This window comes from Syngnathus acus, chromosome 22, assembly GCF_901709675.1.
Source record: "Syngnathus acus chromosome 22, fSynAcu1.2, whole genome shotgun sequence".
NCBI lineage: Eukaryota > Metazoa > Chordata > Actinopteri > Syngnathiformes > Syngnathidae > Syngnathus > Syngnathus acus.
Window position 1 is genome coordinate 7503409 of NC_051106.1, and position 53653 is coordinate 7557061.

General features: G+C 45.6%; 2 protein-coding genes and 1 long non-coding RNA gene across 6 annotated transcripts; 1 reads left to right on the forward strand and 2 right to left on the reverse strand.

The window, feature by feature from the left end:
* Positions 1 to 594: 594 nt before the first annotated feature.
* On the reverse strand, positions 595 to 7670 carry ddhd1a (DDHD domain containing 1a). Of its 2 annotated transcripts, XM_037242513.1 has the most exons (14): positions 6685 to 7670; positions 5976 to 6155; positions 5469 to 5570; positions 4207 to 4335; positions 3993 to 4140; positions 3611 to 3720; positions 3413 to 3519; positions 3076 to 3338; positions 2900 to 2975; positions 2669 to 2818; positions 2492 to 2556; positions 2166 to 2338; positions 1890 to 2093; positions 595 to 1803 (listed from the first exon to the last, which is right to left on the reverse strand). In XM_037242513.1, exons 1-14 carry the CDS (start codon positions 7370 to 7372, stop codon positions 1616 to 1618), a joined length of 2583 nt encoding a protein of 860 aa, XP_037098408.1. In that variant the 5' UTR covers positions 7373 to 7670; the 3' UTR covers positions 595 to 1615. The 2 variants fall into 2 exon arrangements, with proteins under 2 accessions (XP_037098408.1, XP_037098409.1); XM_037242514.1 differs by lacking the exon at positions 5469 to 5570 and having other exon boundaries at positions 6685 to 7669.
* A 341-nt stretch (positions 7671 to 8011) lies between these two features.
* Positions 8012 to 39401, reverse strand: LOC119116812. 3 transcript variants are annotated; one of them, XR_005096372.1, is made up of 4 exons: positions 39177 to 39401; positions 22918 to 23064; positions 10915 to 11052; positions 8012 to 10862 (listed from the first exon to the last, which is right to left on the reverse strand). It is a non-coding gene; the product is annotated as an uncharacterized LOC119116812 (long non-coding RNA). The 3 variants fall into 3 exon arrangements; XR_005096370.1 differs by lacking the exon at positions 10915 to 11052; XR_005096371.1 differs by having other exon boundaries at positions 8012 to 11052.
* On the forward strand, positions 29175 to 39023 carry bmp4 (bone morphogenetic protein 4). Its single transcript, XM_037242519.1, is given in 5 exon segments — positions 29175 to 29532; positions 35641 to 35763; positions 36092 to 36376; positions 36378 to 36457; positions 37871 to 39023. Coding segments are annotated over 5 exon segments (1407 nt in total). The 5' UTR covers positions 29175 to 29470; the 3' UTR covers positions 38728 to 39023.
* Positions 39402 to 53653: the final 14252 nt, after the last annotated feature.

Sequence of the window (53653 nt, forward strand, 5' to 3'; positions counted from 1 at the left end):
GATGGAAAACAGGAAAAGGGAAATAAAGACGTTTGAGAAGCGAATTGTGTCCCTTCTGGTGCGGTAACTGTTTTTGGTTCACCGACAATCCATGTGAGTGAACAAGGGAGCCATAAATGGAAACAGAAGGGAAAGCAGCCTGTGAGCAGATGGCTCAATAGGAGCCATTGTTCCCCCGTGTTAACTATACTTGACTGACCTCTCGTGGCCCGGCGCGGAACAGCAAGTCCCAGTGCGCATTTATGTTTTATGAGCTCCCCCCCGGACCGGTTGCAGATGTTTCACAGACTGCGTTCAAAGTCACAAGGAGACCCATTGGCCGTCCAGAACAGCGCTTTGTTGTTAGCATCAGTGTTTGGGGCTTGGAAAGAATCTCATACTTCCCAGTGGCCCACAAACGCATCCTTTGTTCTCAAATAGTCAGACTTCCTACGCATCTGCATGGAGTCCAAAGACAATGGCAAGCATTTTCTAACTTTACAACTTTATGAAGTTTAACTTCTGCAGCCAAGTTCAATTTCTTTAGCTAACAATGAGCATGAATCTGGTGACAAACTGAACAAACTTTGATTTGAATTATTGACTGAACCAAAATAAGTTGTATTCCAAAAATAAGGAATGCCCTTTAATGACAGAATAAATAGTTACAGTGCTTTGGATGGAGGTTAGGATCCATTTACAGGCATTTGTTGCTGTTATTGCACAGGGCGGGGTCACAAATCACACTTTGAATGCGCATCCGCCTTTCCAGCCCATCTAATGGCATCTATTGCTTGATAATAAACATAATAGGGAGTAATTTCTTTCATCTGTCTTTGTTCATAAAAAATATACTATCATTGTTCAAATCCAGTGGTGTGCTTCGATTTAACTTCCAGGAAGGCAGCGTGGCTTTCAGTCAACAGAAAACATGTGATTGATCTAGGACACTAATAAACAACAGTGCGTCAGCCCTTGTTTGTGAAGAAGCAGCACAGAACCGATTCACTCCTGTTAAGATGGACTAAGAGATTTCGGAAATTCAGTCCTGAAGCCAGTGTCACTTGGCGATATGAAATTTTGTACGATGAGTAGACTCAAAAAGGTCACAAGAAGCCATATGCCCGAAAAGACAGGAAGTCGATTTTGGGCCGAAGCAAACATTTCATGCTCAATTCTCAAAAGTCACTTTCAAGGACAAATATGTGCGTTGAACATGCTGGCGAAGTTTGACGTCTCGCCCAAAAACACAAAATGGTAATAACTTCTACTCTAACGTCCCGTCGATGACCCAGTCAGCCGTTACTGGCAGTAATCTACTTGCAAATGGTGATTAAAAATAATATAATGCCCCAATTTTGCATTTCATCTTTTTAAATCCTGCATGGTTTCAAAAAGCGAACCAATGTATTCCAACAGGCAGGTGTGTCACGAAGGCTTCAGACTACATGATATGCTATTTAGCTACAGTAGTTCCAAGGTCTACACTAAATGTACTAACGGTGGCCCCTCTAAAGTTTTGCTCCACTTTGGAGGTTTGACTGTACTGGAATGAAACTAATTGAAGTCAGCTTATTGGTTCACAGAACTAGATCATAAGAAAAATATCCGTGTGCATAAAAGTCAGAATTGATATTCAGTCAGGTTCGGGGATGTCTCCTCCTGGGTCGGCGGGTGTCTTCCTCTGCTGGTATATGAAAGTGAGCAGGAAGAGGGCGATGTCGTGCGAGCACCAGTAGCCCGTGTGCGACGTGACGGCTGACCAGTAACGACTTTCCACCAGGCCCTCACGTAGCTCAAAGTCGATGCGGCGCTCCAGCTCCACTGAGGACGCACGGAAACACACACAGTGGGTGCAATGTCTTTTGGAGCTTTCATCTCGGACCATGTTGCCCATAGAATAAACTCACATGACACGTCTGCAGTGGGCGAGGTGAGCGGGGCCATGGTGGAGAGCCCGTACGCCGACTGGCTCTCGGTGCGTTTATGCTGCTGCTCGTTGTCTTCAGCGTTGGAGCCGCCCTCCAGTGCCGCGGAGACCGAGGGTTGGCTGTTGGAGCGAGAGAAGCGGGAGAAGAGGATGCCGCCGATGCCCTTCCCGATACTCGCCGCTCCTACAGGAAAGTCAGCCTTAGTGCTTGACATGCAGGAAAGCAGTGGGTGCTAAGGTTGAGAGAACATCTTACCCATGATGCTGGCCTTGCCTAAGTTGGTGATGGACTCGCCGTAGTGTCTCCGGGGTAGGACGGGAGAAGTACTGGGACTGGGGATGCTCTCCGTGTCGGACGTGGGCTCCTTAGTCAAGTTGAGGAAAGTGGGTCGCAACTCGTCGTAAGGCGCCGGGTTGGTGGCGCTACACCTGCAAAAGAATTCAGAAAAATATATTTATACAACTTGGTCTCATTTTCTTTTCTTTTTAAATCACAAAAACCAAAATTTAAACAGGGGTGTGTAGACTTTTTATATCCACTGGACATGCATTTATGACACGTTTTTGCTACAGAAGTCTTACCAATGTATTTGCACTGGTGCAATATTGTTGTAGTGTTTAAGGATGAGCGGTTCCAGTCTGTAGGCCTGATAAAAAGAGCAGAACATTGGAGATAATAACACACCAGAAAAAAGTTCTGGAACCAATTTTGTGGGGTTTTTTGCTGCTATTCGAGGTGAAGTATTTGGGGCAACTGACCACGGGGTCCGTCGGGTGGAAGACGTTGAAGAGGCGGCTGCAGATGGACGTCGGAAGGATGTGGTCCTGGTGGCAACTGGTGCCAGGCCGAGTGCCCCTCAGTGCCAGGAAGACGGCCAGAGGAGAACCCATGCAGAAGAAGTTTTCCACCTTCAATATTGAGCATGAATAAGAGATGCAACTTCATCAACCGGTTCTATTTTGGCTACATCCGAATTGACGTGTACAAACCTTAAATTTGAGAGCAGGAGGTGCTGACGGTTTGGAGGCTTCCAGTGTTAAAAGTTGATTCTCCAGCTCTCGTAATCTGTAATCAGATAGAAAATACGCTGACTCGCTGGGTTGCTGAACATGATCTCAATATTTGTCATATTTTGGCATTTATTTTGAATTTGTGTAAAGCAAACCTGTTCCTGGTGTAGCGTAGCTGCTCCAGCAGATGCCTCTCCTCGTACGAGGTCCAGTGCTTGTGCAGCTCCTCCTCCACGGCATGGTGCTCCTGGATGCAGAAGCGCACGGGGTCCCAGCCCGTCATGATGTCGTACGTGATCACGCAACCCAGCGAGTGCGACACGATGGACACTTTGCCCCCCCTCTCCTCGAAATCAGGGTTGCGCGAGCAAAACAGGCTGTAGAGTCGATTCAACTCCTGAGTCAGTCCTTTCGTGATCTGATCGGAAAAGAATCAAACAATCATCACGTGGAAGGCGTTACACTTTTCTGGAATTGGCCATCATGGCTCACCTCGTCACGGTAGAGAGGACTGTTGTAGTACATGATGTCCATGGCGCTGCTGTTGAGAAGGTCTCGCAGGCCTCTCAACTTATCCGGCGTAATGGAGTCCACCGTATCTATACAAAGACAACGCACGATTCGTGAGCAACGTCGTGTCATCGTGGACTCGGTATTGCTCGTTTCGTATTGCGCGCTGGAAAGACAAACCTCCATCTAGGGCCAGTTTGGAGCGCCACTCCACCGGAAGGAATTCCACATGCTCATCATTGTGCTCTGAAAGGTGCTTCTCTTCCATCTTCCTCACACCTTCCCGCAACCTGAACAGCAGCAGATGGGATGGAAGGTGTCATAGAAAGAAAGGAGTTTTACTTTTTGACGTTTCCTCTTTGCTGAGGAAGCTGTTTGTTGACGGTAATCCCCACGGAGCCGCTAGTACGGCTTAAGGTGCGGCGCGGCTCGCCTTTACCCGCTGAGCCGGCCTAAGCCTCAAGCGACGGGCGGACAGAAGCACACATGCCTGCCTTGGTTTGGCTAGAGCGAGGGTTTTATATAGGTCAGGAGGTCATGTCAGCTTTACAGGAAAACTCACATTCCCGTGTTTTTGATGATGCGTCCCTGGTCCATCTTCTGCCCGATGCCGTGGACCACAAAGACAATGTGTGTGGTCCGCGGGGGTCTGTCCTCCGGAGAGGCCTCCTCCACGTAACCGCGGTGTAGCCGTGTTCCGCTGCTGGAGGCTGAGGGAGAACACGGTCAGGTTGAGCATGGTGTTTCACACCATAGATTGTGTGACCGTCTCAAACCTTTCGAGAAGCCCAGTTTCTGCGTGACAGTGCGAGCGATTTTCGATGTGGTGGCGTCACTGTAGAGGTAGACCTCGTCCACGCTGTGCCAGTCCACGTGGGTCCGACTCAGCTTCAAGCTGTGGATGGCTGCATGAAGGCATGGTACAAAATCTTGCTTTGCACTCCGAAGTAAATTAGGAGCGAGTCAGTCATTGATGCTTTTTTTTTGTCGTGCTTGCACAAGGAGTCGAGTCGAGTATTTATGTACTTGCACAAGAGGAAGTGAGAACCACACAAAAGGGAGAGAAAAAAAACGGCCCCACTGCCCCTTTGGATGTTCTGAACTGCAGCAGAAGGATCATGGAGATGAGATTGATGGGAGACTTTGGCAGCGGTCCAGAGCTTCTGCCCTCGTACAGCATTAAAACCATTTGGAGAATGAAAGTCTGAAGGACTTTGGCGGCACTGGCAATTTCGCACAAAGCAAAACAGAAGCAGAATCCAGATGCTTTGGACCCGTTACGTAACAAACGATGGGCATAATGATGGTCAATTTGGACGATGAATTATTTCCGACGCAATTAAAACTACAATACAGAGAACACCACCAGCAGTTCAGAACATTCAAAGAGCGCCACCTGGTTTGGATTATTTCTCAAACTTGGTCTGTTTGATGAGAAATCTTTTACTGAAAACAGAAAATGAGGCTTCCTGTGATACGAGATGCAAGACTTGAGGGGAAATGAATGCAGCCCCGCATCACTGCAAAAGGAACTCACAAGGCCTTGAATGGAGATTATATTCAGCTTCCTCGGTCGGATGCTGATTTGACATGCAAATGATGACATAATCGGCCAAGAGATTGTTTGCTGGAGGCTTGTGCGCTTCCTGTTTTACAGTGCGAGATTTTTGCATTGTGAAAGGAAGGCCGGAAGGAAAAGCGCCCACGGGATTGGAAACCAAACCATGAGCCGGAAGCCAGGCTATCTTGTCTTAGCATGCGGAAGAAGGTTCGGAGAGATTCACATGTTCGTGGCTTACCAAACATGTCAGTGCTTCAAACATTCCGATTTTCACTACAGCTCAGCGTCTGCTCCACAGGTCACTCGAGGTCACGGCACACAAGGGGGAAGTTCTAGCAACTAGTCCCGGTTTCAGCTAAACTATGAGATTATTGAAAATAAAGGTGAATCTAGTCTCTAGAGAGGATAGACGCTAGTGGGTTAGGGTAAAGAGACTTAAAAGAACTACTGATCTTTTTTTTTTTAATGTTACAGTACCTTGGCAGCGTTTGCGCTTGTGACATGTTGTTCTAGGGCTGGTCTGATAGCCGCTCCATTTGAACAGAAAGGGCAGGTAGAAAGGGGGCAGGTGGGAGAGGACTAACAACCAAGAGAGAGTGAGTGCCGTGCCGGCCATTGACATCGCCAAGATATTTGCGTTGGACATTTTAAAAGGCCTAATCGAGGCATTTTTGTGAAGTCAATTCAGCAATTTTGGAATATTAGACGCGACGACATCATTGATTCCAGTGCAGGTTTGTGTAAACGTCGGCGGCGTTTTCCTCAGCCTCGGCTGTCGAGGAGACAGAACGAGAGACCTGCTGAGTGCACAGGAAATGAGCCATGGGGGGGTCCATTTGGCTTTGAAAGCCAATAAATGCTCCGTGGCGTATTAGAAGACAACCAAAATGGAGGCAAAATTGATTTGACCGAATCACCATTATGCCGCAATTTTCCTATTTGCCATCACGGATAAGCTAAAGTACATATCCAGTCACGACTCACCGTCTTTACTGTCGACGGTCCTGACGACCATGTCGCTGGCGTCGAAGGTGTCCTGCGTCTGCTGCCCGCGAAAGTGACTGAGGTGCTCGCATTCGATAAGATCGCCCTCGTCCTCCTCTAGGGGCAGCCACGTGCCGTCGATGAACCACTGGCCTCGCAACACAGGAATGTGGTCTTGCTCTGCAAAAGAAACCGAAATTATCAGATGCTGGACAACTAGCATCAACAACCGTGCCATTCTACCAAATGATAAAAATAGGTTACGTCGCTACTTTTCTGGGAAGGCTTGATTGTAATACAACCCAGACAAATCCAGCGGGGCCAAGTCTCAGTGGCTTATGGAGTTGGGCCAGATGTGATTACAGAGTCTCGCACATTAATCAGTCTGCTGCTGCAATTAATTACAAGAATAATGTGGCTCAAATAATATTTAAACGAGCTGTCGGCGCGTTTACGAGGCGACGAATGAAACGGATGTAGAACCACAAACATGATAAGAGTGTCAAGTCATAGATAGATGGGCTGCAGACAGGGAAACATCAGAACAATGACAAATATGTGCAGGGCGGCCTTGTTTGTTTGATAAGGTGAACAGGTGAGATTACGCAACGTTGTGTGTTTGTGTAGTACTTCATCAGTCCAACATAGAACATTACCGTGATATTAATCCCTTCCCAAAAACCACTCACGGTATCTCGGGGATACTTACGCTTCCAATAAACAGGATAGCATCCTCCCTCTCTGACGTCCACTTCATAGAGTCCGCCCCGCACACAGACGGGTTGAACGTGGACATCAGTGTCCCTCTCATCCGTGCTCATGGACGGCGTAGATGTGTCCAAGGACCCCCGGTCTCCGAGGACGTCCACGGTCCGCGTTTCCGCTGATATTTCTACGTCCACCTCCTGGACGTCCACTGGGAGACTTGCAGCACCGGGATGGAGCTCGATGTATTTCCGATACATGAGCTCGATGTTAAGCGAATCATGTCCCACGAATGGCTTCCACGTCTTCTTGTCTTCCTTGTAGAACCAGCGCACCTCCTCGGGACCTAACTCGGCCACCACTTCGCTGAAGTGGTGCCTGGAAAGGTTGGATCGCGACCGCTTCCGTCTCTCGAATAGCGGGCCCTCGCCGTTAACGTCGCCTAAGTAGAATGAGGTGGCAGGTGTGCAGTCGAGATCTTCTCGCAGCCGGAGCCCGTCCCGGTCGTCCGGCGCCCCTAGTCCGGGCTGGACGGATGACATCTCGGTTTCGTTCATGGGGCTCATGTCTTGACAGCACTCGCACGCATTACTACCAACCGAGTGCCACGTTTGATGGTTGTTATTAACCGCCGTCACTCCCTCCAGATGACATAGTTTCTCTTTCAAAGACGTTAAGTCATTATTGTTCATAACTATTTGAGTTCACTTAGCATCACTCTAGCTTGGTAGCTAACGGGCTAGCCGCGGCTAACGAAGCCGGTCGAAGCCCGAGGCGATCTTATCAGCGAGTCTACGGTTCTCTCTCTCTTCAAACCTTTTATTTTAACTGGTATCCATGAGGTGCTTTCATCCAGCCTGGCGAGCAGTTTGTTACTTTCAAACGTCCTCGTGGAGTTTCTTCCGCAATATTCAAACGCAGTATAGGTGGACGTTGTAGTCCATTGTCAGTGGAGCCAGCCCAGTGGTGCGCGTTCCAACCTTGACAGCTGACGCATTGACGCGAGAGCGCGCACGTCGAAATCACGCGAACGTACGATATCCTGTTCCGTCCACGAGATGGCGACAAAACCCAACAAATCGCGACAAAGCCGTGTTTTAGATCGCCAGTCACACGCTTGTCCGCTAGATGTCGACAAAGACCGTTTGTAATGATGTTCATCGCCTTTAGATGCAAAACACGAGAAAGTTGTAAAACCATGTTGTCGTTTTTTGGAAAAACTCTTACAAACAGATCGACTATCAGAAACGACTTATAATGTTGGACCAGGAGATAGCTCCAGAATCACATTTCTAATAGTGATAATAAATGAACAAATCTCCCCATTTGAGTATTTTTCACATTTAAATGCTAATGATCCTGTTGATGAAAATGTTTTGAAAAAGGTTTAGTTGAGAAATTGTGAAATTGAGGTGGCTCTAACATTTTTGTATTCATTGAAAAACAAACAAGGACATTTGTGGGATCTTCTGTGTGAGCTAGCATTTTTATTATCATTATTATTAACAGTTGCACAGACGTTCTGAATGAGCTTCCTATTTTGACGTTGGAATGGTTTTGAATTAAGAAATTGGAAGGTTGTTGTAAAACATTAGTGGTTAGTCATGTTTTGCAAGCACCTGCATGAGTGGATGAGCAACAAAGTGCCCATTTTCCTTCCAGTAAGTGAGCCAATAGATATTTATAACCAGCTGCTCACCTCTCTCCCCCTCCTCTGCTGTCCTTATAGAGCTCTCCCGTTAAAGAGCACCCTTGTCACTTGTTGCCTTTGTTCTTAGACAAAGACAACTTGCCCTTCATCTGCCCGTAATTGGGCCCTGGGTCTCTTGGAATGCGCTTGATGTCTCCGCTCCAATAGACAGCAGTTGAAAATGCAACCAAGCGTCTCGACATATATCCTTCGGTTTTCTTCATTGTGTTTGGAAAGTAATAAAAAAAAAAAAAAAAAAGGCTCAAGACAAAAAGTTGACAAGTTGACCCAGTTTGGTGACCGAGCAGCTTGACCTCCTCGTGATGAGCTACCTGGTGCAGCCTCATAATGGAATGATCAAAATAAGCACATACGTTAACATTAGCTTGTCCTGTTCCGCCGGTATTATAATCCACAGTCTCCACTTTGATGCACTGCCCCATTTTCTCGCTTTCCTAAATCCGCTTTTGGATCGAAATTTGTAGAGCACGTTTGAAGGCCAAATGTGTCACTCGTAGTTAAGCCGGGCGACGCTGACCAAGCGCACATGGCTAACTCTCCTTTTGCCACATTGTTAGCGAAGGGGAAGCAATTTGGCCTGTTTAAATTCCACTCGCAAATTACTGTATTTTCAAACGAGAGTTGGCAGCCTCCCAAAAAGCAACAGCAACATAAAAGGCCACTATTTTTTTCAAATTTTTCGCAACTAAATCTTTACCTCTGGCAAGCATTAGGGGCGTGTCGTGTTCGAGGCGTGCGGGAAATCTCGGCAGATTAGCAAGGAAATTTGTAACAATCAAATGCAATGTTGGAGGACTTGCGCAACCACAAACGGGATTCTGTGTGGGTGTTTTGTCCTGGCTCAAAACCAAAGTGCCGTTACACTCCACAGTCCTCACTTTTCTGCACCGTTTCATTTTTTTCCTTGGCAGAAATTAGAAAAAAATAATCCCACACACGCTAACCTAAACTGTGGACACTCCACTATCTCCACTTTGCTGCAGTGCCCCATATTCAAGCTGCCCTCAGTCTCCTCTTGGATAACATTTGTACCCAAATCATATAAACACACACGCAACCTTGCTCATCTTTGGACACGGCAGAATTATACTCCATCATCTCCACCTTGCTGCAGTGCCCCCAGTCTCCTCGAGGATAAAAATGTTCTACTCTGGCAACCTTTAGGGGCGTAAAATCTCAGCAGATTAGCTGGGAAATCGAAGAATCAAGTGAAAGGATTTTCACAACGGCAAACATGATTTTGCACGTGTGTGTGTGTTTGTGTGTGTTCAAGCAACCTTGTCCAAGCCCTTTAGTGTTGGTCATGACTCATTTACTCCTGAATCCTTCACCTTTCACCCCTCCTTTGCTGCACTCTCCATGATGTAATGTGTGTTTTTCACCCCCCCATTCGCTTCCACTAATATCAAGGTGGGGAGGTAATGGATGAAGCTTGCGCCCCCCCCCCCCCCCCCTCCCCTTCCTGAATGTCTGGTTCCCAGGTGCCAGCCGCTTGTCGGTCCCGCTTCACTCCATAGTAACGACCTCCTCCGGGGCGAGCAGACCCATTGTCATGCACTGTCTGATATCCACCGGAGCCCCAGGTCTGCCTGCCTGCCGACTGGTCACGCACCTTCCTGATGCGAGGCGCTATCTTAACTAAAGGTTGAATAATGGACTCTATTATCTTAAGTGCATCTCTTACTTTGCAGAGCAGTTCTTTTGTTTTTTGCAGTTATTTAAATGAGACACTAAAAGGAGTGTTGACACTAAGTAGAAGCAAAAGTGAGAGTCTCCCTGCTGTCTTCACTGCTTTTTGTTTACTTGAGCATGTTAGTTTGCCTCGACCCCCCCATACACACACAGACAAACAGAGGGATGAAGAGAGGGGCAGTGTGACACACACCTCATTAATCTACGTGGCACTTAGCACTCGGCGGCTGTCCGCTTCAGAGCTTTGTTTATTTTCAGGGCGAAAGTGAGTGATGCTCATTAAAAGGCACAATGTGGAAGTTAATATTTACTTAAAAAAAAAAAAAAAATGGATGGAATTGCTCAACATGTTCAGTCCTGTCTGGGTTTGACTGTTGTGAGGGATCTTGATGGATCAGTTGAAAGAGATCAATACTGATTTTATATTCTATTTTTGAATCTTGTCATATTGCTTCATGTACTGTTTTGCTCCAAATTAAAAATACACAGGCGCTCTTTACTCTCCTGCATCCTTTCCAAGGAGAGCACTCCGCCCTGAGGACCTCTACACGGAGACCTACATGTGTTCTCGCCCATCTCGGATGATGTTTCACACTGTCAGGCTTGACTTATCTGAGCGAGGTTCCCTGGGAATACAGACACAGTGTTGGAATGTTTGTACAGAATGGCCCAGAGGGGAACGGAGGGGGGACTCCTACGGACGGGCATACTTCACACCAGAGAGGCGGGTTGATGTATTGTTGAGGCCCACATGTTCCTCAAGTTTGCCACATGTAAATCTGTGAGAGAAAAAAAACAAAACGAGTCTAATTGGTGAAGATTCATACTCACGTAGTCACGTCGTAAGATGTGGTGGAAACGCTCGGGAGTGTGAACAACTTCATTTCTTTGATCGTGTCCTTTGTTGCTTCTTTTCTTTTATAGGACAGCCACTGAAGGATGCCGCCGCAAATATCCGTCGCCATTATTCTAATGGATGTCAGATGTTAGCGTAAAAAAATATATATATAAAGAGAACAACCAAGCCAAATGCAGAGATTTAGAATCATTAGCAGTGGTTAGCTTCTGTGTACGCTTGCTCACGTTTTATACTGTACATAGTTTGTGTATTTTTTTTCCCAAACCAACGATAACCGCTCACGCTAACCCAACAATGACCCTAACCAATAAGGCTACCATAGCCACAAACATCTAAACGGCAAATACAACTAGCATTAAGCTAGCAGACCGAAAGGCTAAGCTAGTGTTTACTTGGTCAATAAATTTCATCTGGGAGCTTGAAGGCTCTTTTTGTTTAATTGTTTACGAAAGTGCGGCGTATCGTTGCGTGTGTTGAGTCCATTGCATTATCCAAATGGTGGCTAAGAGGAGCCTCATTATATCTTTGTCCCACCTCCAGTGACCGTTTCTATTTGTTTGGAGCCTTCCTAAGCTATGTTTGACCTAATGAGCCCATTATCTGCCAATGATCCACAAAGGCGCTTACCCTCACCTCTCCTTTTGGTTGGACCCCCCTCCCTGTTCCTCTCCACCACTTTCCCTCTGTTTTTCTTTTGTATCTCATAGACATCCTCTCATTTCCGCTGTCTGCCTCCATGTGCGTTTTATGTCGATGTTGGGAACTACTTGGGTCTGCTTTTAACAGCCCAACACCTGCGCACGCTGTTGCCGCTCTTCATCATCACATGACAGGATGCCTTAGCGGTCTTCAGGGGACGACTGAGGGAGATTTGTGAAGACACCTTCAGAAGCGCTAGAAAACATGCAACGTGGGAATTAAAAGAATGCGTTTGAGCTGCGTTTGGTGAAGTTCGTCTTGGGTTTTACCATCCAAACATCTTGTACGGAAAAGTTGTCTGCCTTGATATTATGTTTTTGAACAAGTTTCTCAAGGTCATATGACCAAACTCAGAAAACAGGTGAGCCGCGATTGGTCGTTGTGTGAACCCTGAGCAACTGTGATGTCATAGTACATATCATCGTGAAGAATATTTTTGACTTGACGTCTCCTTTAAATGGTGACATGTGTCATGTTTAGCATGGGTTTGATTGTGATTGGGTAATTCTGAACACAGCCACACAGGAGGGTGTGCACACTTTTGCAATCATATAGCAGTTGTCAGCATGCTGGCCATGTTGACTGTTATTCCACCATTTTTGGGGACCTTGTTGCTACAGGCACAGTTGCTTCTCTTTTTTTGGTATCATTTCCTCCTAAATGATGGTGCGAGCACATTGTTTCGATCAAGAATCCAGCATGAAGAAAGAAAAAAAAAAAAAAAAACACCCGAGTGGATCAGAAGGTTTCTCATGCTGCTTTTCTAATGCCATCCATTTGTTGTCTGCTCACATCGCTCCAGCTTTAGCCCCATGCTAAATTCCTGCACATGGCTCACCCCACCCCCTTTTTTTTTTTTTCCCCTTTTGTATTTTTTTCCTGCGCACATTTTTGGCTTCCTGCTAGGCTCTCGCTATCATGCACCAGATCGCTTCAACTCTGTTCCCATCTGAAAATAGATGATTAGAGTCATCGCGGAAGACAAACGCAACTTTTCTGGATGCTCTAAATCTGTTTAGGCACATTTAATAGTGTCAATTATTGAGGGGCCAGACGCAGGACTCGGCCTTTTTCTGTAGTCCTAATAACATTGGCTGCAATGAGAAGCAGATGCTGACCTGCTTGGTCCCTTTGAAAAAAAAAAAAAAAAAAAGACATTTGAGGAGCTCTGCTTTTAATTTATGAATCCCCTTGCCCCTCCCCATCCTTCACATCTGGAATTCTTTATAATTAAAACATAAAGCCCGACGTTGTACTTCCACCTGTCAAACGTGGAGAAGATGAACATAGTAATGGGCTGGCGGGAGTGGAGGGCCAATAATGGAGTGCAAAGAGGGGATTGTTTGTCTTTGTGGCACTGCATAGTTCCAGGATGGACGTCACGATGGCGTCAGTTTACGGGGATGTAAAAAGTCGTAGAATGAAATCCTCTATAAAAAAATCCGATTCCAACATGCATACTGAACTGAGCCATGCTGTACTTAATACTCAGTCAGGTCAACAATTCCTGGGTTCTTCCATTCTATTCCATTCTCAATCTAACTGGATCAAATATTGATACAGGAGGTCCTGAAAGTGTTTTGGCCGATTTGTGAACAGTGTGTGCCAAGGATGAGACGGTATCCACTCCCTTCAAAGCATCGGCGTCACGTCAGCCCAGAAGAAAAAGCGGAGCGGCTACTCTCAGGGGTGTGATTGAAAGGGTGAGAAGTTAATTTGGCAGCTTTTCCTCCTCGCTTTGCTAATGTTTCCTCTTAGGGCGAAACACCCCCCTACCCCCCCATCCGTTCGGGCCGCCGCTCCTCTCCAAAGTCCATAACGACCCACTTCCACCCACCGCCCACTCCCCCTCCATCCAGTTGCACCCTACCTGCTTCATCAAACAACCACTCCCCCCCTCCCCTTACATCCTTGTGAAAATCCACCCTCCATCGCCGCATTGCACGCTGACCCGAGACGAAACCTTTTCTCCCCAGGAAACATCCTGCTCCGAAACACTTCGGCTCAAGTGTGTTTTCTCCCGGGACCCTTGGAGGAGCAGGGGGGGCGGCAGGAGGTGTGTGTGTGTGTCCGAGGTGATGGCGACGCGGTACTTGAGCTAAATGGAGACCATGTTGGTGTATCTTCATGGCCTGTCAATCAGGAGTCCGCTGATGTGTACGGGGTCTCTGCTACAGCTCAGCGGAGGATGAAGGGTCAGGAGGGGGCGGTGGCAACGCTGGGTAATGGGGGGGCCAGGGGCATGTGTTGTGTGTTACGCAGTTAGGGGGGGCCACATGGTGTCCTTGTTCTCTTCACTCAGCACATGAAGGATGACTGGAGAGTGTGATGGTGTGTGAGGTGCGCTGCCAGTTGTAGCAGCGGATTAAGGGGACGGGGGGGGGGGGGGGCGGGGTTGAAACGCATCTAAAAGCCAATTTGATAGACTTTTCTACAAGAGGGCATGGGGGGACCTTCTTCCAAAAGCTTACATCCCATAATTACTCCACTGGGAGAAATAAAATTTTCTGAATTAGAATCATCCCATGCCTATTTTAAGTCCACTTGAGATTTCTACACACTTGACAAGTTCTTTTTTCGCTTTTGCATTTTCAAAAGTCAACACCCAAAGTACTTTGACCTCCATTACGGGGGAAAAAAACCCTCAAGAATTGAAGCTTACTTTTTGGGGCTCAAGAGATGTTAGGAAACATTAAACAGAGCACAAATGATTGACCAGAACCTGCAACACCTTGCAGACTGCATTACTTCAGCACCCCAAAACTGGCAGGTAGACGTACGCCACCCTAACATTAACCAAGGGACCCCTGAAGAATGAGGCAATTTAAGTATCTCAACAATTTTAAAGCACTTAAGAGCATTTACTCAGACATGGAAAATGACTTAGACGCTTTCTGCAGTCAACAGTCGAGCACCAGCAGCGGGTCCCCTCCGGTACTGAGGTCGTCATAGTGGGTGGGGTGGTACCGTTGGGTTTTTGCTATGAGTGACATCACCTTACGAGCTGTAAGTCATTTTCCAGCGGCGGGCGGACTAATCAAACATTTTGGCAACGTTCTGGCTCACGGCCAGCACCTTACACATAAGCGAATGACGTCAAGACGTACCTATGGTCCATACAAAACATGATCTCACACTTAAGGAACCACGTACACACGCTCGCAGGGACACATCCTGCACATTTGCGGTGGCCCCCGTGCCCGTTGCGTGCCTCGCTAATTTTCTCAACGACATTCCCAGACAATGTCTTCGGACCATGATGTCATCTGATGTGACACGCTAGTCGACACGCGACGTGCGTGTTGAAATCTTTGTCTGATGCTAACGCTAATTTAAGAGGTGTCATACTACAGCTGACAATGTGAGGCATTTAGAACCAGAGTTAATTTATCAGGTGGGGACAAGCTAGCATGTTAGCTCATAGCAGACGGTAGCATTGACAGCATCAAAAGATCTGAGGATGATTCCGTGTTCCTGTGTAAAAGCGTACAAATTCTTGGCAAAATCTTGCTTCGCTGTGTAAAAGAATCTGGCGGTCAATTTGTGCGAAACAGGCTTCGCTGACAGCGTGTTGACGCGGCTAACAGCGCACGCGGCTAACACAGCACAGAGACAGGCCAGTTCGGTTGGTGACAGTGTACAGCCACTCCCCTGCCTCATTTATCTGCCATGGCGGGAGGACAGAATGCAATTTCCTGCTGTGAGTGTGTGAAGGAAGGCGGGAGGGAGTAGAGGGGGTGCTTTTAAGGGGGTTGGGGGTGCAAAAAAGAACTTCAAAGAAAGCTATCAGGAACTTGAGCAGTGCCAGCGCTACGTGCCAACCCGCAGCCGCCCCGCTCACCCTGCGGTGCGCCCAGATGTGACACACACTACTCGTCTGTGTGCGCGAGGATAAAAATACCTCGTCCATTTAGAGGAGCAAACACCTCCGGCTCGCTCGCGGTGACCATTAGCGCACTTGCGTCATGAGCCGGAGGTCACGGTTTATCAGCGCGCACACGCACGACGACTCGGGTGCTCAATGTCGATCTGGAGCCAACAGATCTAAATTCTATTGTGAGCATTTCCACCATTTTTGTTTTAAAATAAAGCCCCACTGTGTTTTTTATTGTTTTTATAGTTGCCATGGCGGTCGAGAGTAGACATTTCTCGTGAAGCACAGAGGGCAGCTGGTTAAACAAGTGCAACTAAATAAATGGGCCAACCTCAGTGTGCGCATGTTTGCATCGTGACCGCCGCGACTGGGCCTCCTCACGCAAACCCGACATTCCCAACACAGCTGCACCGACCGGGAAAAAAAAAAAAAAAAAAAAACTCAAGCTGAATAGAATTTGCATCTATTGCCTTACATTCTTTCAAGCTCTTCCCTCTTGGAGTTGACTTCTTGGAGTTTCATTTGTTATGGCGACTCATCAAAATTCACCACCATGACGAAGGCAGACTAAAATGGCCACCGAATATTTTTGTCCTGCATCATCCGCTTTCACTTGAGATTTTGACAGACTGGCCCAAGAACTTTGTCTTTCAGTACCAGCTCTTAGAGGGACAGTTAACCTGCTAGAGGGGTCAGACACCAGGGGTGGGATATCTTATCGCAGCCATCCTAAAATGCCTTGTCGGCAGCCATTCATTGTGCCCCCCCTCTACCCTCAAAATGACAGATAACAGCAGACCACAGCAGGGGTCCCCTTTTCCCAGCCCTTGCTGCACCGTCGTCTCCCTCTAAAGTTTGTCCCGGCCTGGTTTTATTGGTGAGGAGAAAACAGAAAGCCTCAGTGTGGGAAGCCACTTGTTATCCGAGAGTCTTGGGAATCGACGGCTAGGCAGAGGCTTCACTCAGCGCTCTAATGAAAGCGGGACAATTTGGTCCGCGATTCCTTTCCACAGTGCCAGTACCAGGTACTCCGTCATTTTCACCTGACCCCCCCCCCCTCCTCCCCGACACCAGAATAGCTTTTTTGTTCCATCCATTTTCTTTAGCGCTTGAGCTCATCAAGGTCGTGATTGAGCTGGATACCACAGACTGACATTGGGTCAAAGGTGATCAGGATCGGTCACCAGCCAATCACAAGACGTATACCATGGTACAGTTTAGACGGATGTAAAAGTTCAAGATTTACAAGAAACATCCTTTTATGCGCGTGGTACAAAAGGCAGATTGGTGGTCCTTTTACAAGATCCCACACAGCAGCAAAATCCACTCTATTCAGCAACTCATTACAGACGATTCAAACGATTCACCTTCCCAGAACTCAACAATGGTGGCGATCTCCACTAAGTTCACCTTTGTCTGCCACATAGCTGAGGTTTACCATCCTCCAGGTAAGCGCTTCACCGCCAGAGTAGAGACTACGAAGGCCGCAGGGTAAGACTCGGCCGCCGGGTATCCGGAAGGTGGGGGCCGTTGTCGCAGGGTAAAACTCGGCCGCCGGGCATCCGGGATTGGACACAGAGTGTTCATCTACCTTTGCGGCGTATACCAGACAGGTCGGGACGATGAGCAATCGGAACCCCGCCCATCCACTTTCACCTGCAGTGTCCCAGGTGAGGGGGAGTCGGGGGGTGGGGTGTTCCCATAGGGCACGAGGGTGGATTGTGTATAGCTCACCTCCGGAGAGAGGTTAAATGAAGCCAGGGCTGTCCGCCGGACAAAGGCCGCAGGTCAGCACATGGGCCTTTGATGGGTTCCTGGCCTCTTCAGACCACAGAAGCAGACTTTTTTGTTTCACCTTGCTCCTCTGTCCTGAGGGCTTGCCGCACCCCCTCCCCGTCCCACCCGACCCTCTTTTTCCTTTTTCCTCTCAATCTGCCCCCGACAATGGAGTCACTTACAAAGCTCTAAGCGCTCGTATGGCTCACCAGTCACCAGACGGGAGAGGTTTCAAAGGCAAAGCGGCGGAGGTTCGAGTCCCCAGCGAGGAGATGGATACCCCGCATGGGCACCAAAACCCCCCGTCCATCTACACCCGGGGGCGTCCAACAAAGACCTGGTGGAAAACAGTCGATGTCTCCTCTTCCTATACATAATGTTTTGCTTTTTTGGGAAGACTGATTGATGATGTCAGGAAGATAAATAAGTAAGACCGTTTGCAGGTCGGTGAAACATAAAGTCAAACATCCATCCTCATTAGGGTCGGGGGATCCTTTTGGGGGACAGGTGGGGTGGACTCCGGACTTTTTGCAGGGCACAAAAAAACATTCACATTATTTTGAGTCTTCAGCAAACATAACTTTCCTGTTTTTAGGATATGGGAGTAAGTACAATTTATGTCTCCAGCCTTAATATTTGAAAAGGTTATTTTTATATGTGGGGCCCCAGTGTAGGGCCACAGGGGCAGGAATGTAAGGGCTGCACCAGGAAGGTGGGGGGTCTCGGCAGAGCTAATGGATTAACGGGCCGGCTTGGCATGCTAATGAAGATTGTCGGTGATGTAATGAGCTTCTAATTAGGTCACCTCTGAGTTTGACCCTCATGTAATGAACGCGGGGAGTGAGAAGAAGAAAAAGACGGAGAAGAAGAGGAAGAGGGCCGCGGGGCCGGTGATAACAGCCTGACCTGCAGGTGTGAACCAGCCCGGGTTGTAAACATGGGTGGACATTCCTGGCATTCCCAACACAGCATCCCCTCCCATTTCTCCCCACAGCCTTCTCCTCCTCTTCTTGCCAGGAACTCGTCTTTTCACGGGCAAAAGATGCGTGCACAAGAACATGAGATCTTTCTAGCTTTACGTCACGCGGATTTCCAGACTTCCGAGTGGCAATTGTTACGGTTGCAACCACTTGTAAATACCCCCCCCTTGTCCTGGTCTTGTTGTAGCTCCTAGATGTCTTGTTCCTAACTTGGTCTAATCTCCTCAAAGTCTTGGACTTCTCAACCCCTCAATTTCTTGGTCTTGACAGGGTCTCAACTGGTCGGTCTTGGTCTTAATTCCTTAAAGTCTTGATCTTGTCTTGGTCACAACAACTGAAAACCTGATTTTGTTTTGTTCTCAACTCTTGGTCCTTAAACTGTTAGTTTCACTTCTTCTGAGTTTTGATTTGAAAGTCGTCGCTTGAGCTGTATAGGGTGCCCTTGGTGGGACCTCCGAGGACAGGAAGGTTCTGAAACCATAACCCCAAGTAGGAAGTAAGTGGACGTTGTCTTTATCAGTCTTTCCTTGTCGTAGGCTAGACTCATTACGCCCTCCATAAAAGGTCTGGTCTTAATGAGGAGTCTTTTACAGAGGGCCTCCAGGGAATAATCAGACTACAGTAGGAAGTCGTCTGTCTTGATAGCTTGCCCCCTGTCTCGGCGGTGGTCCTGAATGCATCGCTCACGCTTCTATACACTGACTCACTTTTCATGGTCTTTCCCGAGTGTAGTATACGGTATATCTGCCTACTGTATACCAGTGAAGGATAAAGGGAAGCTCTTGTGGCCACTGTCAGGCCCTCACGGGTATTTAATTGCCTCCTTCCTTGCTCCCCCCTTCAGCCCAGCCGGCTGCAGACGTTTTACGAGGGCCGGGCCCCGGACCCACCGGCTGCCGCTCGGCCCTTTTTGCTTCAATCTCTTCCCAATCATTTCTCTTTCTGTCTCCCAAGCATGCAGGATGTGTAGCAGCAGATGGAAGACGTGATAAGGCTCGCAAGCCCGTACTGTCAGTAAAGTTGGCCAACAAACAATTCAGAAACACAACAAAGTGTTGTTTTACTCTCTACGATGACGATACGATTACTTAGACGGAATCCTTATATTTTATCTCGACTTTTAAGCGCGTAATGAAGATTCATGTAAAGTGTTACTTTTGCTGATTAAAAGCATATTCGTCAGCGTCGTGGGGTCGAGAAAGATTATCCCCGGAGCACGTGTTTACCGTTGAGGTCAAAGAGCGTGCCGTGTTTACATGGGCGGCTTTGGGACAGACATGTTTACCGGTGGAAATACCGCCGGAGGCAAGTGGGACTTTAATCTAATTACTTTTGTTCCCGCTTCTCTCGCTGTCTCCTCGTTCAGCCGATTCAAAACAAATGCTAACTAACGTCACTGGGCGGATGTCACTTCCTGCCCAAAAGTCATTCCAGAGGATCTGGGCGCTATCAAGATATTGTACCGTATCACACATCGTGTCTCGATTAGACGCTACTGTTCGCGATGGGGAACTTTAATTATAGTAGAATTATTCAACTCGTTCAATGCCATTGACGACTATAGACGCTAAAACCCTTAGTTTTTTTTTAACTAGCTTCACTGGACATAAAGAAAATGTTGCTTAAGGTTATCCCCCAAAAATGTAAAGATAAAGACCTCGCCCAATCTGCAATTAAGTAACACGGGTGCAGCTGCGTCATGTAATGTTGTGTCCACTGGAGCCTTTCACTTTTTGGCAACACATCCAAAGAGAAGGGAGATGGCAAAACTCAACGATAGCCGCGAGAAAAAACACCGTCCGCTCTGCTTTTACTTTGCCGGGATTTATCAGGACGGGTGTCAGATCAGACGAATCGCCAGCATCGACAGACTCCAGACGGAAGGTTGGAGGGGTGAAGGGAAAGTGCTTTTTGTGAAATTCAAGTTAGCCGAGAGGTGGAAGGTCGGGTCTAAAGGTGGCGGCCTTGGCCCAGGGTACGGGGGCTGTTACCGGTGAGGTCCACGGACAGGACACGAGGGAGATCTCACATCCCTGTTGGGGTTGGGGTTTTCAAACATCTAACCCCCCGTAATTTGAACTGAACTGATCCAGCTCCATGTAAATAAAATCTTTGGCATAAAGTAGCACAAATCCAAAAATACCCTTACTAATTGTTTTGGTCCGTTTTACGTCTTCCCTTCCATCATTTCACCGCGCCTTTGCTTTCGTGACTCAGGGAGATAGTTGCGTTATCCTTACAAGTACCGAGGCGCGCTCTGTTGTCGACAGGATGGTGATGATTAACGTGCCTTCTCCTCGCTCCAGCTTCAGCCTTTGCACCTCCTCATTTCATTGAACAATTTAAATCATTTCGTCTTCAAAAATTGGCTGCACTTAGAGTACTCAAGCCGGAATGTCATCCAAATCAATGTGTCCATCCGTCTTCTCTCTCACATGTTTGAGCTTTAGCTCCCGATGGGTTAGGCAGCAGCGCTCGAGCCGCCCTTCCAGAGTAAACATGTAATCATGGCGGAGGACAGCTATCATTAGACGTGGGATAGGAAAAGGAGGCTAGCTTGGCAGATGCACGGCAGACAGAGAAAGAAAAAAAAATTGCTTGAAATTTGCTTCAAGTCTGCTTGAGCTGGATTTCAATGACACGTCTTTCGTAAGACCCAGTGGGTGGCTTTCCCTAAAAGCCTGTTCTTTAATCCACAGAGATACACCCCCCCCCCCCTTCCCCATTAAAACCGCATTCGTCACTGTCAAAAGGCGAAACATCGCTATCTGTTTTCCTTTGCATTAACCTGACTCACTTTGAAAGCAGCCAAGCCTTCTTCTTCTTCTCGGCCTTTTATGTCAAAGTTGCCTTCTAATTTGCTCCCGTCTCAGACCATCTTGAAAGGGGGGCGGGGCCCAGCGATGACATCACACATCGGCAAATTAAACACACAGGCGATTCTCCATTACAGTTTATAAGCTTCACTGTCTGGATTTTTCTCCGGTTTGGATCATTTGTTTGTGACGCAAGACCCAAGTTTGCAATCCAGTTGTTGCGGAGTCTTGTATATTTGGACATGTTTGGTTGTAAACTACTCACTGGGATTCTCCTTCCCTAATTTCCTGAAGTGGAGCAAATAAATAAACACAGGCTGTCGCTTGGCGAAACTCTCCCACCCTTTCTTATCCGGCTCAGGCGCACGGATCCTCCTTTTAGCCACGGACGCGCTCAAGCATCCGGGCTCGCCTCTCTAGTGTCGGCGTAATGGCAGAAAGGACGATAAAGGGCCGGGGATAGCTTGGCCTTTATCTGCTCTGCTGAAAGTCAACCATTGACACCATGCACTTTAGAGGATGTGTCACTCAGGATGGTCGAGCCTTCATCTTTGACAGCGGCGCTGGATGTGATTTCCCTGAAATCCAGTTCCAGAACTCTTCTCGTAGAATAGGATAGAAATGACATTTCATTGGGATAATCCCGAAGCTTCCCACCGTCTGTAAGTGACAGGAAGTAGTGAGCGTGAATTCCTGTCTGACAGGGATGTGAGTGAAATCAGGAGGGCAGCGCTTATCTGCTGCGTCCAACGGGACTCACTTCAAGCTGACAATGACCCCCCCCCCCCTCCATCTGTGCTCCTTATCCGTCGAGAGCGCTGCAGCTTTTTTGTCCGCATTGTATGGTCTGTTTCATTCTTTCGACGCCGCCTGCTGCACCGGTAGCAACGTCAAAAAAAAAAAATAAAAATATTGGGGGTGGACAAAAGGGGGCTAGGTGGTTTCCGCTTTGCAATTTTGATCGCTGACAAGCAAAGTTTTGTCATCTTAGCAACGATAGCCAACGAGAAGCCATTCTCATCGTCAACACGGTGGCACTGGATTGTTTGGAAGAAGGACGGCGGGACAATGGAGCAGCGGGCGGGATTGGGCGTGGTCGGGGTCCTCCCTGCAGTTCTCTACAGAAGTAATGACGGCCTAAGTGCCAACAGCAGGTGTCTTCCATTCATGGCAGGCCAGGTTAATAAAGTTTAGCCCCAGCGCCCCGCCACCGCCACCACACACACAGGTCAATAAACAAGTGCTTGTTCACACACTCAAGCTAATTTCTCCTCCTGTGAGAGGTTCAGGTTTTTAAAACTGGCACTTAAAAAAATCAGTTTGTTCAGAACTTTTGCAACATTGTAGTTTTTTAGGTTGCTGTGACCTAGAAGGGCAAAAAAAAAAGTGCACTTGCCAAAATGTCTAGTTGAAGTCAATTTGGATTATAGAGTTGGTTTTTGGTAGAATTTGTGTTATAGGTCCCACAAAAAACATCAACAAAAAACAATTGATTTTTTTGGTAGGTCAGACCTTTCGTAAAATTATTCAAGGGAGTGCCACTGCCTTTTTTTTTTGGCCCTCGAGGTCCTACAAATCTTCCACGCCCCATTCTAGTGGTTTTGGACTCACCCAAAAAACATCACACAATATGTCACTTTTTTGTCAGGTCTTGAGTCAAAATCACAATTTTGTTAACATGCGCTTCACTTTCATCTCTAATGTTTCCATATAGTCGCATGCCTAAAACTGTAGCCCGGCCACTCTAAACCAAGATCAAGTGATGCGGTTCCATTAGAGGAGACACATGTGGTGAGTTTCAAAATAAAATGGCAAGCCACAGTTACTCACGATCTTAAGAGCTTTGCCATGTCAATCCAGATGTGGGACGAGTCGTGCGGGCATGTGCGAGGGCTCGTCGTTACAGATTCTGTCGTACGTTGGTCCCTCTTACGCATGTTGTCAGGATTGGACCACCTCATAGTTGTACTCTTGAACCTTGGGAATGTAAATGCAGTTTTAGAAAGGGTATTTTTGAATTACTTTTGATAGTGAGATATTCAATCAAATAAAATCCGGCGGTGTCACGTTGGCGCCAACTGCCCTGAAACGATTTTCTGAATGGCGCTTCCCATTGAGCGTCCGGGTTCGTTTACAAAGACGGAAACTTGGATCTGACCGAGGTTCACCATAGAATGGCATCACGATACGTGACAGATTGCCATAACGACGAGCGTGGCCAATGTTCTGCGGAAGCTTAAAATAAGATATGACAGCTTCCACATCAGAGGACTATCTGGGGTTTTTCCCAAAACCACACCACGAAACTCCTTGTTGTTCAAAGTTCCGATGCGAAAGGCAGGCGGCGGCTTGAAGTCGACGGAGTGAAGTGGTGAGTAGGTCAGGGCCGCCGCACATGCTAAGCCGACTCGCGTTCATGTGGCGGCAAAGTTCACGTCCCGTCCAGCCCTGCAATTATCTCGATATTTCCTTAACCTTGACCGAGAACTTTGGTGGCCAAGCCCATATCTGCGTGTGTGTGTGAGTGACTCCATAGACTGCGAATATTGAAGACGTATTTTTTATAGATTAATGGTGGATTTTGTGGATGGGTGGCTTCTGTTGTGGAAAACTTTCAAAATGTCTTTCTATCAATGCCAAGTACTGAGGATAGCCTTGAGGGATAATGGCCAAGAAGCTATTGTTTTGAAATTGTAATGTTGGACGTCAACCATAACTTGTTCACAGCTATTGACGGCTAAAGCTAATAGCTCATCTGCTATCTACTGCAACAATTGGGACAATTTTAGAAATATTTTCAGTTTCTCAGGTGCCACTACAATATTTCTGAAGGTACACTACCAGAAACAAGAGTCCAGTCTGTAGCTAACGTCTCCAACCAAGCGCCTTATAGGGACAATTTTTAAAGAGCGTTTTTTTTCAAAAGGTTAGCTACAGTAAGTAGCTAAAGAATACGTCTTAGCTCCAGTGACAAGGCATTGTACCCGTAAAGGCTGAACTTTTTGTTCCATTCCCTTGATAGGAGCTGAGGATATTGAGGCCTAATGGGAACAATATGGCTGGTAATGAGAGACATGATGGAGGAGTTGACATGGATTACCAACATTCCTCTTGATGGGTTTTATGGAAGAGGGAAGGGGGGAGAAAAAAGGAAAAAAGAATAGAGCTCCCTGGTTTATTTGATTTGAGCGGTTGTGGTCGTCCAGATGCAGGTTTCATCAGGGCTAAATATTTCCACCCTGCGGAAGAAAAAAAAGCCAGAACGAAAACACAAGCCAGATTGTGGACGATTGTGGGTATTTGTTTACATGACGGTCTTTGTGTGTGTGCACGTTGTCCCTTGTAAATAAATACCAATCCTAACCACGTTGCATGTCATAGCAGGTGCTTCTGGAACAGTTGCGCAAGACTACGGTTAAAGATTTATTTTTTTACATGGTGGCAAAAACAAAAAGGTCACTGCGAATCAATATGCTGACTAACCACTAACCGCATTTGTGGCACAGCTGTTTGAGAAGGCAATTTAGCGAGCGTTAATGTTACGCAAAGCTGCTAGCCACTTTCACTATCAAGTGTTTAGGGCTGCTTTGGACATCTATTACTACTTATTAGTTTGCTTGAAATGTGTGGCTTGTCATGCCATTTGAAGTGTGAATCAGTGAAAAGCCACAAAAAATCCATTTGATTGTTCTGCCAAATTGCAGAATATTGTAATTCAACTCAGACTTGAGCATACTTCATTGTGCGCCGAGCTAGCAAGCTAGGCTAAAAGACTCGAATTAGCTTCAAATAAAGCTCAGCTGTTCAAGTAGGCTTTTCCTGACATTTATTTTTCGATCATTATATATAAAACATATAGTATACTTATATTCTTATATAATATTTAACTAACCCACATAGAACGTTGCATCTGCAGCCTCACAGAAGAACCACCTGCTTATTTATGATTAGGGAGTGCCTTGAGAATTACTACATTTATAAACTTCAGTAAATACTTTGATGCTCAGTAAAACCCTTGTGGTAATAGCTGCCATGTTTTCCCAAGCTCATCACCTTCGTGCTTTATCTTGCCCTTTTCTTCCATCACCCCCCCCCACCACTCTCCTTCCATGTTCTTCCTGCCCCACAGAGGCCGAGCCAGAGCACCTGCAAATGCTCACTTTGAAAGATGTTGCAGGCTCAAGAATGTGTGCCGTAAACACACCAGAGTTCTATTTATAATAAATCAGCTTTATGGGCCTCTGATGGAGGTGATATCAGTGAAATTTATGCCGGGAGACCTCACCGTGCTGAGTGGAACAGCTGCGAGATAGCACTACAAAACGTCCCCCCAACCCCAAAAAAAAAAAACACATAGCACCATGACCACCCCCCAATCCTTCCCATTCTATTACTTTAGAAAAATGTGACTTGAGTAAAAGTAAAACGCAGTCCACCAAAATGTTCTGTATGCTACGGTTTGCTTGATTTAAAAATAAAAATGCAGAAATAGACAAAACACCATATTTCATCATTTAAAATGTTTAATAAATTAAATTATCTCAGGGGAAATTTATTTATTTATTTATTTTCCCATGTATCTTTTATTTGTTTATTCAATTCTATTCTATTGTATTAAATTAACTATTCGGGTATCATTTCATGGAGGTGCATACCTTACACCCCCCCCCCCTTTCAAGCCCACTACCCCTGATTCCCGTCATTCTCTGATGAAAGGTGACCACCCGCCGTTATTTGGTTTTCAGCAGATGCAGCCAATATTAACAACGGCTGCTCGCGCTGCGCTCTTCCTCCCGAGCGGCTAAAAGCACTGACGAGTCAAGCATAATGGAGCCCCGAAAATAAAGCGCGTAAACAGCGAAATGGCTGCCGGCTGATGTCATGCTTGTTCTGCGGAGGAGGTGAAGCAGCTTCTGTACGTGTTTGTTGTCATTTTGCTCCGCCATCTCCAGCTGAACTAGCAGCTGGCAATTCAGTTGGATTACCTAAGAAGGTAAAGCGTTGAAGTTGCAAACATGGAGATGGTTTGAGTGAAGTTTCTTTGGGGAGAACCTATCGGGCGGAATTTCTTAAATCATTATTGAAGTCCAGCAATTCAATTTAAGAGCTTGTTTGTGGGACTTTAAAATTTGGACCTCCCTCATCCCATACTAGAAAATAAAAACATTCTATTTGAATGACGTTCCTAAGAGACTTCCATTGTTTTGTTGGTGGAGGTAATGATGACACAATCTTTGCACATGATCTCAATTCCATTCCCTATTTTACAGTTTTCATAAACCACTGGGTTGCCCTCGATGTTATTCCCCACTCTGACTCCCCTGCGGATCGCGAGGCTCCCTGAGGGTGGGGCACAAGGTACTTGAGGGCAAACAGGCAGAGCGAGGAAACACATTTTGGCAGCCGACCTTATGCCAACCGGCGGCATGTTTGAGAGGTCGCCATGGCGACATAAAACGGCCTCGGAGGTCCTCATGATGGAAGATGTTAGGGGGAGGGAGGTGAAGTCATAATGCCCATTTTTTTGCTCACGGGATATCATTTTCCCTCAAAATGATATCCTGAATAAAACACGCTAACGATCACTTTGACTTATATTCTTTTGTCGGAAATCCAAAATACCCATTGTTAGTGGTACCATTCGCTCGGCTTAACCCCAGCCAGAAGCCTCCGGGGTTTTAGCTTATGAGCAGGAATACACACAATCAGCCTTAAAGCCCTTTTTCGGAATTGTTTGCTTATTTATTCGTTTCGCTGTCAGCGGAAAATTTGTGTCATGTCACAAATGGATCCCCGAGGGGGGCTGCACCGGTGAGCAGAGGGAAATGTGGCTCCAGTTAGCCAGATCTTTTTCCAGTCTCCTTTGGACCAGAAAAGTCCAGCTGCCATGGATTTTTGCATAGCGGATGGATTTGGTAACACTGATAACATGACTCGGCACTTATACAAGCCAAGTTGGCCGAAATCCGCTAAAATGAATTTCTTGTTGTTGTTGCTAGCTAATGAGCTAAGAGTCTGAATCTGTCAAAGTTGGATTGTGAATTTCTCATCTTTGCCAAGTTACTCTGACCGTGGCTTCGATGCCAACCGTTAAGCTAAGGCAATTACAAGACGCTCAGGTTCTTCCCATCATTAATGATCCAATCCAGGGTGGAACCCGGAGGCGGCAACCGCTTAATCATTTCTCCATGCAAAAACCAGGGCTACGCGTCGGAGCAGAGACCGATCTTTAAAACTTGGGTGACAGCATTCCTGGATCTCTGAGGGGTGGGTTAATCAGGCGTCGGCTGCCAAATTCCCAGGAAACGGCCCACGGGGTGTTAAATCCCAGAATGCGCCTTGAAGGATTACGTCAGGAGTGAATCATTGCTTTTACACCTTGCTGTCTTTATAGTTTATTAAGAAGAGATGCACAGATTATAGTAAACTGGTCTGACAAAGCTAACTGTCAAGCTCCTTTAGATCACATACAGTTGTTTTCTATCTTTTAATATATTTTGTATATTTTCTACAATGTCAAAAGTTTTATATAATAAACAGAATCTATTGATAATCCCACTACCATTGATAGCCTGTTTGACCTTTATTAGAGTCCATGCTAACATGGTGAGACTGCCTGCTAGTGTTGTTGACCAAACTGCTAATTACGCTAGCTTCTATACTGCGCGTTACTAGCCTTCACGCTAACACAGTGAAATTACTGCATATGCTAACTTTGTGTTAAAATGGCAAGCCTGCATGCTAACTTGCCAACTGTTGATTTTGATAACCTGTTTGCTAACATTAATTTCTATGCTAAATTCGCCCACCTCCGTGTTACCTTCACTTGCCTTCAGCTAATATGGAGAGCCTCCCTGCTAACTTCAAAAGTTATAGGCCATCACTAAGCATTTGAGTTTAGTCTCCTTTCAAACGCACTCCCCCTCCTCACTCCCCCTTTTGCCCACACAAGGGATGTTAGCATATTCGGACTGCTTGGAATTCCTGGCCTGCCGTCCCGCGAGCGCACACTGCGTTTTAAAACTTGTTGGGCCCTTTCAAGTTTTTATTTGAAAGTATGTAATTGCATTCTTGGCGGAATAACAGGTCTCGAGAGTGATTTACTCACCGTATTAAATGTCACATTTTGAAAAAAAAAAAGACAGTACTGTCGACACTCGGAGTGCGTTTAAGAGTGGCGTTGATAATCCACTGAAATGCCGCAACAGCTCCGGCCGGGAGGGCGATAGAAATGTTATACGCGGTTGGTGTGTTGAGAATTACAATCGATGTTCTGTCGTGTCAAAATGTGTTGATGTCTCACTTTGCACTTGATGATTTACAGAGTCTGAGCTTTTGAACGTCTTTCCTTCACAGGGTTATTTAAGGTTGTCAAGCGGTCCCGCGATTCAGACATACATCTAGTTTGTGTATTTTTTTTGTGTACTCTGGCTTCCGGCCATATTCCGGAGCAAAAGCATGACTGGTAAATTGAAGAAGTGGAATTATCAAAACTTGTTTATGTGAATGAGCTAATCTTATTTACTGAGATTTGTTGCGATTTTTTGAGCATAAATAATTAGCTAAGAGAGTGTAGCTTGTTAGCAACAATATTAATTAGCATGAGATCGCATAATACGGTGACCTACATCGGTGTGGTGGTCGAGTAACCCCCGACCCCCTTCCTCAGATGAAAGCATTATCTACAAGTGCCAATGCACATGGCGATAAAAAAGCTTTTTAATCCATTAACAACGTATCGTCCCACCCTTCGGCCCACTTGGGCTGCATCTGGATAATGTTGAAACGAGAGGAAGACCTAAAAAAAGGACCCCCACACTACTAGCAGCACCTCACGGCACACTCACTTGACCAACGCCTGCTGATAATATCTGGCAGGGAGCATAAGAAGCACATGGAAAGACATTAAAGCAGCATCACTCTTCGCTCCAGCTAAGTGTATTACATTTAATGACAGCAGGGGGAGCCCATGAGCAAAAAAAAAAGAACTATTCCTTACTGTTGCTTTAAAAACAAACCCCAAGTTTGAGTATAAATATTCTTTGTGGCCAGAAGGTTGCCGTGTTTATCCAAACTGGGAAACGCGCTTACAAGAGATGGTCCGGAAAAGGTTTTAAAGTATCTTGTGGTCCTGCTCTCTCTGGGAGGGAGAGGCGAAGGAGGGGGCACGAACCGTGAGTTTCAACACAGCTTTTCCCCTGGAAAGCACATCCATCCCTCTCCATTTTCCCTCTGTTTACTTCCAGTCTCTCGAGTTTACATGCCAATTCCATTACAGGGATTAAAATAGTTTGTCCGATCCGTCCGTAAACTTTTCGTGTCCTTTTTGCCCTGAGCATAATTTAGATGTCGCAGAGGATGGATTGCGGGACAATTCGTAGAAATGAGAGCGGTACAGAGGCGGGTTTTACATCTCTCCAGCGCACCTTTGACTTTAAGATTCAGGTGAGTGGATTAGTAATGGTCACGTGGGAGGTGAAGTCACCTGGTTCAAAACAAAACACAGAACGCGCCTGAACCAGAATGTAAAAATGTATTTTCAAAATGGTTCAGGTCGGAATGACTTTTTTACCCCCTCAGGTTTTTTTCATTTATCTGTCATTAAAATATACAATCTATATTAAGCTTGCATTTTATTGTATAATCTCGTCTTTATCGGTATGAAAGATATTCATCTATCACCAGTTTGATGAGGGCAAGCTGCAACAATTCCGACATGCCAGCATTTACTTATCAGGCCCGAACAAATAGCTCCGTGGCTTTTATGCGACATCTTATCAGGCTTGCTCTGAAAGTTGTCCCGATGCGGTGACGTCACATCTGATTCATCCCGAGAAGCATCGGCGGCGCCCTCTGCTTTGTGTTACAATAACAAGACTTGATTACGTCTCATTGTTTGCTAGTACGTGTCAGCAACGTGTTAAATTGCCTTCCCTTCCGTCAAAACATTTGGGCCCAAACATTTATAACATCTCTCATTTCTGACATCGGCCAGAGCGAGTGTTGGATTATTTCACAAGTTTCATCTGCTTTTAATTCCGCTTGCAATATGAAATCACGCAGGGAGCGTGACGAAAGATAAAACTGAGACTGGGCGGGGGAAGCTGAATATGAGGGAAATGGACTCTGAGGTGTGTTGGGGTGCTACGATCGCCCCAAGTTATGACTTGAAACTGGAAAAACGAAAACAAGGTGTGGATCGCTAAAACAAAAAAAAAAAGACTTGGAAGACATTTGGGAGAATCTCTGCCATGTGGTGTCGTCATGCAGAAGGCATGCGTCCAAAGGTGAAGCGCCCTGAGTCACAAAGAACATCCCCAAAGTGGAGAGCATGCCAATTATGGCAAAGGTACTCACACTATTTACCTAGGTAGAAGTACAGATACTTGTTTAAAGAAATACTGTGGTAAAAAAAAAAAAAAAAAATCAGCAGCACTAAGTGCTGTATGACTGCCCCTCCTAGCTTAATGCTACTTAGCTTCCATGTTACATTGCTTTTTCTTCTCTAAGCACAAAACTGAAATGGTTCCGCAACATGTAGACAGGGCAGATAATTCTCGGTCATAAATTCTTTATCCTCTGCGTAGACAACTGATATTAGTTGCGCACTGATAAGCTCAGAGGAGAGATGTTATTATGTTGTAGGAGGGACTTGTCCTTCTGCATTATGATTGGCTGCTACAAAGAGGCTCCCTCGTTAGGGACTTGTGTGACATCTGTGTTGTACTGCCCCCAGGTGGCCAAAGCAGGCACACTAGAATTGATGCACTTGACAAAAACTAAAAAAAATAAATAAAAACATTCTGTTTAATTATGAACTGACTATATTGTTAGGAAGTGCAAGATTACAGAGTATTTGTTTTCCTCATTAAAATACATAGAACAATTGTTTTGGAAGGGGGGCTTGAACGGATTAATGGCATTTCCATTCATTTGAATGGGGAAATATGATTTGAGATTTGGGTGTTTTCAGATAGTAATTACAGGAATAAATTATTTGCATTTCACACCACTGCCAATAGTCTGCATGGCACGAGGGTTCAGGTAAGAGGTTTCAGGGGAAAAAAATCCCACCTGTCAATTTGACGGAGATATGAAATGACTCAACGAAAATGAATAACGACATGAAAGTAGGCCAGAGGGTACCGTTCATAGCGTTTTCATCCAGAGCGTTTCCAAGCCTTAATGGCTCGTCCGTCAACATGGTCCTGCTCAGGAGTGCTTATTCAAACTCGACAAGTGGAGCCAACAGCTGTAAATAATCTGAAACTTTCACACATCATCCTTCTGTTGTGATAGTTTGGCACATGCACACCTCGCATTGGGAACGGGGAAAGTTCTGGCCAACGATGTCTTGTAAATAACAGAGCGTTGAGATTTTACGCGGACATTCGGGGAACCGAGGGTTGCGAGAACGTACTCGTAAAAAAAAGAACGGATGGATGGGTTGTCGAATGTACGACTCAAATGATGGCGTTGTAAAAAAAAGTGAAGGTGGTGCTTCCATTTCAGTAGAATGATGAAACTATTTTTGGTGGTCGGAAAAATGGATGACCTGGCTGGTCGGTTGGACAGATGAACGCTTGGACGGATATAAATTGTTAGACGGATGAACTATTGGATGATTGGTGGGCGGAAGAAAGAACGAACCAGTTGAATAGAATTATGGGACAAATGCTCCATGGACAAATGAATGGGCAATGGATGGACGGACAGACAGGACGCTAAGGTTGAGTGTACATATTGCTAAATGTATTGTTAGATAAAGATCACTCCGATGGATGGACGCAGGTTCTTGGTTGGAGAGGAGACAGAAAGGTGGATCAATGGATGGATTTACAGAAATTGCCAAATGGGATGGACAGACGGTTGGGTGGAAAAAATTGATCAACCCCCCCAAAAAAAGTTTTTTAATGGAGTAGTGTGGGGGGGGGGGGGTACATTCAAGGTGTTTGAGACAGATGGGGGGGGGGGGGGGGGTCGCGTACAGCGGAGACTGCGGAGGGAGGGCGCATAGAAGAAGAGGGAGGATGACAAGGAGAAGGAGAGGTGGGCAGGAAGGTTGAAATTGGGCGGATACAAAAAGTGTCACGGGGTTCGGGATGCTGGCTCATTTCGGACACGTCCCTCCTGCGCACCGCCTCGTTTTTTCTCTCTCTCTATTTCTCGTTGTGCTTCCCACCCCGCATCCATCGGCGCCGACTGACGCGCTCGGAGCCTCTCGCTCACGCCGTTGCGCCCCTGGGGACACCTTGAAAGGGATTTAATGAGCCCCGAAGACGCCCGATTTCCCTTTAAGGCTCGGTTTTTATAACCTCACTCTTGGACTTTATGACTGTATCACGTCAATCTTGATACTTGCTTGTTTGGACCTGGACCATTTACTGATGGTGAGTCTCGCTAATTCGGTGACGCGTCCTGCGCGATGAGGCGTTCACGGACCAAACCAACCTGTTGCTTAGAATGTGTTTTTTTTTTTTTACTTTACTTAAATCCCTATTTTTGGGCAATTAGCGAAAAACTCTTAATTTAATTCGAAGTTAGAGCTGCAAAGTGAATATTCCATGACGCTACTCTGCCATTTTAAATGACGAATCAACTAATTGGTGGCATTTTTACGCACGGATTTATGCCCGAATGACAGCGTCGTTAATTGTTCACATGAGTCGTGCACATTGCTAAGTTGTTTTGCAACATCTGTGCTTTGTGAGTAACACATGAGGGTTGTTAAATTTGAACTATTACGTCAGAAAGTGTGGATGCATTTAAGAATCGTGCAGTGTGTGTGTTTGTGTAAAATGTCTCAATTGAGTGGCGTGAGGACAAAGGACACACACACATACACACACACGTATAACGAACACACACAGACACACACTCAAACACGCGATGACGTGTAAGGGAGTTACAATAACACCAGCTTGCGTTAAACCTGTGCATTTCTTTAATATAATCGTGAAATAACGACTTATTTCTGTTTATAAGAGTCTTTGTTTGAATCTAAGAGTATACGATTTAGTAATATGTATTTTTCTCGTAATTAAGAGTTGTTACGTTTTTTTTCCTGAATCTGGCAGTATTTCTTTTCTAATGTACAATAATTATTCCCATTACTAGAAGTTTGTTTTCGCGTTTTCTAAATCAAAAGTTATTTATTTTTCTAAACGTTGTATTAAACGTATTGTCTCGTTTGAGGGGTTTGCATCGTATACACTTTGATTTTTTTTAAACATATATCATTTAAAACGAGCACCCATCAAGAGTTTTTTCTATTGTAGAATTATGCTTGCTATTGTTGGTTGCTCTTGCTTTTGGTTGCCTGTTTATTTTGAGGGGGCTCTGCGGTCTTCTTCTGCAATTCATCTTGTAGTGCGGTTTTCAAGCGGGGTTGGGCAACTTTGATCAGATTTTTTTTTCACAAATTTAGTACAACCCTTGGAGGACTTTATGAAACTAAAATGGCCCTAAAGAGGCAAACCAAGTCCAGTTGTTTTTTTCTTGGGTTTTACGAGCAACTAAGCCAATAATTTATACAACACAATTTTATAGTAACAAAAATGTAATTCATAAAATAAGTCTAAAATTATTTCCCTTGCCAATATCAGAAAAGCAAAAAAAAAAAAACGGCAAACCCCAAAAAATGCCTGACTTTCTGTCGTGGCTTCAAAGTTTCCCTTTGACGTCAAAAGAGTCATTAATAATATTTGTGGCTCATTAGAACCTGCTTCTGCCCCTGTGACTGTAACCCAATTAGGGACAACAGAGACGATCAATATCAGGGGCTTGCGATTGGTCGCTCACTGGTGGAATTACCTCTGCTAGAGTCCTGCTCTTGGGTTTGACGCCGCAGCTGGGCCTTTTGTGCTGACGTCATGATAATAACAATATACGTAGTTATAAAATTGAAGTATTGAAGCCCAAGCACTTAGATGTTCAGTTATGGTCGCAATGTTTTCAATTCCTGTAATGATGGGAGAGGCCTCCGTGTCTCTCTTTCTCTCTGTACAATGAACGTTTGTTGTCACTGATACACACACACACACACACACGTTCCTACCTCACAAACACACACACACCTCCCACCCCATGGGTAATAGAGCTGATCATGTTCCGAACCGTCCTCGCTCGCTCTGCTCTCACAAACATGCAATGGCTGCCGATTTCCCGCCAGTGTGTGTGTGTGTGTGTGTGTGTGTGTGTGTGTGTGTGTGTATTCCTGTGTGTGTGTGTGCATGTGTGCGCACGACCGAGCACGCCAAAGGTCAATCGTGGGTCAAAGGCAAATGAAAAAAGTTTGTATTTAAATATTAAGTATTTTCAGTTGAAATGAATTGAAATTCCATTCATTCATACCAGCCCCCCCCCTGAAAAAAATGGCGTGCATCTCTAATAAAAAAAAATCACATGATTCCATGCATTTTCAATTCAGTTGTGCATTTTTCTTAATATGGATGCACTGTTGTCTATCTTTTGAAAACAAGTGTTAATGTTCCTATGTACAAATTGATTTTGATATTTTGTTCTTGTCTGTTGGCTTTTTTTTTTTTTTACAGGAACAGACCAAAAACATTATTCAAAATGTGAACAAATACTAAAAAAATGCACATTTCTGGTTCACCACTTCATATTAATTTACATTTTTCTTATGAATGCATGTGTCTTCAGCATCTAAAACAGTGACCAAACACCAACGTCACTCTCGAGTTTGACCTTAATAAACACTTTTATGATTGTGATTCAACACTGTGGTGCATTTAATGACCTCCCCCCCAAAAAAGAAAAAAAAAAACAAGAAACAGCCAACACTGCTTTTCCCCTCCGTGCCAGATGGTAAATCAAAACCAGTATTCCACCTTACGACATAGTTTCACGCGTATTGCCTCACTTGACGGGTCTATTAATATCACAGCAGATTTGTTTTGAGCGTTTCTCTCGGCGTGGCCAAGAAGTGTCATGCTTTTGATTAATTTCTTACCCTGGGGATTGGTGTTTGATTTAGAATGCTAATGCCCAAGCTATGCTAAGTTTGAAGTCATAAAAACAGTGGTAGGCTTGGATTGCAATTTTCACCAAATGTTGGATTGTCGGCTTGGTGCCGGAAGGTTCCAACAACCTCGTTAAAAACAGGACGGTTTTATCTCTTTTATTTTACCGGCAGCTGTCTAGACTGGCATACTTTTGATTGGAACAGGAACAGGCCGATGTCTCGGTTTTTATGGATTTTATTAGAAGTTGTGCGATAACTGACAGACAACAAAAATAGAATACAAAGAAAGCCAACAACTTGTGTGCTTTTAGCCTTTAGATCTAGACAAGTCGGTTTTAGATATTTCTGATCATTAGCGGTTTGGTCTGAGCAGGAACAATGACAACAACCTGGTAAAAACTGCAGTTTGACTCACAGGTGAAAACCCGGAAGACATTTCTTCTATTTTTGCAATTTCACAGACACAGGTGGCCATTCAAAAAACAACTTTGAGACACGTTGGTTTTCATGTTTGCAATTATGTACGGTAATTAAGTTTACAAGTTCTTTGTGTGTGTCTCTTCCAGGAACAGGCTCACTCCTACGTTCTCCTGCATCCGCCCAACGCAACCTAACATTTCCTGGAAGAACGTGCCCGCCGCCTGCTCCCAACAAACATGGACTGTTTTCCCATGCTTTATTTTGTGTCGGTAAGTAAGCGGAAAGTGACTTTTTAAAAATCCTCCATTAAATCGTGTTTACATTTATTTTTAGTTTGGTCGGCGGGGAGCAGTCAGAAATTGTTCACGTCAGAGTTAGTTCAAGGTTGTGAATATCTGCAAAACATTCACCAGAAATGGAGCGGCCATTTTGTGAATCTCCCGAAATTCCCAATGGCCACCGCGCCCCTGGCGCCGATTACAATTAGATTAAACAAGCCAGATCAAATCATTCAAAGCAATTAGTGGCCAGTCATGAAGTCCAATCTCCGAGCGGGTCAAAGTTCAATTTCTAATCGTGTAACCTGTGTCCCATCAGAGACATCATGATTCCTGGTAATCGAATGCTGATGGTCATTTTCATATGCCAAGTCCTGCTGGGAGAGAGCAACCATGCCAGTCTGATACCAGAAGAAGGAAAAAAGAAAGTGCCGGGCCTGCAGGGTCGTTGGGACGCTCAGAGCCATGAACTGCTGCGGGACTTTGAGGCCACCCTGCTGCACATGTTCGGCCTCAAGAAGCGACCCGGCCCAGCCGCTCGCCCCGCCGCCGTGCCGCGCTACATGCTGGACCTCTATCGGCTGCAATCCGGCGAGGGAGACGAGTCGGGGGGGCGAAATCGCCTTCGAGTACCCGGAAAGGTCGGCGAGCCGAGCCAACACTGTGAGGGGATTCCACCATGAAGGTAAGGACGAGGCGCAATGGGAGTAGCTAGCTAGTTTGCTAGCTCGAAAGCCTAAAATATGCGTCAAAGATTAGCCCCCAAACTGACTCCAGATTTGAATTTTAAAAGTCACCAACTGCTGCTCTGACGACCTGCGAAGCTTGAAAAACTCCCAATAGCCTCTTCGGTTTTAAAGGCTTTGGTAACAGCTTAAGCAAAAGCATACCTTCATATTACCGACGTCTAACGTCAACCACATCCTGCAGGGAGCAACTCGGAAAACTGGACCGACACGCTGTAGTTTATGTGAAGATGGGCTTTTTTTTTTTTGGAAAGAAAAAAAAAAAAAGGACCTTCCTCAACGTGCAATTATCTTTAATGCTACTCTGCCGCGTTCTAAATAAAGACGCACATTGCTAACAACGTGGGTGCCCGAGAGCAGAGGGATGGAAAGAAGTGCCTCAGAGGCCCGTGCAACGTAAGGGACGTACAGTTCGGGACAGCGTTGCGGCGAGCAAGGCTGGCGGCTTTTGATTCATGTTGAAGGAACTTGTGGTTGACTGAGCTGCTGGAGGTAAAACCTTCAACGAGTCGGGTCAAGGAACGAATGAACTAAAGGGGAAACGAGTGTGTTGAACTTGAAAACTTGCTTTTAGGTCTGAGGGAACTAGCATAAACATCTATGAATCTTTATCTTAGCCCTGTGCAACTGTGATGTCATTTTCAATCGCAAAGCAAAATGGCCGCCCGCCTAAGATGGCTAAAATAACAGGTGGATTTTGCTGCTTTATTCTTTTTCCACAAACACAATATGAATTAGGATGCCCTTTTTAGGACCACATCTTAAGAGTCACATGGAAGGTAGTGCTAGAAAGTTTACTGCGCTACCTAAAAATTGACCCGTCTTCTTTTTTTTTTAACTCTAAACTATGTTAATAATATGCTTGGAGTTCTTCTGAGTAGGAAGGTCTCCCTTGACATTTTACGTTTTCATTCATCCGCCTATCTGTGAAAGTTCAACTGATGTGAATTCACCAAACAAAAAAAGTAATATCGCGACGAAGCAAACGAGCCGCGACTCGGCTGATCAGAACTCCAGCGGCTTTTAATCATGAGAACCACCTGGGCAAGATTAGGTTCTGGGTGTGAAATAATAGGGGTGGATTGTGCAGGAAAATAGTAGACACAACATTCCTTCCCCACCCCCACCTCAACAATGGCGATCTCGCCAGAAATCTGCAGCGTGAGCGCGCACCACTGTTTATACTGTAGCTGTGGTACGTTAATCACCACCCTCCTCGGGATGCGTGTTTCAGCAAAGTGCTCCGAGAAAGGCTACTGAGTCCACGGGATACTTTGCTCCACTCTTATCTTGCAAGTTGAATTCATTTCTGTCTGCGAGCTGGTATCTCAATTGATTTGTATGTTTCAGAGCACATGGAGAGATGTGCACGAGTTGGGCGAGAGTGAGGCCACGCCCCCTCCGTTTCCTGTTCAACCTCAGCAGCATTCCAGAGGACGAGCTGCTCTCCTCGGCCGAACTGCGCCTCTACCGACAGCAGATAGCCGAGGCGGGCGGCGACAACAACAACAACAACAAAACGGGCCTCCACCGGATCAACGTGTACGAGGTGCTGAAGGCCCCGCGGCCCGGCCAGCTCATCACGCAGCTTCTGGACACGCGGCTGGTACGACACAACGCGTCGCGCTGGGAGAGCTTCGACGTCAGCCCCGCCGTGCTGCGCTGGACTCGTGAGCGCCGCCCCAACCACGGCTTGGCCGTGGAGGTCCTGCACCTGGACCGGACGCCACGCCGTCGGGGCGAGCACGTCCGGGTCAGCCGCTCGCTCCACCAGGAGCCCGGCGAGGACTGGGAGCAGCTGCGCCCCCTCTTGGTGACGTTCGGCCATGACGGCAAAGGTCACCCGTTGACCAAGCGGACCAAGCGCAGCCCAAAGCAGCGGGGACGCAAACGCAACCGTAACTGCCGGCGCCACGCCCTCTACGTCGACTTCAGCGACGTGGGTTGGAATGACTGGATAGTGGCGCCCCCTGGCTACCAGGCCTACTACTGCCACGGGGAATGCCCTTTCCCGCTGGCAGATCACCTCAACTCGACCAACCACGCCATTGTTCAGACACTGGTGAACTCTGTGAACAACAACATTCCCAAGGCCTGCTGTGTGCCCACGGAGCTCAGCGCCATCTCCATGCTCTACTTGGACGAAAACGATAAAGTGGTGCTGAAAAACTACCAGGAAATGGTGGTGGAGGGCTGCGGCTGCCGCTAAAGTGCAAGCTAACCCGGACTCGGACAAAACAACTCGCTACAAAGTCTCGTTAAAAAAAAAAAAAAAAAAATCACTTGGACAATTATTTATAACTTTTACGTTGAGGTGTATGTTTGTCTCACTCTTTTTTTTGTTCCTTTGATAACATGATCATATATTTTGACAAAATATATATATATTTATATCGACATATAAAAAAATAAATTGAGTCCTTATTTTAAAGATGGGGAAAAAAAAGCTGTACAACTTTCATCATGTACATTAGATTGTATACGTTTTTATTGATAAATAGTAAAGATGGAAAAAGAATCTAAGGGTTATTTACTGCTAATATTTATTGCTTTCACCATCATATACATATTTTCCACAAAATATTTTTCCCAACATTTTATGAATTAGAGAAACCCCATATTGGACCAACATCTTGTAAACAATAGAAATAAACTCACCAGATATGGCGACTTCCTCATTGTCCCTTCTCCAGGCTTGCCATTAAAACGTCCGAGCTGCCCATAGAATAGAAAAAAAAAGCAATCATTTTATCCTCCATTGCTCCAGCGTGACTCAAAAATATTGTATGTCCTCACAATATTTTTTTTCCTCCCCCTTTTGCCTGTCAATTGCCGTTACAGACATTTAATTCCGTTTCAAAGACAGTAGCGGACCACCTATTGTTCTCCTATTTCACTTTAATGTCAATTAGGCTAACATGTGCTGGGACAATTGCAAGCAGGCCGAGGGTGAGGGTGAGCCTATTGTCTCCCCCACCTCCTACCCCGCGTTAGGGGCATGATTGCCGACAAAGTGTCCCGGGCTGACGTGATCCTCTGAAGAATCAAAAGGTTAGACGCTGTGTCTCCTGCCTTTGTCTCGTGCCGGCAAGAGCAAAGACGCCTGTCTCCAACCTGTGCCCCCGCCACACAATGGGCCTCGACATCACTTATTTACAAGCCGACGGCTGGCCCAAATTATATGATAATGTTTGCAAAGAGACGTTCCTTTGAACTGCTGCTGGAAAGGGGGGCTAATAGGGTTGGGGGGGCGGAGATGGGGTGGGGGGGGGGGGACACTGCCGGCGGCTCGGCATTGTTTGGAAGAGGGTCGTGTACATTGTGATATATAGGCCGCTGCGGCGCTTTGGTTTGATCAGGCTCGGAATGGTTTCAACACTTATTGAAATGCTTGAAAATTAATTTATTTATTACAGTACTTTAAACAAAAATGCATCATTTCAATTAATAAGGCTCACAAGGTTTATTTTAAACACATACGTAAGGATCATTTAACAGACACCGGAATGTTATTAATTAAATAATGAATTAATTCATTTGTTTAAAAAGATTATTTGATGAGCCATTAAAAATATTTTAAAACAACATTGTGCATTGAATTAGAGCAATGACCTGGTGATCATCCAGTGAAAAGCGTATATTTTCAACATGTGTGTATTTTTCTTTTTTGCATAAAAACAGCCAACATATTTTGTGTTTAGTGTAAAAACATAAATGATTCTTCATGAGGGAACTGCTATGAGCATACGCCCCAGAAAAGCTTGAATTTTTGCAATTTGTGATTTAAAAAAAAAATAAAAAAATGGCCACTGGGCATCCCTTTGATGCATTGCATATCACTGTCAAAATGAGAGATAAAGGAGTAGGGAAAAGAAGAAGAATTGTCTGGGAACAAGCTGGTGGGGGGGGGTTACAACATCTCAACTGCGCCCCCCACCCACCTCATAAACCCCTCAGCCCTCCAGCCCCTAAAGTGGAGATAACATCAGCTAGTTATGGTAATTGTCTGCCTGTTCATTATCCCGCAACTCCACACAAAGACGACATTTACGTAAGATCGGTGAATTTACCAAAGCGCAGCTATGTGTCAAATGTGTTCTGGCTTTCCATTTGCCGATTAAAAAAATAAATAAATCATGGTTCAGTAATTAGCACTGATTTTAGCAATAAGCACACGGTGATCGGTAAAATCGATTAATCGGCATCCGAGTGAAAATCCTGCTAAAGATACGACAAGAGGTTCGCTCCCTCGGGGTGAAGTCCTAAAAACAGATCGAGGGTTTCGTCATTCCTTTGTGACGTGGCCCTCGGTCTCCTGTAAGTGCTCGTTCGCACGCCATAACAGGTGAGTCATTATGCGGCGGGTCTATTGACACTGCTCACCTAATTGACCGGGTGAAGTCTTCAAAAAGCCTTTTTACTCGGAAGTCCCACCGTAAAAAGCCGAGTGTTTACAGATAGTAAACCTCTCCGCAGGAACAAAAGGAGATGACTCGGACTGGCCTCACGCGGAAAATTGAGTCACGAGTCATGTGATTGCGATCTTGATGTAGTGACACGAGACCGCCGAGTCTTATTTCTGATATAAATTCAATTGGGCAAGATTTGGTATCGTAAAACCCTGACTGTTTACATTTTTGAATTAAAAATGAAGATGTGAAAGTTATTCTTGATCTAAGGATCAATGTTTGTCAAAATCTCTTTGGGTGGCCAGTGGGGTGGCCACCGTTAGCGCCGCCCCTGGGTACAAAGTACAATTTCCGCCTGAGTGATTAGTATTAGATATTTCCATCTTAATAACTATTCCTAAATAAACTGCAACACCCAAATCCAGTCTCCTTCAAAAATCCTCAAATGAGGAAGAATCCGTAGTGGAAATTTCCACCGCGGCGGCAGTTTTATAATTTGGTGTCAAGTGTTTCTGTCGCTGCGCCGACGGAATTCGCTTCTTTTGTGCGTTTGAGCGCGCGGGGTAATTTTGGGCAGGGCAGGGTGTCCCCGCCGTGGGTCTTTCTTTTCTTTCCTCCACGGACACCGCGTGGTTTCATTAGATACGGCTTATGAAAAGATGGCTGCCGCTGCGCTGCGTTAAGAGCGCTCGCTTGCTCGACAGGTGTGGAGCGAACTCACTGCACATTTCACAACTTTGACTTATCTAATGAGCATATTCCATTCAATTAAATGTACCTGCCATACAAGTGTCAAAATAAATCGTGCCATACAAACTGGATATGTGATACAGTACATTCAAAGAATGATTGACACGACCCGCAAGCGATTCATCTAACAAAAGAGGCGCGGCGGTATTTGGAGCGCGGCCGTTGTTTATTTGCAAACAAACTCCCTCTGTGTTCCAACCCCGACTCTTTTGTGCGCCCATCTCAGGTGGGTTGCGCCCCTGGCTGAAAGCGACAGCGTGAAACTGGAGAGGTAAGGCGACGCCGGGGCAATTAGGCCCACAAAGAAGAACGTCGCTTTTTTGTACTTTTTGTTTTTTTAACTCAAATTCACCCCTTTTGTGTGGAGCTAAATTGTATTTAAGGGGGAAACAGTTGAAAAGTAGCAAGTCAAAGGAAGGAGGGGTGTTGCTTTGAGGCTTCCCCGGCTTGTGCTATTTGTCTACAAGCAGGGTGGGGTGCTCATAACGTGTGGATGGAAGGAGGAGGAAGCGATGGCAGACCACCCCCCCCCCTTCCTCCCCCCTCCTGCCGGTCCCTGAATACAGCGCGTCTACCGGATCTGGCCAGGATGAAATGTCATATCTCAGAGTGATCCTTATCTCTTAATCGCTTCCTTTGTCTCGTGCGATTCCCCCGGACGGACTTCCCTCCTGCTTTGATGTGTCAGGGACCGCTGGGGGTGGGAACTCTGTGCATGTGTCTGTGTGGCTTTTGGAGACTGGTTCTGCTCAGAAATAATTGGAGGCCCGAAGGATATTCAGATGCAAGGAAGGCTACCGGAATTGTGCCATATTTGCATTTCGGATGGCAAATAAACATTCGTGGCGGTTTCTGGTTGGAGCGATATGTGCGGCCTCGTACGACGATATTCTCGGGGCTAGCGACATTAGCGATCGCTTCCCCAAAATGTTAAATGACTGGTATTTGGATTGGAAAATTACGCCCCCTTGTGGTGACTTTTTTTTAAAAAAGCAAATGATCCCAGTTGTCATGAGAAATGTGTTTCTGCATGCTATCATCACATCACTTTGTCTACTTGCCTTTTTGTGTCCGTGCAACATCCGGAAGGCTTTGGTCCTAAGTGATGGGGGCACATTGTCTGCCCCCCTCTGGTGGCCGGATGCAACAGCACAGCTTTTGTGTGTGTGGATCTGCGGGGGGAGACAATCAAAGCATGTTTTTAAGTGAGATACAATGAGTGATAGACAAAAGCAGCGTAAGCGACAATGACCGCCACTTACAGGTGTTTGCAACAAAGTCATGTGACCACTGGTTTGCAGAGCACTATTGTCACCTAGTGAACTTCGCTGGACATTGTGGGGAATCTTTTTTGCTCACGTGACACTCTATTTAAGTTAATTAATATCGTATAACTTCTGAGTAGCCAGAACCTCTCATAAACCGAGTTACATTTCCTGTTCTATGGTTATCATCACTCTTTTCCTTGCTTGTCAGAAATGACATAATAAGAATTCAGAATTTGTTGAGATTATATCAAGTTGGATAACAAATCTTCCCAAAACAGTAACTTACTTCTGCTAACAACCAATGTACTACTTTCCTATTTGTAGGGCTTTGGGTTCACCCCTGATGCCAAATGGCCAAACGTTGGGCAATATTCCAGCCGCCGGTGCCTCTCTGTGTATTTTCCCAGTTAAAACCAGCAAGCAGAGAGAGAGTTCAACTATTCCAGCTCATTTGGTCCAGATTTTGTATCCTATAAGCTTGAATCAACCTCTTCCACTTGAGTGATTGTCAAGAGGCTGTGTGTTGCTTTTGGCATGGCCATACACAACTGCATACATTTAGCCAATTTAGCCAAAGAACGCTTCGGGCATTGCGGAGTGAGCTCATGAAACATGTGGTCCAGGGGTAGTTAAGACCCGCAGTCACGAGCCCGCGGGGACCGCCCGGCTGTGTAAGTCTACACCGATCATATACTTTTAGTGCACGGCAACAACATGTGCAAGAAACATGCTTGCTAAGTGCGTGCGGCGGAGATACACGTCGACAAACAAAACGCATTGGGCGGAATCGGACTTGCCGGTTAAGATTGAGTCTGCAAAATGTTTGCATGAGGTCACTCCACAACATTGTGTGTGTGTTCAATAATGTGTGTTTGCGTGTGAGGAAGAGATGGGTCCTTTAAAGGCCTCAGTGGGCACACTAAGTCGTGACCCCGGTGGTCCGGCCCACTATCCATCACGCTTCTAAAACACTCCTTCTACTCACTCGAATTCACTTTGAAGTGAATCACGGTTCAGCGAGCGAGCGGTCGCTAGCCCGCTGCTCGGAGAGAGACGGAGAGACAAAACCAGTCGGCATCGGAATCTCTCTCGTCGTCACAGAAAGGAACACGCGGCAGATGTGGAGAAGACCGCTGTCGTTGTTGCCCGTGCTCCACTCGGTGACTAATTAAGTGCCTCGATAATGACATCATGGTCGAGGGGAGTGAAGTGGAAGGTCAGCGTCGGTGTTTATACAATTACATATTAGTGGTGTGTGTATGTTTGGTCAGAGAACATTAGTTTCCTCCCTTTAGGTACATGTAAATACACTTTGACAATCCAGCACCTGATGCTACATTACTCCCTTTGCTAGCTGAGCCATGAAGTCAAGGCAAAGAAAAAAAAAATAGATTTTTTTCCCTGCTGCTCTAAGTCTCCTCTACGATAATATTTGAATGAATGATGAAAAATAATCACACACGCTACCGCCGTTACCCCTTCATGTAGCAGAATGAGACTCCAGAGTCTCCCCTTTGCTGCATTATTTTCTCGCCCATAGTCTCCTCTTGGATAAAAATAGAAGTTATGGGAAATAATCTGCGGTCTTTACTTCACTACAGGAGAACATATGTTTAAAAAAAAGTATTCCAAAGACACATTCTTGAGTATGATGTCAATCCTCATCAGTAATAAACATGTTCTACAAGTCCCGCTGACAGGAGGTTGTTTATCTGCTCCCCGTACACCGACGCTAACACGGGGGTCTCCCCAGCTTTCCAATCCCGAGCCTGACCTCGAGTGTGAACCCCCTTTCCCAGACTGCAACATCAGGCTGCGCCCTGAGGAACGCCCTTGGGAGCCATGTTATCCCCCCCCCCCCCCTCGCACCGCACCCCCTTTTTTGACTGCGGCTCTCTCACCACCAGGAAGCGGGGGCCTTCTCCCGTGCGTCTCGGACCGCAACGTTTGACAGCTAATATTTTTCCGGCCAATGCGCGTCGGTAATCGGCACTTCCACACCGGGATCCCGTTACGACCTGTCTTGAGCGAGCCAGCTGTTCAAACAAGGTGATTAATTAAAGGAATTCTGTTTGTAAAACAATCCGTGACCTCTCGCGCTTTCTCCACCATCTCACGCTCTACCTTCATCGTCCTCATCCCCTTCACGCTTTGTTCCCGCCCCCGTCGGACAATTTATCCAGTCTGGTTCAGAGTCTAGTCAGGATGCAGACCATATTGAATCGAATCGAATCGCACTTTTATGTAACTTAAATCTTACAAGATTACGATTTTTTTTTTTTTCCTGAAAGTCAGAACAGCCAATCGGTGAAGCTGCTCTAATCATTGACATGTTCGAGCGTGCATCATTTCCCACTCTGAGATCTTCCACGTTATTGAGACAAACATGTTGATTAAAGGCACAGCTGGCCGAGTCGTGCGTGCGCGAGCGCAAACCCGATAGCAACCGATAGTGAGCGCGGGACGGCCGCCGGGAAGGATGAGAGGATTTTTTTTTTTTTTATGGCTCGCTGCCTTGTAGCAGGTGAGTCCAGTTCTTGCCAATTCCACAGAAATGCAAGCCACCCGGCTCCTCTCGTCCTTCCCGCCATGTTTTTATCTTTCCGTGAGATGTGCAGGTGCTTGCGATTCATCACGTAACTCCCAACAGGCGGAGGCGCTCGCTAACCAAAACAGCAGTCTCGTCCTTTGTCTTTCTAGTCGTTAATATTTGGGGATACATAAAAATGTCTCTATTTAAAAATAATGTAATAATATATAAAATAAATAAATAATATATACACATTTTTAGAAAATTTAAAGCCTGGAAAAAAAAAACTCGCAAAAGCGAAATGACATCATTGCCAAAATGTTGACACTACAGTTACTTTTGTAACAGTGAGAACGGCAAAAGCGAGAGAGCGCCGCAGAAGAAGAAAAACGCCAGCTCAAGACGTAAACAGCTGGGGCCGCACCTCGTCCACATGAGCCGAGCGTGCACCCGCTGCTCTCAAACTGCAGTCTTGCGCGCAGATGTTTCATCACAGGACACAAAAGAGGCCATAAACCCACTCCCGCCAAAAAAAAAAAAAAAAAAACATTGCACACACGACCTTACATACGCCTTGGAAAGCGCTCTCTCCCTAAAAAGCCATCAGGGACTTTTCCAAAGTATTTCTATGAGGAGTCTGGGTTTTGTCCTGGCTTGTGCGGAAGGACTTGGTGAAAGAATTAAAGCCGGGATCTGGTCAAGAGGCCTCGCTACTTGGTTTACTGAACAAATCCAGTCTACCCCATCTGGTTAGTTGGCGTTCGAGGTCACACACACAGCTGAGTACCAAGAGCTGAAACCAGAAGCGAGGGACTTGAGTCACATGACTTGAGTGACTTGAATTTGCTGTTCATGAGACTTGACTACACTTTTGGACTGGAACTGGACTTGACAAAAACCTGAAACCAGTCCAGGGTGTAGTCCAACTATTTTTTTACACACAGTCATCTGGAAGAGGCTCTTGCAACCCTCGACAAGGCCCAGAAGACAGACGGAGTGACAGACGGACGGATAAATCAACCACATCTATGATCGCTCGGGAAATCGGATCGCCTTGATTGCGGGGAAGGCCGGACGACATTCCTTGCAGGAACACGGCGAACAACAAGAAACATGCTAAACAGTTACAGAAGTGCATCTGTGGGAAGTCCTAATTCAATTTGCCAGTGCCACTAAACCCCCCCCCCCCTCCCAGGCTTTTCGGGACTGATCCAGATCCAGATGCCACATTCTGCACCGTCTGAAAAGGATTCACAATGCATGCCGGGAAAGAAAGCATTGCGGTCGTCTGGAGGCCACATTTTGTTGGGACGTACGAGGCCTCCGCTTGTAACGCAATGCAGAGGAGGGTGACGTGAAAGACTTTTCATCAGATCCAGGAATGGGGGTGAAAAAAAAAATCTTGTGATCAGTTTTGGTCAATTTGTCCTGCAAAAAAGTAAATGGGCCAAATTTTTTGATAAAGAATTATCAAGAAGGAACATAAAAACATGAGGTGGTGGAAAAAAAAAAAAAAATTGGGCTGGATGTGTTCCATCTTCCCGGCCAATCTCTGGCTGCACCTGTGATGACAACCCTTGTGTGCACTCCATTGATTGTGTAAGCTGGAATGAAGGTTAAAGGGGGGTGGGGGGGTCAGATGATGTAAAGCTTCCCTCAACTTGTAAATCCACAACAAGACACACAAAGTCACCCCTGCACTTGGTGTCCTCCGGCAGGGCACGGAGGGGCCCGGGGCGGAATGAATCCAACGCGCCCCGCCTCCATTTGCTCTGCAGTCTCAACCTCAAACTCACCCTCACAACACTGCCCCCCCAACACACACACACACACACACACACACACCCTCAAGCCCCGCTCACCATTCCACACAAGTGTGTTGTTTCAAATCATAATAGTAACCAGACTGTAATCACATTATTGCACACATGGTGATTTTTTGACAAGTGGTGGGAGTCATGTGCTGAGGCTTTGGCAGGCTTTGCACACCACTCTCCCAGCTGTGAGCTCAGACGCGCCCTACACTCCCCCCCTTTGCACCCCCCCACCCTAAAGTCCGCTCACACTACTACAACCATTTCTCAAATTGCTTTGTTCCACCCGGTTTAATTTCGATCAAATCCAGTTCCGACACTTAGCGTGTTACACATCGATGTGGCATTCATGTTACCACCGTGACATCTTAAAGACAAGCTAGTGTTTGATAGCAACCTGAACAAGAGTTTATAAATAGATCCGATGTAAATATTGTAAACAAGCCGACAGGGTGGTCAGACGCACAAACGTCTGGGTCGCAAAACAAGCCACGCAAATATCCGTCCAGGTTTGTGGTTCGACTCCAAAAATGATGGATGATTAGCGATTCTGCAGATGGGCTGCAGTCAAGACCACTTAGCTTAAGTCCAAACTCGAGTGAGGTCGAGGCCAAAGAATGTTGCAGTCAGCCACCTCGTGTCATATGTTCTTGTACTACAAGGTTCAACCTTGTCGGATCTTTGACTCTTCACCCGTTCCCGAAAACCAAAGGCAACCGTCACCTAATACGTTAGCGATGATTGAGCTTGTCACAGAAAGTTCAAATGTGGAAAAGGCAAAAATATTCAGACAATGGCTGGGTCACATCCAATTGCACATCAAATTGAGATGGCAGGAAAATGCATTTTTGGTCAACTTAGAGGTCCCAAAAAAAATTCCACAAGATGCCTTTTTTTTTTTTTTTTTTTAAATCAATTAATCAAAAAAGAGGTCCACCTTTCTTTGATCAGATAGAACCAAAAACTGTAAAAAAATTTTTTGATTAATATTAATTAAATAATATAAATAAAATTAATTAAATATTAAATTGAATAACAAATTAGATTATATATTTAATTCAATTAATAGATAATTGATAATATTTTTAAAAACATGATTTTATGAGCGGCATTAGGTGGAAAGTTCTCATACACAGAACGGGAACAGGTATGTCAACATGGGGGATGAGTATTTTCCTTCGACTTTATCCGAATAGGCTGCGGGTTCCCGTGACTATGTCTTCACCATACGTATAAACCCGATTCATTGAATTCATAACAATCCCCTCCACGAGTGTGATGTAATTAAACAATATGAGCTGATGGCCCACATTGCTTGAAGCTTTCATCAGAGGCCTACGATTGTACGCTGGCGGGAATGTATTACACCAAATCTGATAAACATTGTGTTTTTATGTCGAGGACACATTGTTATCGCAGGATCCTTCAGTAATTTAGGAGCATTGCAAAAAAAAAAAAAGCTTTTCTAAAGCTTAAAGGTCGGTCGGGCTGTTGTAGGGGAGGACAAACTCGGCGTAATGCGATTAGACCGGCCACAATTATGTCATCAACGGGGGGAATTTAATCATTTGTGCAAACAAACACGCTATTTCCCGTGCACAGTCAGAAAAACGATAAATGAGACACCGATGGAATACTTTGACAAATCTGCAGGTTAGCAGTCATGCACGGTGGTCCGACATCAGATAATACTCCAGGAATCCCCGGAATGGTTTTGTTTCACGTTCCCTTCGGGAGCGGGAAGAAGTAAAAAAAAAAACAATTGTGGCGAGCCGTGGAAATTTGATGCCTCTTATTTAAGAGGTGAAAACATCACGCCATCAAAAAGTTGAAGAGGCAAAAGCAGATAAAGTGACACGTCTGCGGAGGAGACGTTATCTCCTCTACGACAAAAACAAGTCGCACGGAACATCCGCGCACGCAGGCAGCCATCTTTACTTCTGCTTTACTGTCGAAATTTTGATTTTTATAATTATTCATTTTAAAAACTTTAATAATACACAAAAAAACATTTCTATCACATCAATACGGAAACCAAAAAAAATTATATTTTACGACATGCACTGTTTGATGCTAGCCCGGGAGATTTGACAATTTTTTGTTCACCTGAGTGAAAGAAGAAATGAAAGACAATAACTGCATGGGCAACACGTGTTTCGTTGCTTTTTCCTATTTGTCTGTTTTGCATTTGTGGCTGCATTTATTTCAGAGCCAGAGAGGCTATGCCAGGCCTCAGTTAGGACGCAGGCTATAATTTCTCCTCGCTTTGATCACGCTCATGTGTGTGTGTGTTTTGGTTCCAAAATATATGTGAGAGCGCACGGTATACTGTGATACCTAAAGGTTACACCAACAGTTCAAGTCAATGTATGGACTAAATTACAGTGCGGCTCAGCTCCGACGTTGCCGTGGAGATTGTATGAACAACGTCGGCCTTGACAAAGGAGGCCATTGTGGCCGCGTTGCACAGGTGGTGGTGATTTTTGGCGTCTGTTTACTGTCGCGCGGACCGATTTTTTTTTTTGCGCCACGTCGGCCTCGCGTGCGTCCGACTTGAACCTTTCTGAACTTTACGGCACTCTGTCATTGAGGTTGACGAGGATAAATTAAAAAAAATAAATGCGAGAAAACGCCCTCGTACTCTTGAGATACGAGTTTAAATCATCCCGTGACCTAGCTTGCAATTCAAAACGCTTATGACGGTGCACCGAGTACGTTACGGCGTTTCAGAAGTCGTCATTAAATCGTGCAGGTGTACCCGTGAGTGGATATTGAAGGAATTTTAATGTCTTGTTTTGGCATTGACTCAGTGGAAAACATAAAAAGCTGCCTTAGTTGAAAGTCATTCACCTGCATGTGACCTCGCTGCGCTTTTACTATCTCCAATAAGGAGCGCTCTTCGTATTATTATTAATGTCGTGAATTAGAGGCCTTTGTCATAATGACGAGGAGGGTGGAAAAAAAAAAAGATGGGGGCTATGAGGTTGCGGTGAGTTCAGGCTCCCCGCCAAGTGACAGTACACAGACTGAACCTTTAAGAGGGACCATCAAAGGCAGGTCAATTAAGGAAGCGGACACTTAACGAGAACCTTTGAGCTGCGGGAAAATACGGGAAATCTCATCCGGCTGACTCAAAAAGTGACTCACGTGCGCTAATCCGCTTCAATGGTCCTCTACCGGGAAGCTATCGCTAAAGTAGCTAGCATAGGTGTCTTTAAGTGAAGACAGTCGGCCCAGAAAACAAATACGAGCGGTCGTGACATTTATTGGATGCAAGCGGATACGCGGCCGCGATGAGAAGATGAAGGCGAAGAAACACTCTGTAATGAGCGTCACTTTTTTGGCCCGAGTGTCGCGCGATTTTATGTGACGGCGTGTGGCACCCCAGTGGCCACTTTGAGTCACTTAGAGAAGTGTTGCAAAACCGAAAGAATATTTCGCCTCCATATCTGAGCTCGGCTATCTCCAATCTAGCAAGCAAGGTAACATGCTGCGCTGTTTGAGCTTGCGCCGGACCCACATGCCAACGTATCTGCCGAGCTACTTGTCCAGATAGCGGCGGGCGAGCTGTGAAAACCCACGCTTGGCAAAGATGCAGGCCTCGGGGGAGATAAGATTAGTATAAAAAGAGATAAAAACACAGTGATTGCGAGACTGGACGCGTTGAAGACGAATGGAGGAGGACCTTTGATTTGTCCGACTAGGCCTCGAGTCTTTCCCAAAAGCGCCATTGGGTACCTTTGGCCATAAAAGGAAGAGTAGGATCGCAATCTGATGTTGTCACGTAACAATCTTTACAGTCTACTGGCAAAAATTTTCAAAAAGAGTCAGCAGGCGTCTGTGATAAGACGCAGTGTCAAAAACTCTCCGGGCTGTCACACGAGAGATTTTTGTCAACTTAAAAGTGGATTGTTGTCTCCGCAAATGATCTGTGGACACTCATCGCCGATTTGAAAATTAAAAAAAAAAAAATCTAACCGAGACGCCAGCTTTTATGACAAGTTCATTGTCCACCCAACTGACTTATGGCAGCCATCTTGCTTTTGACCTTTCACCCCATCATGGAGAGCACACCTCTAAATGCAGTAGCCCTACTTGACCAGTAAGGGGCATAATAAACAAAAAGGACCAACAACAGAACTGAACTACAACTTACATTATTGTCTATTGACCAGTTTAGCATTTTCAATGAAGATAACATTGGCTTGAACTTTGAACTGTGAGGCACTTGTTCACTGCCAATTAAAAAAAAATCTCCTATTAGGACAGGAACTACATAAAGTGGCTCCGCTGACCTTTTTGGAGTCGCCACTCCTTCTGGTCCCGCCTCACGTTGGTGGTCTGGGTCCGAGAGGAAGATAAAAACGGGATGGAAATGGCAAAAGAGAAAGGAAAACTAGTTTGGCCCTGGACGATTTGCCTCAGCTGCAGATGTGGTCGTAAAGAAGGGAGGGGAGAAAAAAAATCTCTATAAAGTTATAATTATCCACATGAATGCCGCGGAGCATATGCTAAAAAAGACATGCTGGAGTATGTACTGTTCTTAACTCAAACTTTTTACACCAAATTTCCCAGAAAACAATTCTTAACTTCCAATTGAAAAATAAAAAATCTCTCTTTAAATAATGAGTCATTTAAAATATATTAAAAAAAGAAAATTCAAATTGCACTTATAATCCATTCAAGAAAGTCTGCCAAAAACACAATTGTACTCAAACCAAAGCACTATTTCACATAGGAAATAATGCAACTACAATTAATCTGTTCCAGAGTCCGGAATCTATCACTCAAAAATACAAACGGAAAAAATGCATTTTATACCATCATTAAAGATGGTGATCCTAGTACCAAACTATGAGAGTACCAAAACTGGGTTACTCCATGAGAAATTGACCCTTTTACCTCATACTTCCCATTCATGATTCCAATTTAAGTCGATGAAGTCATTTAAATAACAGACCATAAACCAGAAGCTCTCGCCATCCAGTTTTGGCAGCCGGGTCGAAATGTGTTCGCTATTGTACGCCGACAAGTGGTTTGTATCAGCTCAGTTTACCTAACAGTATATTTCCCCGCGGGAGATGTGGAGAGATAACCAAATAAACCTTTCAGGGCAGGAATGTTCCCCAGGTGGGTGTTTTACTGAGCTAAATTTGGTATTGGATGTAAAGTTTTGTCATTCAAACATCGCCTCTCAGGTGTCGTGCTTCCTTTACTTAATGGCGGGAATTCTTCTTTCATGTCGCAAGTGCTTTTTGGGTTTTATGGCCTCCGGGAGAGCGGCCCAACCTCAGCCGAGGCTTGCAAAAAAAAAAAAATTGGGATTAAACAAAGGGCGGCGGTGGATGGATTGCTGAATATGATCATTTATTGAATTTCGGAATCATTTTGTCTCGCGCTTTGATCGTGTTTGTACAACGATTGGCCATGAACGGCCTTTGGGAGTTTTTTCGAGCGTCTATGAGGAGGCTTTTGTTGCGGTGGCGTGGCTTCAAAAGTTTTTACGGCCACCAGGAGAGTGGCCAAACTCCACGGAGGCTTGCAAAAAAAAATTGTGATTAAACGGAGGGTGAGGAACTGGGAGGAGTGGCTTTGTTGTCCCAGCTGCAGACTCGGACCGACCGCAGTGCGGCGGAGCGTCCCTTCGCTTAATGTGATAAGAGTTCTTCGAGCTCAAGAGGTGCAGCCCACACTGAGTTGACGCGTGGCGCCCGGCTGTGGTGGACTCGTCATCATCATCATCTCCTACCAATTACGGTGCACTTGTGATGATGTCATGTTCCAAGGTTATAGTGGTATTTTTTTTATTTTTTTATTCTGGTTAGATTTATTTTTTTATGTTTGAGTTTTAAATAAATACTTAAATTTAGTTTAGCTCAATTTTCATTTTTATTTAAGTTTTAATTTTATGCGAGTTCTTTGTTTTATATTTTCCGTCTTTTTTCATTTTTATTTCATTTTTAGTTTATGTCTTTTTTTTTTTAATATCTATTATTTTGGTCTTTTTTGTGAAAAGAAATCTGACATTTCAAGGCTACATCACTCAGCCCTTTCCTATGCACAGGCAGCATTTATCCAGGTTACTTTTGGGTTCTCGCCATTCAACTTGTGCCTCCTGGATGTGCCAAACAAAACCTGGGAAAATCTGTTTTTGCGCAGCTGAAAGACACAAATCGCAGATGAGGTCTCTGGTGGACCTTGTTTGTTTGCCTTCTTCTGCATACTTCTACTGCTGCTGCTGCAAAGCGCTCGATGCCAAGCCCACCCAGACTCCCCATGTGTACCTCTTGACGTGATTGACAGATGATTGCACCCGACAACGTCAACAGCGCAAAATCACTTCTGGCCTGACTTCCTAATGACA

Coding starts and splice junctions, on each gene's coding strand:
- ddhd1a (XM_037242513.1), bottom strand. CDS start 7,372: ATGAACAATAATGACTTAACGTCTTTGAAAGAGAAACTATGTCATCTG. Junction 6,156..6,684: donor CTATCCTGTTTATTGGAAGC/GTAAGTATCCCC, acceptor TTTCTTTTGCAG/AGCAAGACCACATTCCTGTG. Junction 2,339..2,491: donor GCACCAGTGCAAATACATTG/GTAAGACTTCTG, acceptor ATTCTTTTGCAG/GTGTAGCGCCACCAACCCGG.